Raw genomic sequence first — 72,089 nt, 5'->3', positions numbered from 1 at the left:
CGCTTACCAAAACGCATAACGCCCTTCCATGGGGACACTTTTAACGTGACCTTATCACCAACCTGGAAGACTATTGGCTTTCTCCGCTTATCTGCATAACTTTTTTGTCAATCCTGAGCAACCTTAATGTTATTCCTAATCGTCTGGGTTTTATTGGTAGTTTGTTGAACAAGTTCAGGTCCAATGAATTGTTTCTCCCCCACCTCATTCCAGCATAATGGGGTTCTACACTTCCTACCATATAGAGCCTCATATGGTGCGACTTTTATACTTGCATGATAGCTATTGTTGTAGGAAAACTCAATTAACAGCAAATGAGTTTCCCAAGACCCTCCAAAATCAATAACACAAGACCGTAACATATCTTCCAAGGTCTGTATTGTTCGTTCACTTTGCCCATCTGTTTGTGGATGGTATTTCGTGCTCAATCTTACTCGAGTACCCATTTCTCGTTGGAAACTACCCCAAAATGTCGACATAAAGCGTCTATCATGATCCGAAACAATAGACAATGGAACTCCATGCAGTTTCACTATCTTGTCAACATATAATTTAGCTAGCCTTTCCAACGGGTACGTCTCCTTAATTGGAAGGAAGTGCGCCGATTTGGTTAATCTATCCATAACTACCCAAATCGTGTCATAACCTTTTGGTGTCCTTGGTAACTTAGTCACAAAGTCCATTGTGATGTGATCCCATTTCCACACTGAAATCTCCATTGACTGTAACTGACCGTAAGGCCTTTGGTGTTCATCCTTCACCTTCAAGCACGTCAAACACCTTTCAACAAAATAGGTTATATCCTTTCTCATCCCTGGCCACCAGTAAGATCTTCGTAGGTCTTGATACATCTTGTTTGTTTCCGGATGGATTGAGTACTTCTACATGTACGCTTCCTTGAGTAGTAAGTTACGCACTTCAGCCACTCGTGGTACCCAAACCCTTCCTTGGAAACACTTCAAGCCACGACTATCCTTTTCTAATGATTGTATTACTCCCACCACTCCTTCACTTTTCCATTTCTCTTCCTTCGAGGCCTCCTCTTGACTTTTTCTCAGATCATCTAGTAAGCTGGTGGTTACGTTCATCTTCATCATTTGAATCTTCGGTGCTTCTCTTCTTTCCTTACGACTTAATGCATCAACTACCACATTTGCCTTCCCCGGATGACACAATATCTCACAGTCGTAATCTTTTAATAGTTCCATCCACCGTTGTTGTCTCATGTTCAAAACTTTATGATCAAACAAGTATTTAAGACTCTTGTGATCAGTGAAGATTTGACACCTTGTCCCATACAAATAATGTCTCCAAATCTTTAAAGCGAACACTACTATAGCCAACTCCATATCATGCGTTGGTTATTTACGCTCGTGAACCTTTATCTGTCGTGAGGCATAAGGAATCACCTTACCATTTTGCATCAAAACACGCCCCAAACCTAACTTGGATGCATAACTATAAACAACAAAGCTATCATTTCCTTCTGGTAATGATAATATTGGTGCACTGCTAAGCCGTTCCTTTAAGACGTTAATGTTGGATTAGTGTCTAAGTCCATAACTATTTTGGTATGTACTTGACCCGATGGTGCATGGTCCTTTTGGGTTGCCTTCACCAAAGCAACTTGATAGGATGAATTATGGAGAGATAGGATTAATTATGATTTATTAATATATTATGAGAATAATATATTAAAGGAGAAAATCATATTGTTTAATTAATATTAGTCAATAATTAATTAAGAATTAATTTTGTGGCTAAAAGAGATTAATTAAACTTGTGGGACTAGAACTATCAATTGTGTGATAGTTGAATATTGGGCTAATGGACTCTATATTAGAGGAGTGGATGAATTCTATAGGGGAAACCCATTAGAAATCGTCCAAGGCCTCTAAGGAGGGAGTCCATGGGCTGCTTAGGGCCTAAGCAGTCAAATTAGGGTTTCCTTGTCAGATAATCCTAATAGCCTCACTATTTAAGGACCCTTAGAGCACCAAAAATGTGGCTAACTGATTCCTTAGGGTTTCTAGACGGTTTTTGGGTGCCTCTCCTCCTCTTCTTCTTCATCCTCTTGCTCTTGGTGTTTGTGAGCCATTAGAGGAGTGACACTTGTGACTCTAAGCTTTCAGAAGCCAATTACAAAGAGGATTTGAGATTGTTATTGCTACATAAAAATCAAGGTAAGATCTAAACCCTGTTCTTATGTTAATATCGATTATCACATGCTAGATCTAGGGTTTAAAGTCTTGGATGAATGCATGTACAATAGAGAAACCTAGATCCAAGCATTAGGGTTTGCATGAGCACATAGGATGTTCTTATGGCTAAAACCCATCGGTGGTATCAGAGCCTTGATTGGTTTTTATTGTATTGATGTTTTGTGTTTCATTCATGCTTAGAAAATCGATTTTTTGCTCCTCTGACTAACAAACTCGTCGAGTCCCAAAGTGAACTCGTCGAGTAGGATGAACTCGGCGAGTCCCTATGGGAACTCGGCGAGTCATGCTGTCAGAAAGAGTGATTCTCGGGATTTCATGCCTATTTTGCTGTGGGATAATTGCCAAATCGTTTTTTATTGATAAATTACGAATTTTATTGATATTGGATGATTATCCTTACCAAAACAAAAGATAATTTCAAATTAATCAAATGTTCACTTCCTTATATGATAAATGTTAATTTTTTGGATTATTTGATCATCATCTTGCATGAAAATTGAATTAGGTCATAATTAGAAAATCACCAATTAATTGTTTAATTACCTTATTTCTATTTTGATCTAATAGTTTTGAAAGGTTTCAAAACTTGCCCTCAAGTTTTGGAATTTAAATTTTTGATTAAAAAGTTTAATTTTGAAATATTTAAATTCTAAACCCTAATGATTTGAAATGTTTCAATACTTGCCCTCAAGTTTTGGAATTTAAAATTGGTTGATTAAAGGTTTAATTTTTTGAAATTTTAAATTCTAAAACTCTATGTTTTGAAAAAGTTCAAGTTGCACCCTTATGGTTTTATTAAATTAATTAAGTATATAATTAAAAGATAGTTAATAAATCCATAGTGATATGGTTTACATTTAATTAAACTAAAACTGTAATTTAATAAAGTAGACCCCCTAGTATTTTAAAAGTGTAAAATACACCCTTATACTATATATAACATTAAAAATCTAATACTATATATGTATAACTTAAACTACTAGTCTTACCGTTAGTAGGCCTCATTCACGGAGTTGATCTATAAAGGGGGGGGGGGGGGTATAAGGCAATGGCCTATAAAATGGTCGTTTAATGGGTGTCCACTCTCACCCACTGCTTCCTTGATTGGTGGAGGGTCGTTAGCCGAACGGGTAGGATAGGGCAAACCCTTTCCATTAAAAGTATAATGAAGTTTAAAGTAACTAAATGTTTTTACAAAATTCTCAATCTTAGTTACTTTAGGAAAAAGTGAATTTGATGCAATTCCATGACATTGAAACATGTCATTGAAAAGTTCGGCTAACATGGTGGAAAATTAGTGAATCGTCATTCACTTAACTTCAAATGTTCTACAATTTGGGTTACAGCATCCCTCTCCCAAGTTGTAGAGTATTGTGTTGGGTCCTAGCCTTAATATCTCATTTGGGTGTTTTATTAAGGACTCAATCGATCAACTAACTTGAATTTTCTCCTGTTTTGTAGATGTTTGAATCTAACCATGGTCTTCCCAAATCCCATGGAAAAGGTTTTCCTACTCAAAGTGAAAGTCTTTTACACAATGAAGGTGAAAGATCGATCCCTGCATTGTGGACTAGCTTGATTTCACTTCCTCCACCTCCTCCTGTTGTTCTCCGAAACCCACAAGATCGAAGAATTGAAAAGTTCAAAATCACTCAAGCCCTATTGGCAATGAAACATGAAGATGGAAAATTCGTGTGTGCTCACGTCCTAGGGATGAAATCACACATCGATAGATTGACAATGTTGGGTGCATCTTTTCCAAAGAAGTTGGATGTAGACTGGGTTCTTCAGTTACTCCCTAAATCATATGATAAGTTCGTAAGAGAGTATTATATGATGGATCTTGACGCGACCCTCATTGACCTAACTTACATGCTTATTGATGTTGAGTCAGAAACGATTTAGCAAAGTAATGGATCATATTTGTCTGGTAATTCAACCAACCATGCTTCTATGGTCGCTCCAGGAGAAGCCACCTGTTTCTGCTGCCAAGAGATGGGGCATTGGATACGAAGCTGCCCAGAGGACCTGAGAGATCTAAGGGATGGGAGAGTCATGACGTTTAGCTCTACTTCAGGTAAAATCCACTATCTAACTCCATTAAGTTTCTATTCATTGATTCTTAATACATAATGTGATAATATTGCAGTTCAAAGTTTTGCAGGACCAGAGATAAGAGAGGAAGTTTGATGGAAGAGCAAGATGAGTCTGATCACGAAGAAATGGATCACGATCGCATGGATTCGAAGATCATATTTTGAGCTTAGAAATTTATGATAGAGTTGTTAGGAATATTTAATTACATAGTTTTTTAGTTGATTTTGCATTGTAGGGACATGTTTTCTGCTGCTTTTATGAATAAAATAATTTTTTTGATTTGTCTTATTTATATATATCCTTGTAATGAAATCGTTGTGAAAATTTGATGTTTGTCTATTTATATAAATGGATGTGATTCCTAGTTATGTTATTTATGGGAGTGTCTAAATTTTCTAAGTAAGGAAAGATTCCCATCACCTAAGTTTCAATTGGACAGAAACTTGGAATCATACAACTTGTATTGTGTGATGTATGGAAACCTTGATACTTAGGAAATTAAGACTAATTCCTTGATCACACAAGTATGTGAGTCAAGTGAAGGACTAAAGAACTAGAACACAATGTTGAGCACTAGTCAAGTCCACCACAAATAACAATACTAAAAGTCTAGTAAATGTGGTTATACTTACAAGATTAAGTTTAATTCTGAATCATTGAAAATAACTAAAAGCTGACAAATTATATCCTTTTCCATAAAAAACGCTTTAACAAATGAAAAGTACTAAAAGAGTAAGAAACAAAAAAAAAAACAATTAACATTTACTTTATTCAACCTAAAAGGATAAAACTCAACCTTCAATTATCCCCATTATATTCTTGTAGTAATTTGATATCTGAAAACAATATCTTACCTAATCAACGAACCCTAATAAGGAAGTAGACATGGAGGTGCCATGGAACGAGGGTTTGTCGAAGTGTATTGGAAAGTGATAATTAGGGGAGAAAATCATGGTTACATTAAACTTAATCGACTTGTCTTCCTCTTTTAACTTGCAGACCTTGATTTTGTTTTTGAGTACCTCCTACTATATAATGAAAAGAAGTTTTGATAATCACTACAAATTCCTTAAAGGATCAAAAGTTCTAAAACAATAGTTGTATGTTGAAATGGTAAAATCAAGATGTTTTCAGAGATGAGAAGTAGATGTAGGAAAAAATCAGAGGCATAAAGGAGAAATCGAAAATACCAGATGAATCACAGATGCGGGAAAATCATATGCCTTTTTGCTTGATTGAGAAGATGAAGTCGAGAGATGAATCAGAAATTGCATTCCCCCTTATTTGTTGAACGACTGGAGAAATAGGGCAGGGTATAAGCATGTTTTCCAACAATAGTCGATTTTGTGGCCCTATATAGAATTTTAGGCACGAGACTCCTTGATTTTTGCCGACTAGTATGTGAGAAAGGAGAAGCGCATCGTGGTTGGTCTTTTATAAATTTGACTGAGCGAATTAGAGTGGGGGCAGAGAATGGGTGGAGACATCCGTCGGAGATCAGAGATTTTGTGATGGTGTGATGTTGTTGTGGGAGAAAAGAGCAGTGACGGTGAGAGAAACATCGTGGCTCTCCGATGGAAGGTTTTTTTTGGTATTTGATTGTGAGAGTGAGAGAGAGAGAGAGAGAGAGAGAGAGAGAAGAATGATTGAAAGAAGGTAGAGGAGAACATGGCGGCTTTTCAAACTTTTGGAATTTCATTTCCCCCGCGAGCTTCGAAAATGCGTGTTTATCAATATATATATATATATATATATATATATATATATATATATATATATATATATATATATATATATATATATATATATAAGCGACGCGTGCACACGACACACATTTTATCATATGCGCCCTCCGTGTTTTTTTTACACTAATTTTAGGGCACACAAAAATGTGTGTCCTCTATACTTCAAATTTTATAAAAGATGACATTTTTTTAGGACACACACTTTTGTATATCGTCAATCACTACGTGTCAATGTTTGCGCGTCATTGAAGACTGTTTTTCTAGTAGTGATGATTATTTCTTCTCATATTTTAGAAGTAACACAAAATTCATAAAAAATTCACAACTTAATACAGCTTATTCACATCTTAATACAATCAATTAACATTTTAATACACAAAATTATATATTCATATCCATATTCTCAACTTAAAGCTTACATTTTTTTTGGAACCGACAAATATATTAAAAAGGGCCACCAAATACCAATTAGATAGAGGGCCAAAAGAGGAAAGTACAAAAACAGCTACATTTACAAGGAACTTACAAACATAAAAAGGAATCGATACACCATTGCACCCAATTCAAACTAGACTTGTCACTCCTATGTTTAATCCATGTAAAGATAATATATTTGATGTTATCAACGATCTTTGTTGGGGATATCCTGATTTGTTTGAAGACCCAATCACAACTAGTTTTCCATATCAACCACAATGTACCATAGCATATGCTTCTAAGATGCATCCTACGTTTCTGACAGTTCCCCCAATTTTCAACAAAGTTGATCAAATCACCCACTGTTTTGGCTTGTGGGCCTGGTATATCACAGCCATAGGTCCATACCATTTGAAGTTGAAGCCGTCAGGCCCAGGTGCTTTATCACATCCACACGTCCATATTGCATGTTTAATTTCATCCAACGGGATCGAGGTCTCCAATGATTCTCTTTGTACCTGATCTAGGGGCAGAACTTTTGGTTGAGTAATTTTGGGCGAGTGGGCCATTTCTCATGAAATTTATCCTTATAAAACCGAAATACCTCCTTTTTTATATCCTCCGAAATTGTGTTCCATTCCCCATTAATGACCAGGCCATGTATGCGGTTTTTGCATTGCTTGTTGTTAACATACCCGTGAAAGAAGCGTGTATTCTCATCTCCATCTACCGCCCATCTGATTCTTGATCGTTGTTTTAAATCCGTGACTGCCATTTTTTCTAACTCTATGATTCGATGGAAGGCTAGTCGACGTTCTTCTATCTCTACTACTGTAAGAGCTCGATGTCCCACCTTTGAGTCAAGCTCATGCATTCTGAGTTTGTTGTTGTTGAGTTCAGCTACCTCTTTTGGATAAAACTTACATTTATATGTTCATATCTGGAGGCATTTTTGTGTATTAAATTGTGAATTTATTATATTAAGTTGTGAATATTATTTACAGTTTAATACAATACATTTACAACTCATTTACAAGTATAATCTCATATTTCAATGTATTAAACAGTTCATTCAGAGTTTATTACATACATAAATTATCTCATATTTCAGAACCAAACATAAAAAAAAACATATACATGAATCATAAAAGATGATAACTTATCTGAAATTAGTGAAGACGATGGATGAGAAATAGAACATATCTTTAATTTACCATCACCATCAGCGTCAGCATCAACACCGCCAATTACCATGCGCTACCATCAACCATCGCCACCACCAACCATTAGTGCTAATACCGCCAACATCATTCCCTCAAAAATCAGATCTGGATAAAAAAAAATCAAAATTCACAGTTTAATTCAACATTTGAGACACTAATTCACAGCCAAAAACATACCTTCATTTTGTTAAGGCACTTCATCAAACACTTTCAATGCAACTTGTTTTCAGATTTGAGAGTATTCCATATCTTCATATTCATGACCACCGCCAACACAAACCATCGGTGCCACCACCGCCGATATCTTTCTCTTAAAAATCAAATATGGATACAAAAGAAAATAGAATTCACAATTTAATTAACATTTCAGACACTAATTTGCAGCTTAATACATCAACTCATAAACCATTCACTATTTAATACACCAATTTATAAACTATTTACAGTTTAATACAAAAACTTATATACCAATCACTCTAGCAAGCGTCAAAATCATATTTGGATATTTAATATAGGCATTTGTACATTAATTCTCAGTTCAATATATCAATATGTTTTTAATTTACGGTTTAATACATGCGTTCAAACATTCATTCACAGTTTAATTCATTAGTTCTGACATTTATTCACAGTTTAATATATCAGTTCAAATACTCACTCACAACATTTACAACTTAATGTTTTACATCTCATTAGGCATTTCAACAAACATATTTAATAAACTTTTCTACTTCAATAAATTCTCAATAATCATTCATAAATACTCCAAATTAAATTGACATAAATGACTGACTATTTTAGTGGCCAACTAATCAATCAAATTACTTCCAAATAAACTATTTGTAGAAAATATAAATTAATGAAATACTCTATTTTAAATAGGAAATAAAGTCATTTACTGGTTAAGTAAATTAGCACATGGAAGCACACATACAAAAATATTTTAATTGTATTTACTAGTGTTTCTGTAATTTCTGCCATCTTGATCCAAAAAGGAGAAAAAGAAGCTTAGCTTTTCGCCAAAGCCCAATCAGACCAAATCGAGTGTTGTATTGGCAAAAAAAAGAATGTACACGTATATGATTAGCTATTTATTTAACCAGATTGCAAAATAGATGACAAAACTAAAGGATATGATTAGCTATTTATTTAACCAGATTGCAGAATAGATGACAAAACTAAAGGATAATCGTAATATGACACCTCTTTGAACGAGATTAGAATCAAACAAAATTATGTTAAAAACTAGGCGAATGTCTGCGCGTTGCGCAGAAACACCCGTATAGTTGAAATTTTTATAAATATATGCTTTTTTTTAATATAATAATATGGTTATTGTTAAATTTGATATAATAATTCGTGTGTATATATATATATATATATAATATTGATTGTTTTAAATTATATGATAATATATACATCTATTATAACTACATAATCTTAATCGTTTGAATGACTTCTACCTGCGAGTTAGACATGAACAAAATTAAAAATTATATATGGTTTAATGTTATTTATAGTTGTTGTTATTTTTACTTAATTTTTTAAAATTTATTCGTTTAATCTTTTAATTTCTATCATTATAATTATTTAAAACATCAAACATTGTTTTTTGATTTTAAAGATAACAATACAATCATTTATATAGAGTTATTTTTAACTATTGTTAATGTAAGTTATTTTAAACTATTTATTTGAAAACTTTTAACGATTATAAAAATATATTTATAAAATATTTTAGTTAAATTGATATTACAATTTAGTTTTTGCATTTATCACTACAATTTATCACTTTTAACTATTTACAAAATATTCTTTAATTTTTAAGCGGAACTGAAATTTATATTTAAGTTGATATTGTAATGTTATATTTAAATTAACAATTTAGGTATTTTATCCGAACTGTTCAAAAGTTGTAGCTTTACATACAACAACATTTTAAATATAATAAATTAAGTATAATATGTTAAAAGTTAAAGACATAACTTTATATGTAGAAGTAAAAATATTATTTTAAAATTTAAATTTAGTTTATTTATGATTACATTTTAGGTTTGATAATTATTTAACCTTATTAACCAACTTATAATCATTATTAGAAAGACACTACAATTTATCACCTTTAACTACTTACAAAATATTTTTTGAGTTGTTTAATTTAAACTAAAATTTATATTTTAGTTGACATTGTAATGTTATATTTAAATTAATAATTTAGATATTTTATACAAATTGTTCCAAAATTGTATCTTTAAAATGATAATGGTTTACATCCAACAATATATTAAAACTAATAAATTTAGTATAATATGTTAAAAGTTAAAAAACATAACTTTATAAGTAGAAGTAAAGATATTATTTGAATATTGAAATTTAGTTTTATATGATTACACTTTAGATTTGATACTTATTTAACCTTATTAATCAACTTATAATTATTATTAGAAAGAAATTGAAAAGTCATGAGAGTTTTAAATGAATGTGGTGAATGAAAAAATGAATGAGAGTTACAAATTAATGTGGTGAAATGAAAAATGTTTCATTTATAAGTATACTAGGCGAATGCCCGCGTGTTGCGCAGAAACACCTATATAGTGGAAATCTTTACAAATATATGTTTTTTTAAATATAACAATAACATTTGTTGTTAAATTTGATATAATAATTCGTATACTAAATTGATATAATATGTTGATTATTTTGAATTATATAATAATATATACATCTATTATAACTGCATAATCTCAACCGCTTAAATGATTTCTACCCACGAGTTACTCATGAATAAAATTAAATATAATATATGGTTTATTGTTATTTATAGTTTTTGTTATTGTTAATTAATTTTTTAAAATTTATTTTCTTAACGTTTTAATTTCTATCATTATAATTATTTCAAACATCAGACATTGTTTTTTGATTTTAAAGGTAACAATACAATCATTTATATAGAGTTATTTTTAACTATTGTTATTATAAATTATTTTAAACTACTTATTTGAAAACTTTTAACGATTATACAAATATCTTTAGAAAATATTTTAGTTAAATTGATATTATAATATAGTTTTTGCATATAGTTTTAAATTGATAATGGCTTACATACAACAACATATTAAATCTAATAAATTAAGTATAATTTGTTAAAAGTTAAAGACATACTTTATAAGTAGAAGTAAAGATATTATTTTAATATTGAAATATAGTTTATTTATGATTACACTTTAGGTTTGATATTTATTTAACTTTATTAAATAAATTATAATCATTATTAGAAAGACACTACAATTTATCACTTTTAACTATTTACAAAATATTATTTGGGTTGTTTAAGTTAAATTAAAATTTATATTTAAGTTGCTCTCGTAATGTTATATTTAAGTTTATAATTTAAATATTTTATACAAATTGTTCAAAAGTTGTAGCTTTAAAATGATAATGGTTTACATCTAAAAATATAATAAAACTAATAAATTAAGTATAATATGTAAATAGTTAAAAAAAACATAACTTTATAAGTAGAAGTAAAAATATTCTTTTAATATTGAAATTTACTTTATATATGATTACACTTTAGGTTTGATATTTATTTAATTTTATTAACCGACTTATAATCAATATTATAAAGAAAATGAAAAGTCATGGGAGTTTCAAATGAATGTGGTGAAAGAAAAAATGTTTCCTTTATAATATAGCATGATAACCCTCCTCTCAGGGCCGGTCCTGAAAAATGAAATATTCTTAAAGGTCCGGGACGAATAAGAAAAAAAAGGCTCTTATCTTTATTATAATTTTGTATTTTTATCATGTGATATCTAGATCTGCCAATTGAAATTAGTTGCTTCATAAATGGAGAGGAGGCAGGGGGTCCAAAGTGGGTAGCTGTATAGGGCTCAATTTTTTTTATTATATATTTTTATAAAAATATATAATAAAAAAAATTGAGCCCTATACAGCTACCCACTTTGGACCCCTGCCTCCTCTCCATTTATGAAGCAACTAATTTCAATTGGCAGATCTAGATATCACATGATAAAATATGCATAAAGTACAACCCAAGGAAGATTAAGGAGATCCCTATTTTTTCAAATATTCTTTATAAATTAAGGAAATCTCTATATTAACTTCATTAAAACTAAAGCTAACCAAAACATATACCTCCAATTCCTACCAATAGAAGAAGAAGTATTTATAATCACAACTATGAAGATGCATAAAATCAAGAGCCATTAAACTAATAAAAAAATAGGTTGAAAATTAATAAAAAAAAAAAATTAAACGCAGCAACTTATGCTCATGATCTAGAAACATGTTTTTCTTATTTTATTCCTTGGACTATTGTGTCACTTAATACTTATGTGAAATTTGATCGGAATATTTTATTTTATAAACAATCGAAGTCTAAAATTTTTCAATTACATCACAGTTAAAGAGTTCAATCAAATACCTTACTTAATACTCACTCGTCGCTTATTCTCTTTCTAAGCCACAAAAAAGTATCAAAGTATCAAGTGGCAAAATCTAAGCGTTATTCCTGATAGCAAAGAAAATCCACTTTAGTCTTCAGTTTAGATATGAGATGTAAGAGGAGGGAGACAGCGGTGAAGAAGGGGAGCGGCGGCAGTTGAGGTTGCGACTGGCGGAGAAGGCCGGTGGTGATGGATTTTGGCCAGGCCTAAGGGGGTGTTTGGATAAATATATTTTTAGCTTATTAGTTTATTGCTTATTGTGGTGGGAATAAGCAGTTTTTTAAAAAGTGTTTAGATTACCTTATTGTGGTGGGAATAAGCAATAAGCAATAAACATTTTTAAGTGTTTGGCAAAAAAAAACAGCTTATATGAGTAAAATGACCAAAAATGGCTTCTTCTTATATGTTAACATATTTATCTTATTAAAACAATTTTTTTTATAATAATAATAATAATTTTCTTATTCATAAGAACTAAAAAAACAATTATCATGCTACTACATATTTTTCTTATTAAAACAAAACATTTTTTTAAATAATAATAATAATATATATTATACCACAAATTTCATTTCAAATCCATATTATCCAAAATATTACCCAAAATAGTTTCATGCTACTACATTAAACCATAAAATAAAAATACTACAGAGTTTCAAAACAAATCATACGCCATTACGTGCACGAGTGTTTCACCTTGAGAAAATATGTCTTGCAATCTTATCGCGCATTGCACTCATATACATATCCTCAGTTCTACGTTGTCTAATTAATACTTCGTTATGTGGCTCAATACCATTATTGGGTCCTTCATCATTACGCGAAATATAAGATTCTTCTTGCGCTATTTGAAATGTAGCATCACCACTACCGCTCATTCTAATGCAATTGTGAATCGCCATTGAAGCTAGCATAATTTTAACTTGGGTCTCGAAGTCGAAATTTACATGCATATCTCTAAGTAACACCCATCGAGCCTTCCAGACTCCAAAAGTTCGTTCAATTATATTGTGAAGTGACGAATGATAATAGTTAAATTTTTCTTTGAAGCCTTTTGGTTCCCGCGAGGCAGAAGTCTGTCCACGTCGAAAATCAGGAATATGATAACGGATGTTTGAACCTTTATAGGGAGCAAGATAACCTTTTGTATTAGGATATCCGGCGTCTACAAGGTAATACTTACCTATAGAGGTACAAATAAAGCATATGATTGTTATTCATTTATACAGTTTGAAAATATAAAACTTCTATTAATAAGCAATGATACTAACCATCGGCTGGAAGTGAAAACTTAACTTCACGTCTCCTTCGCGCTTCATTGAAAATTCTTGTATCATGTGCAGTCCCCTCCCATCCAGCCCACGCAAAGGTAAAGCACATGTTGAAATCACATGCTGCCATAATATTTTGAGTAACGCAATTCTTTCACCCAATGAATTTGATTTGGTCATGTTGCGGAACAGAGGCCTTCACGTGTGTTCCATCGATGGCACCAATACAATCCTAAAATTTCAAAACATATAATAAGTTACCAATTATTTTTACAATTACACAAATTCACCAAATAACATAACTTTGAAACTAAGTAACTACCTTAAAGTATTGATAATACCGAGGGTTATTTAAAATATGTTATGGTATAGTTTCGTTGTAGTTAGCATTTGGTTTGATGATGTCCTTACTTAGGTTAACCACAACATCCAAGACATTATGAAAATGCCTATGGATTGTTTCTCCAGAATGATTAAAGAACTCTTGAACTAACCGATTTCCACATCCATGCGCTAAGTACAACAAGAAAATACCAAGGGACTCTTCAATAGATACACGACGTGATTTCTTTAACTCATAATGTGCAATAAGATCCCTACATAACATGTTGAAAACTGGGACTTCTAATATGAAAAGTTCATAACATCGGCTCTCATGATCGTTAAGTATTTCATTGATAAGCATGCTTCCTGTGCGCGTAGATGAACGGCGATGTCTACGCACGTTTTTCGATTTCTGAGTCAACAGTAACCCTTTGACAGCAAGCCCATCTTCATTTTCTTCAATTTCATCATATAAGTCATCACTGTCATATGAGTTGTGTAACACCCATGAAATTCAAGACAATTTAAAACTTTTCAAAACATTTAAATCCATTAAGTTATTACAGTTTGTTTTCAAAATAGTTTGAACATCAGAGTATCCCCATAACCAAATCACAAAATCATGAAATATGAGGAGCTGTACGATCAGGCCTTTGCCTTCCCGTGATCACCAGAAGTACCTAAAACAGTAATCGATAAATGTAAGCTTGAAGGCTTAGTAAGTTACCCCCAAAATACTAACCTCATAGTACTATAACCATATCATATATCAAATACAGAACAACCATGCATATCGAGTCTACAGTATGACTGGACCGCCCTCACCAGGCCTTCAGTCTATTTGGCCTACTCTCCGTGCCTCGGCACATCTGGACCGCCCTCTCGGGCCTTCAGCCTATCCGGACCGCTCGATGGGCCTTCGGCCTAACTATGTGCCCTTCCGGGTCTGCAGTCTATTCGGTCTGCCCTGGGTATGTTGGCCTACAGCATGAAGCAGGGCCCGCCTCAACCCAACCCCCATACCAACAATCATGTGTGCATAAATAGATAATCACATAACGGTCCATATATAAACAAACCGATCTAGCAAATCATATATCATAACAACATCCTAACCAGGATACTAACCTAAACCAGGTCACTAAACATAGCATCATCTTATATACTAGGATACCAACCTAAACCAGGTCACTAAGCATAGTACCATCCTAACTACCAGGATGTCGATCTAACAGATCAATAAGCATATCAAGCCAATACCAGCATATAATGTGAGAAAGGGTTGGCCTTGGTGCCTTAGACCCTGTTGATATAGTGAGGATAACTCACCTTGCAATGTCGGACTGCACCACAAAATCACGCTCTTGGAACACTGCCCCAAACTCCAACACCTATAACCATCAATGACCCAATCCATAAACATCCGCGTACCAAATACACTCAAAAGTCAAAACGGTCAACCCTTGGTCAAAGTCAAAGTCAACTATCAAGGTCAACAACCCATGTTGACCTCAACTCGTCGAGTGCCCTTGGCAACTTGTCGAGTGCCTTATAATACTTGCCTGCTCGCCGAGTCACCAAAGTGACTCGTCGAGTTCCCACGGTTCGCGACTAAAACTCAATGGCCACTCGTCGAGTTTCTCACTTGCAACTCGACAAGTCTACGCGCAACTAGAGACAGGGAAAAACTCTAACGGACTCGCCGATCCATCCTGCTGACTCATCGAGTTTTAGGCAATCTTCATGGGACTCGCCGAGTTGTTCTTCCAACTCGTCGAGTTCATGCCTATCTTCATGTGACTCGTCGAGTCTATCGAGCGACTCGTCGAGTCCCTATAGTCCTTCATCCATACAAACACGTTTTGAACCATGCACAGGCTCTAAAATGTAGATCCAGCTTCCCAATACATGTTTATCACGTAAAGTTGCAAGCTTTACGTGCATGCAAGGCTCTAGAGGCTCTAAATGACAAATCCAAGCTTGTTATGGGGTTTAACTCCTTAAGAAGGGTTCATTCTATGCAAAGGCTCCGACTTTATGAACTTGTAACCCAAGAAGGGCCCAGATCTAAAGTTGCAACTTCAGATCTAGCTTATACACCAAGAAATAGCTCCATAATCAATGTAAAAACCCTAACTTCACCCAAGAGAGATCTATAAGGAAAATAGAGCTAGGATCACGAATTGAAACCTCAAAACGAAGCTAGAGGAGGCAAGTTTATAGATCCACACGAATTTTCTTGCTGCTAGCTTCTTGATCTTTGAGCCAACTTCACCTTCCAAAGCTCAAACACACTCAAATGAAGTTCTCACACGAAACTAGGGTTTTCTGGCTCTCAAGGAGCTGCAAGGGAGGTTAAGGGGTCTTATGATCCTTAAAATAGGATGCAAAACCCCGAAGATTAGGATTTCATCCTCCAGCTCCTACTCATCGAGTCCCCTCTTGGACTCGACAAGTAGGTCACTTAAACTCGTGGACCAACCCGCTGTTACTCCGCAAGTCAGGCAACCAACTCGTCGAGTAACCCTGAACTCATGGTAATTTATACCCATAAATTGATCCTCAGAAATTCGGGGCGTTACAATTCTCCCCCACTTGAACTAGACTTCATCCTCGAAGTCTGCTGCGGTGAACATCCTCGGATAGTGCTCTCGCGTCTCTGCCCTCGGCTCCTGCGTCCGCTCAGACCATCAATGGTGCTTCTACCGTACCTTTACTAAAGGTACCTCCTCGTCCCGCAGAACCTTTACCTCTTCCTCCCGGTATGTCCACATGCCTCTCAATAGATTCCAGGCGCTCACCGATCTGAACATCATCCAACGACACTATTGCCTCCTGTTCCATGATGCACTTTGGCAACTACAAAACGTGAAAGGTGATGTAAATCCTAATCGAACCTTTCCTCGAGATCTACCCCTCCTGCCACTTTACCATCTTGACAATGACCTGATGATCCATCATTCAAAAATCCGTCTTTTCCTCCTCCTGAGGTGAACCCCTTGCAGACAAGACACTGGTTCTACAATATCATAAAATCAATCTACTAGAACACAAATACTCATGCCTGGCCCATTCAGCCTCAGGCTGGAATACCAAACATGCCTATGACACATTTAAACATCCTTAGGATGGAATACCCTCGCATCCTTCACACCAATCCCAAACCATACCCGATTTTATCCCTTCATACTATAAAATGAATTTCCCAAACAAAGCCGAAATCCCTCTGGTCTCAACTTGCCTGTCCACCACCCGAAACGCCGCACGCCTCACTGATTACTAAATCCAAAGGCCCACACATCAAAAGAACCTGCGCTACATGCTGCTAACGTAATGAGTGCTACATGACCTAAGGTAGCCTTACTTCCTACCGCGCCCTTGAGCTTTTGTGCCTACGACTTACAGTCGGCCTGCATCGGGTATCTTGGCCTACTACATAGAGCAGGACCGCCTCAAGCTTACCCACATAAAATATGTTGCCATGAATAACCAGAAGAAGATCTAATCTAAACGCACTCCCTTAAAGTATATAACCAACAAAATCTCTATGCCCACAACCTATGACTGGAATGCTCCCGATAACCTGTCGACAAGGCTGTTGTCCCAATGCTCCATCCTGGATATCCTCACTTCTTCCATTTGCCCAAAGGGCCTAATCATATTCCTTCACAACACCAACCTGTGTCACAGCATTGAAACCTCATATGATCCACTTGTAGAACAAGTTGTTACCTCGTAACACCTATAAACCCAAAACCTGATTACCTAGCTATCAAACCCACACAATTCCTTTAACATATCTTACTAACATGTTCAATACTTGGGACCAGACCTACTGATTGCTATCGCATAGCAACATACTCAATACCCGAACATAGATCAATAGCACATACAGAGTCTTCAGCATGACTGGACCGCCTCACCAAGCCTTCAGTCCATCTGGACCACTCCCTGAACCTTCAACATGTTTGAACTGTTCTCTAAGCCTTCAGCCTGACTGGTATGCCCTACTGGCCTTCAGTTTATCCGGACCACCCAAATTTGTTGAGCATCACCCTGGATCCATCCCAGGGCTCTCTCCCATATACCCGGTTCTCACCCACTTGGGGTTTCGGACTCCCGATCCCTCCTGTAGACTATAACGTCGGTCTAAACCTAGGCCTCATTCCGATTGTTCACCCTCTCGAAAACCCGTGGTCTGATCCCTAACCCGTGTATCTACCATGTATGCTAAATTCTTGCATACGCATGCTGGGGTACTGTGTCACACCCCGAAACCGATGGCGGAAACGTTCCGGGGCGGAGGACGTCATGTAGTATTGCAACCAATGTACATAGTAAGCATAGTAAACATAACCATTACATTGCATAGAAATATTTACATTGTCTGAAAACAAAGTGTTACAGGTGTTATACATATATATCATATGAACAAAAGCTAAGACGGGTCTTCTATATGCTCCGTCTTTTCCAAAAGATCGCAGGGTACCTGTCTAATGCGAACCTGAGAATACAAGCAGTTTGAAAATCAGCATAAAGCTGGTGAGTTCATAAGCAGTTTATTTTCGTAAAAGAACAAGTTTCCTTTGGTTTCCTGAAAAATTCGTTATCCAATAAAATCCCATATTTTCTTATAAGGAAAGTTTAGTTATCCGTTTGTTACACAGTTTGGTTAAGAGTAGTTATGTTATCCCAGGAAAAACCCTTATTTTCCTAAAAGTCGTGGTTAGTTCTTGGTTCGAAATGCAATGTACTAGTATCTACCATACTTGTAGTATTAGATAAGTATTCTGAAAGCCTGGTTATCCTATAAATCAAATATCTACTATACTTATCTGAAATTTCGAATCTTTGGAGACACTCAGAGACGTACACTAGCTATATATTCGAAGTTCTGGTGACATCCAAAGGCGTGTTTTAGACGTATTTCTGAAGCTTTGTCGATATCCAAAGGCGTATATTAGACGTATTTTCGAAACTCTATCGATATCCAAAGGTGTACTTTCGAATTATTTCCGAAACTTTGGTGACACTCAAAGACGTACACTAGCTATATTTTCGAAGTTTTGGTGCCATCCAAAGGCGTGCACTGGCTGTATTTTTGATGTTCTGGTACTATCCAAAGGCGTATTTTATTAGTAATAATCTTAATTTATGAGTAGCATGAATCCTTCGTAATTTATAAAATATAACATAGATTATAACATTTTATAAAGAGATCTACAATTAATCTGAAAGCTAACTCCGCAAGTTAAACGGTTGGTCAATACGGTTTCGGTATTAAAAGCATATGGTATATGAAACATTTCAAAAGAAATAATAAGTTTAAGTACAAGATTTCCTTGTACTTTTCTTTGTATTCCCCCCCTGAAAACATTGAAAAACATGGAAAAAGGTGTAGGGGTATGAACTCACCGGTCGAGAAATGTGTCGGCTAGGATGCTAAGTGTCAGTTCGGGGCTTAATTACACGCGACGTTCCTATGTAATATGAAGAGATACATAATTGTATCTAATTAGACTTTGAACTACTATTTAGAATAGAATATACACTCCAAGGCACGAAAACACTTCATTTCAAGTGTTAGGAGTGATCCGGGTAGCATCTAAGGGGGTGTATGGCCTAAATAAGGAGTTTACTCTTCAAGAGTAAGCCCTTAGGGGAGTTTACGGTCCAATGACCATATCCTCATGAGTTTACGATCGTAAACTCATGGGTAGTGTGTTCTTGGATGCTAAATGGTCCCACAATGCACAAGAGGAGGTTCTAGGGTTGATCCAAAGGACTAGGAAGTGATCGGGACTTGAATTGACCTTGGAAAGGAGTTTACAGTTTATGAAGATGTTCTTGGTGAGTTTAATACCTTAAACACATGAGTTTACAGCAGTAAACTCATGTTTGTCCATGAATCATGTGTTTTGGTGGTTGTAGGTTAAGCATACAAAGTTCTAGGTCCAATTCTAAGCCATACAAGGTGTTAAGGGCACTTTAACACCCTTTGGAGGTGTTTATGGTCTAAGAAGGGGTGTTTACGGTTTTGGGAGACCTTACCAAACCGTAATCTCAAGTGTGACTCATTTGTGTATGTTTTGGTGCATCTCATGAAGGAATATAAGTTTATATGCACTCATGGAAGCTTATGGAAGATTTTGGAGGTGTTTAAGGGGCAATCTAACACCTTAAAAGGTGTTTATGGTCTATGAATGAGGGTTTACGGTCCAAGCATGTTCTTGGGCCGTAAACTGATGTTTACTCCTCAAATGGTAAGATTTTGGTGTTCAAATCTCGTACATGCAAGTCCTTAAGCCTTATCTAAGCACTAGAAGTGATTTGGAAGGGTTTTGGGGCTCCAAAACCCCATTTATAGGTGTTCACAGTTTGGGGAGGTTCTTGGACCATAAACACAAGTCTTTGGTCCTTTTGGATGATTTAAACACGAATTTGAAAGCTAAACATGCTAAACTATAAGCTAGGATAAATCACTTACCAAATTGGAGCTTGAAAAGGGTGGTTTTGGATCAAAGTCGAGTTTTAGAGAGACAGAGTAGAGAGAGAAAGTTATGAGGTGGTGGTAAAAAGCTAAATTGAAGTTCACTCATCCTTTATATAAGGCTTGAGTTTGTGGCCCGGTGGAAATCTACCCGATACTGACGTTAAACGAGGCTTATGGTCGTACCCGATTAGTTGTCGTAACCCGAGGTAGTTATAATTAAAAAAATTTCCAAATAAATAACAAGGGTATTTTCAAACGTTTCTAATGGGTTTGGACACTCATGAGGTCAAAATAAAAGTCTTAAATTAAATGACTTAATCCAAAATGTTAACGGAAAAATTGCAAGACAAACGGTTTTACTGACGGGAACGGAATACCGTGACGGAAATTTTTTTGGATTGTCACAGACTACCTGACCGTGGCAGTTAATCGAATCCCTCGATGATTGATGCTCCATCTGAGAATTTCCAATTCTCCCCCACTTCGGACTTTAACCGTCGCCTACTGGCGGTGAAGCCCATTATAACTCAATCGATCTTCACAAGAACCCGAATCCTAGTTGAACACCTTTGCATCTCCGATTCACAACTACTAGCCTTGGAACTGTAAGTCCCTAAAATTCATGTGTATTAATCAGATTCATTTGATGGTGCGGAATCCCAATCAAACGGATGATGTCAGATCAAATAGAAGAGAAGAAAAAGAAGAAGAATATGATGAATCTATGTATGAATTGATTAGAATGAAGATCGGGATACAAAAGATTCACACACACAACTTCTCTCTAGTTTCTTTCTTGGCTGTACACTCCTTGCGTTTCATCAATCCTATTCCTCACACCCTAACACCTATATTTATACAAGGGGAACATGGGCCGGAGAATATGGGCCGTAAATGGGTTTACGGTCGTAAGCCTGTTTACGACCGTAAACATAGCCGTAAACACGTATACGGCCGTAAACACCTAGCTGTTTACGGTCCAAGACACAAAAATACATTTTCCTAGAAAAGTAAAGTATAAACCATATTTTTGAACCAACAATCTCCCCCTTGGTTTATAACTTTCTTTTCTAAATGACCCAACAAGCCCCCCCTAAAAAGTTGCTGGCTTTTCTTATTAATCTTCAATGGGAGATTGGCTTCATCATTTATCTTCAAATTCTTCACAACTTCAAGATGCACTTGATGAATCTTCAATGAATGACTTCATCTTGAGCACTTGAGCTTTTCTTCAAAATTTGACTCTGAACGCACATTGGGTGAGGAGGCTTCTTGTACCGATTCTTGAAAGATGGCGCTTTCAGCTTGAGAATCTTCAGAGAGAACATCAGAGAGAACAAATCTTCTGGAGAGAACATCAGAGAGAACAAATCTTCTGGATCACTTTAGCAGGTACAACGATAGCAGCAGACTGATTGAGGAGGCTTCAATGCAATCCATCACATAATCTTCAATTTCGGCTTAACCTTGCTTTTGGGGTTGACAAATTGAATGTTGAAAGAATAATCTTCATTTCTTGCTCCTTCAAATGAGAATTCTTCGATGATCACGGATGAAGCATTGACTTAGAAATCTTCGACACAATCTCCATGAGTCTTATCTACACCTGAAATCACTTTTCAAGACAAAACAAAACTAAAAGAAAACTTAGCACACAAATTAAAACAAAAACAAAAATATTTTTTGGATTTTTCATATTTTCTGAAGAAAAAAATAGAAATAACACTATTTTGATTTTGAATTTTCTGATTTTTTTTTTGTTTATTTTATTTTATTTTTAATTCTCCCCCTTTTTGATTTTCTAATGTTTTTGGATTTTTTTTTTAAATTTTAAAATTTTTGTTTTGTTTTTATTTCTCCCCCTAAATTTGTGCATATAAGAGAAACGAAAGTAAATGTGCAAATTTAAACTATCCTAAAACAAAAATTAGTCTTTAAAGCGAATCAAATTAAGAAAAACTCAGGAGTATAGAGAAGAAAATTCAAACCGTAAGTCACCGATTGAATTTGCATCCAGAAGGTTTGCTAACAGCACGCGTAATCTCATAACAGATCTAAAAATTCTTCACATCGTTAAGCACTAACCCCATGAGTGATCCCTTCCTTTTTTCCCTTCCCGCAAAGGACACATACTCTCAAATAATGTTTTCAGTGTTGTACAGTTAAGAGATGTCCCCTATCAAGTGCCTGGAACAACCACTACCAACAAACCAAAGTCTGATGATATGCCTCCATAGATACTCCGACACAGAGCGGGATTAGTTAGTCTTTGGAACCCAGTCCATTTTGAAACTGGGTTGACCATTTTCATCCTCGCACGGTACTCTCTCCCATGACATATCCTGTTTATCACAAACAGAAGATGAAGAAATATTAGAATCGTTAGAAGATTTGGGAGAGTGAGCCTTTGGAACCCATTTGTAGTTGGGTTTGACCCATTTCTTTTTCGATCTGATGGGTGGCTCAGTACTTGCTTTTGATATTGATGTCGGCCGTTGAGATGACTTTGACCTAACCGGTCTTTGTTTCACTGTAGCATCTCTTGAACTAGACTTCAGGGCCAACATTCCCTTCTTGTTCTTGGGAGTTGGATGCTTGGCATTGGGAGTTAGATGCTTGGCCTTGGGATTTGAATTCTTGGCCTTCATGGCATTCTAGTCGGCATTGTCTGACGTGACCTTGAGGGGTTTCTTTTGAAAAATCTCCCTCATGGCGCGTTCTGCCAGCCTTGTGCATAGTAGGGAACATATGCGCGATTAGGACAATTTCTGGCAATGTGTCCAGGTGTTCCACAGTGAAAACATGTCTTTTTCTTCACTGTGAAGTTGTTTCTTCCTGCCCCTGGTGGCGTATCCTTTCCTTGTCTCTTATTGATCCCACAAGCACAATTGCAACAAGCACTTTGTTTCACTAGAATTGGTGGCATGTATTTCTCAACGGCAGGTTGATAAGAAGTAGTTGAGTTCGAAGCAACAGATTCAAAGCTCAAGGAGATGTTTGTTTGTTCAATGGTTTTCTCCTTGTTGTCATCTTCTGCTAATTTAGCTGCACATGAAGTAGACACATTAGTATTTTCAACATTAATAACTCCTTCTGACACAAATCCAGCTCGTTTGCCATATTGAAGATGTGCCTCCTTGTCAATTTCTTCCTGTGTCATAGGGATGGATGTGTAGTTATGATTGAAAGGTGGAGGAACACTATCATACCCTAGACCCTTGTTTTGATTATCCTTGAATTTTAATTGGGTTTCAAATAGGGACTCGACTGTCTGACTTGACGCAATATAATTTTTGAAACTGACATCTGTTTTTCCACACTTAATTTTCAATGTGTCAAGTTCTTCAGTTACAGTAGCAAGTTGTCTCTTAATATAGTCATAATTTTCACACTTGTTGCTATACTCTTCCTGAAGTTTCCTAAAGTCCTTGGTTTTTGCTTCTAATTCAGCATTCAGGGGTTTCTGTCCTTTCCTGAGTTGATATCCTTCATATCTCAGGTCCTCAACTTCTCTTTTTAATAAATCAATTTGTTCTCGAAGAAATTTAATCGTAGTTTCACAAGCTGGAGTACATGTAACTTCAGTGACCGGAATGTTTTCAGAACTCATTGTTTTTCTACACTTCAAAGCATCAAGTTCTTCAATTACATCAGCAAGACTAAGATGATTGAGATCTTTTCTCTTCTTGATGATAGCCATGTTCATATCCCACGATTTTGGAAGTGAATTTAGTAGCTTTTTGTTTATCTCAAACTTAGACAAGAAGATCCCAGCTATATTCATCTCAGTAGTGAGTGTGGTAGATCGCTGCAACTGAGCTTCCAGGGTTTCTCAAGGGATATAATCGAAAATGTTGAAATTTTGTCTTAACATATCCTGACGACTCTCTTTCATGTTTTCAACTCACTCGTAGACCTTAAAAGTCATTAAAAGCACAACTCAAAGCTAAAACCTAAAAGTCAAACTAAAATTTAAAAATGTCCTTTGACTAAAAACCTCAAAAATCAACCTTAAAAGTCAAGTTTAAAAAGTTAAACTCAAAAGTCAAACTTGAAAAGTTAAACTTAAAAGTCAAACCGAAAAGCTAAATTTTAAAATTTAAAAGTTAAACGAAAAAGTCAAAGTTTAAAGTCAAAGGTCAAACTTGAAAGTCAAAGTCAAAATTTAAGGTCAAAAGTTATAACATAAAAATCAAAAATTAAAATATAATTTTATTTATTAATTTTAATTTAATTTATTTATTTATTTATTTATTATTATTATTTTTATTTTATTTTATTTTTTATTTTGGATGAAAAATGAATTTAAAATTAAAAGGAATTGAATTTTTGGGGTTAAAAGTGTCAAAAATGCAAAACTTGAAGCGAAAAAGACGGGTTATGTTTTAAAATTCGGAGGAATGACACAAGGAGTGTGTTAGCCGAATTGGATAAGGCGCAGACTTGTTGAGCTGGAGGTCGCGGGTTCGAATCCCCGGCACCCTCAAAATCGCGTCCTATTTTTTAAATGTGAAGCGATGCTACTGCTTGCGAGGACTCCTTCTAGCCACGAACTACGGACACGCTGCTGACCGCAAACTCGGACCGGTCGTAAACTCCGAGGCCGCAAGCTCGGACCGTGAACTTCGGGCAGCAAACTCCGGACCGTGAACCTCGGGCAGCAAACTCCGGACCGTGAACTCCGAAACTCTAGCCGCCCTCAAAATCGCATCCTATTTTTTAAATGCGAAGCGATGCTGCTGTTTGCGAGGACTCCTTCTGGCCGTGAACTTTGGACACGCTGTTGACCGCAAACTCGGATCGGCCGTAAACTCCAAGGCCGCAAGCTCGGACCATGAACTTCGGGCAGTAAACTCCAGACCGTGAACCTCGGGCAGCAAACTCCGGACCGTGAACCTCGGGCCGTGAACTCCGAAACCCTAGTCGCCGACCGCAAACTCCGCCACACCCTCGCAGGTTTCGACCAAAAACACTGATTTTTCGATTTTGAAGCTCCAAAACTCGATCAAAAATCTTTTTTTATGAAAAACACGAAGAACAAACCCCCCTTATTTTTCAGAGATCTATCTAGAAACGCAAAAATATTTCGAAAATAATATCAAATAATGCTCCAAATCTGTCAAAATTAGCTGATACAACCAAGCTCTGATACCAATTGTAAGTCCCTAAAATGCATATGTATCAATCAGATCCGTTTGATGGTGCGGAATCTCAATCAAACGGATGATGTCATATCAAATATAAGAGAAGAAGAAGAAGAATATGATGAATCTATGTATGAATTGATTAGAATGAAGATCCGGATACAAAAGATTCACACACACAACTTCTCTCTAGTTTCTCTCTTGGCCGTACACGCCTTGTGTTTCATCAATCCTATTCCTCACACCCTAACACCTATATTTATACAAGGGGAACATGGGTCAGAGAATATGGGCCGTAAATGGGTTTACGGCCGTAAACACAGCCGTAAACACGTATACGGCCGTAAACACCTAGCTGTTTACGGTCCAAGACACAAAAATACATTTTCCTAGAAAAGTAAAGTATAAACCATATTTTTGACCCAACAGGAACAGAGTTCCTAACTTCCGATCACCAACACCCTCGGGTACTAACTGCCTATAACCCCTCGATACTAATTTCCTCAACTCTCCTATGTTGCTATGACATATGCATAAAAAGGATGGAAGGGAATTCACAATATCATCATAATCGATAAGATAAAAGATAGAAACATACCAGCAGCCGCATCTGGTGCTGTCCTGGTCTCGACTGCTGTAAGCTGGAAGGCACATCCCTGAGCCCTTGGAGGCTCTGCTCCACCCTGACCCCCACCAGTAATCCTGAATGTAGCCGGCGCTGGAGCCTGCACCGGTCTTCCAACCAGCTATGGACAGTTGGTCCTCACGTGACCAACCTGATGGCAATGATAACAAATCCTCATGTCCTGCATCAGGGTCAATTGGCGACAATCCCTCACATAGTGCCCCTCCATCCCGCACTTGCGGCAAGCACCGCCGGACTTACAAACTCCGGTATGACCCTTCCCACACCTCTCACAAGTGTGGCCGCTCTGCCCTCCAACCCTAGAATCCACGGTCTTGGACTGCTTTGGCGCTGTCTACGACTGCACCGGTGCCTACCTCTACTCTCGCAACTGCAACTCAATCTCAAGCTCACGCCGCCTAGCGGCCTCCTGCAACTCCAGGAAGGTATCACATCTCTATATGGACACGAGCTGCCTGATATTTGTCTTGAGCATAGCCTGCTCTGAAGCAAACTCGGGGCAAAACATTGCCCTTTCAGTAAACATGTGAGTGATCTCGGTGACCGACTCTGAATCCTGGCGCAGATCCAAGAACTCCTGCGCTAGCCTCTCCCGCTCAACTCATGGGACGTAACGGGTACAGAACATATCCCAAAAACGAACCCAAGTAACTGCAGCACGTTGCTCATCCGAATATGATCCAGTAATCAACCTCCACCAATCCTTTGCTCCGGACCTCAGCAGGTTCAGAGCACATCTGACCTTCTGGTCAGCAGGACAAGAACATGTGAAGAAACATCCCTCCATGTCAGATAGCCACCTCATGGCCATGATCGGTTCCTGGGTACCATCAAATGTCGGGAGCTTCGTATTATCGAAGTCCCAATACTGAAAAGCTCGGCCAGCTCCCACCCCTGCCGCTGATACAACTGTTGTGGCTGTCGCGGTAGCCGCCTCAGTAAGGGTTGCATAATGATCATCAAAATACTCCACCATAGCGGTCTTGATAGACCCAAACATCTCTGGCAACTAAGCATGGAACATAGCTGCAACCTCATCATGTAGGATCTCCCCGGATCCTGTCATCCATCTCATCTGGCCTCATCTGGCCGATAGTCTCGGGCGCTATCGGTGCCTCCTTTCCACCCTCTCCTGATCCTGACCCAGATCCAGTCACGAATCGTCGTGTAACCACCATGCTGAAAACAAACCGAAAACATCAGATACTCCTCATAACAATCTGTAACGCCCGCGTTTCCAGGCTAGGCATTATCATTGATGTAATAGTCTAGGTTAACCTTTGTAACCCGTTTTGAAATAATAGAAGTGTAATATTTGAGTATTATGTGAATTATGTGAATTATGTGTTTATTTTCTTAATTATTATAATTTAATGAATTAAGAATAAGATAAGCGTCAAATTTGAACTATGGGATAATCCCAATATCTTTGCATAAAGATGTAGTGGTCGAAACAAGGATTCCGAAGATATAAAGAATGCCGAAATCCGAGTTATAACGAAGAAGTTATGACCTGTCGAAGTTTCACGACAGAACCGACAACGCTGAATGACGTAAAAAGTGAAATTTACGTTAGAGAAATATTTAGCCTTAGTGATCTAAACGAAAGTCGTAGAGTTCGTTAAACCGAGAGTGTGCATAAAAATAACGCCCAAATCTGACTTCGTATGAGGAAGTTATGATTTTTCGAAGTTTCGACTTAGCAGTATGCAACCCGAATACTCGATTTGAGATCGAGTGGTTTTTAGCCGAAACAATCTAAATGAGAATCGAAGGTCTCGTTAATAGGAGTAAAACGATAAAAAGATAGGCGAAAACGGACGTCGGATGAAGAAGTTATGAATTTATAACGGAATTTTCCTGTCCCGGCCTACTAAAAATAAATAATAAAAATAAAGTCAAAATTAGCCGACAGAGTCCAAATGAAAGTTGTAGATCGTAGTCTCACCTACGCGTGGATATAAAGAACTTCGAAAACGGAGTTCGTAAGAGAAAGATATGAATTTTTGAAGTTTATTAAATATTTTCGATATTTTATTTATATATATATTCCGATATTATCCGAAGGGGGGGAGTCAGCGATCTTATCGTCATTACGCCCAGCGTAATCTCAAGTTACGCCCAGCGTAATTCGACCTTCCAGCCCCTATAAAAGGAGGTCGAGGGCAACTGAGTTCATTGCTCATTTCTTCCCTTTTCTCGCGTTCTTGCATCGTTTTTCGTGCAAGAATTATCTTGAAGCCCCGGTATCATTCCTGAGCCCCGAAGCAAGTCCCAGGGTCCCGAAGATCCCGAGAAGTAAGATTCCCGAGCCGAAGCTCTGCCCACGAGGAGTCCGGTTTTTGTGAAGATCTTCCAGATCTGCCGAAGTGTAACAGCCCGGAATTCAGGTATAACCCTTTAGCCCTTCATCTCTTCATAAATGTCATGTTGGCCCTTTTGTGTTGGGGCGACTACGCTGGGCGTACAAAGAGTACGTTGCGCGTACTCGCGCGCTCAAATTGAACGCGTTGCCACCCAGGTACGCTGGGCGTAACCGGTCCAAACCCAAAACCCTAATTTGAGTTGTTGGCTATAAAAGGAATGAGATGGCTTGGTTCCTTAGCCACCATCCTTCAGAAAGAAACCCTAAGAGAGTGTCCCTTCGTTCCTAGCCCTTTTTGTGAGTGTTCTAAGCTTGGTGGTGTCATTTCAATGCAGCAAAGGAGAAGAAGAGTCCATTGTGAAGGCTAGAAGCTGGTGTTCAAGTGTAGATCCGGGCTTAGCAAAGGTTGGAGCTTCCTTCTAAGGTAAAAAGTTCGGATCTTGACTTGTAGATCTTGTGGTATGCTTTATGGACCATTTTCTAGGGTTTTGGTCCCAAAGGTGGAGACTTTATGAGCAAGTGGTCTCCATTAGCTTAGATCCATCATATTTTTGGTCCATTTGAGATGTAGATCCATAAAAATGTAATCTTGGATGTGAATGATTAGCCATCTATGAGATCTAGATCCTTGAGTTGAAATGGAAAAGTGTTAAGAAGTATAAGAGCCTTTACAGCCATGCCAAGGCTTAAAGGTTCCGACTTTATGAGTAAGGATGCTTAAATAAGGCCAGATCTAGAAGTTGAAGTAGTGGCCTAACCGATTAAGACCAGAAATGAAGAGTGTCTAGATCTGACTATTACGCTGGGCGTAACTCCCAGTACGCGCAGCGTACTGGGTGGAGACCCCGATTATTGAGTTGGTGATGTACGCCCCGGTACATCAGTCTATACGCCCCACGTACTGAAGATGTTGATTTTTGCTGACTTTTAGGGTTTTGGTCAGCATGTGGACTTTGAGTCAAGGGAGGGTAAAATGGTCTTTTACCCCTCTGAGGAATGTTAATAAGGGGTAAAGTCTAGTGGTGGAAGTCTACATTAATTAAAATGATATTCATTATGATTAGGCGAGGTTGAGTCTTCGTTTGGGATTCGGAGATAGCGAGCACGTGAGATTCTAGACTTTCCACGAGGTGAGTTTTCTCACTATACTGTACCCGGAAGGGTTTTATTGTGTGACCGGAAGGTCGGGTATGTTATGAGTTGTATGCATTGTATGTGATTAATTTAGTCGTTTATATGTTCTATGTATGCTATGTGGGCCGGAAGGCATTATATTATGGGCCGGACGGCAATTATGTTATGGGCCGGAAGACATTGTGGTGTGGACCGGAAGGTCGACGCGGGTAAGACCGAAAGGTTTACCAGGTTGGGACGGAAGTCCCCTGAGACACATGGACCGTAAGGTCATGGCCTGGAAAGGCGTATGTGCGTAAGAAGTATTTTGGGGAACTCACTAAGCATTTATACTTACAGTTGTTGTGTTATGTGTTTCAGGTACTAGCGAGGACCGTGGGAAGGCGCCAGCATGATCTGTATACACTGATGGGGGATTTATGATCTTGGGATTTATATGATTTGTATTATGATATGATACATTGGATCTTTATGACTTGTTTTGGATGAAAACATGTTCTTAAGAAATGAAAATCTTGCTTTGAAAATTTACGTTGTTACAAGTTGGTATCAGAGCCTTGGTTTGAGGGATTCGGATGCACCTTCGGGCGTAACTGAACTCAAACCGAGGATTTGAGGAATTTTTCAATTAATAAAGGCATAAAAATTTTATAAGAGATTTTGTAATAACCAAAGGAGAAGCAGTGTGTATGGTCAGCCAGCGCCCGAACGGTAAAATCCCCAAAATACCCTTACAAAATGTGTTATAAGATGTGTTGCGATATGATATGCATGCTAGAGTAGACTAGGTATTCATATTAGGACTAGAGTGGCCTGATTTTTGATGCCTTAGTCTAGGTGGAAACCTGCTGCTATGAGATGCTTTGAGAGCGAGTAGGTAATCAGTGCATAGCAAGAATAGAGTACTCGTGATCCGAGGTCCAAGGAGGAGGACTTGGGGTGAACGCTGATGCGGTGTAGTCAGTAGTATAGGGCCCGTACTACTGAAGACACCGGATCAGTGGGCAGTCCAAGTAAGAATCCTTTGGGTATCGGAGGTCGAGTAGGGTTGCGTTATCGAGTGCAAGTATGCTCGATTGGGTCTTTGATATTCTTATGTTGTATTTCAGAGGCATCATGGTTAGGACACGCCACAGACCTGAGACGAGCGGCGTGAGTGACGAGGAGATTCGTCAGATGATCCACAATGAGGTGGCTGCGGCAATCCGGGCCGAGATTTCGGAGATGTTTTGGGTCTATCAAGACCACGCTGTTGGAGACTTTTGATGAGCGGTACGCCGTGGTGACTGAGGCCGCAGCTGCTGCAGCTACGGCAGCCGTGGTTGCAGCCAGGCCTCAGGGAGGTGACTCGTTGTTGTTCCGAGAGTTCAGCAACACGAAGCCACCCGAGTTTGATGGGATGCAGGATCCGATCGCTGCGATGAGATGGATTGCTGACATTGAGGGATGCTTCTATACTTGTTCATGTCCGGAGCATCTGAGGGTACGGTTCGCTTTGAACCAGCTCCGCTTGGGAGCGAAGGATTGGTGGAAGTTCGTGACGGCGAACTTCACTCTTGCAGATATTTCAGTGGTGACCTAGGAGAGGTTCACCACCATGTTCAGAGACGAGTATGTTCCCCCGGTGGAGAGGGAACGGTTGGTTCAGGAGTTCTTGACCCTCAAGCAGGGTAATGATTCGGTTACTGTGGTCACCCGGAAGTTTCATGAGAGGGAGATGTTCTGCCCTCAGCAGGTGGCTACTGAGCAGGATCCGATGAGCCGCGGTATCTGGGTATTCTGAGGAGGGACATCCGGGAGTTCGTGTCGAACTCGACGTACCAGACATTTGCTGAGCTCCAGGAAAATGCCAGGAAGAGGGAGATTGAGTTGGAGACTCAGGCCAGGGAGGAGGCCGAGTCTCAGAGGATGGATCGGCGGCCGGCTCAGTCTCAGCCGGCAGCCAAGCGGACCTAGTCCGCTGATTCGAGGACTGGAGGCCAGAAGGGCCGCACTTGCGGGAAATGCGGCAAGGGTCATGAGGGGACCTGTCGATCGGGTGCTTGCTACAAATGTGGCAAGGAGGGGCATATCGCCAGGGATTGCCCCAAGGGATTTATGGTTTGCTTCCATTGCAACCAGACTGGCCATCGGAAGGCCGAGTGCCCTCAGCTACACCAGGGATCAGCGCAGGGATCCGCGTCGGCTGCTAGGATTACCGAGGCTCGACCGGCGAAGGCCGAGGCTCCGAAGGCTCGTGGGAGAGCTTTTCAGTTGACTGCGGAGGAGGTCCGTGCGGCGCCCGATGTCGTGGCTGGTATGTATTCTTTCGTGTATTTATTTTTATGCTGAGATGTTGTGCTTATTTTATGATATGTGTAGGTACTTTTCTTGTGAATTCTGTACCTGCCTTGGTATTGTTTGACTTGGGTGCGAGTCGGTCTTTTGTATCTCTGGCTTTTAGTCAGCACCTTGGTATTGAGCGAGAGGTGATGAGTCGACCTCTGAGGGTTTCCATATCTGATGAGAAAGCGGTATATGCCACCGACGTGATTCGAGGATGTGTGCTCGAGATTTTTGGTGTCGATTTTCCTAATGACCTAGTTCCTATCGCTATGGGAGATGTCTGCGTCATCGTGGGCATGGACTGGTTGAGTAAGTTCGGAGCGGTCATTGACTGCGAGAGACAGCTGGTGACTATGCGAGACCCTAGTGGATGTTTTTCTTGAGGAGTTGACGGGTGTGCCTCCCGAGAGGCAGGTGGAGTTTCGTATCGATTTGATTCCCGGGGATGCGCGTTCTTCTTAGCATCTGTTATTTTGGCACAAATATTTTTGGTTCTTAAAAAGAAACAGTTCGAGAAGGTTCACTTGTCCGAAATGAATTTCTAGACTCGCGGATTTATCGACCTCAAGTTTGTAAAAAGAACCAAATTTTTTTAGTAATTATGATTATCTATGATAAAAAATAAAATTCTAAAAAGCCTTTTGTTTGTTTATACTCTTTTTCTACGAGATGCCGGGAATTCCTTGTACCACATTCCTAGCCACAGTATGTAGATTGTGAAGAAGACTATTTGACTTGACCCCTTCTTTCTTTGTTTTTGTTTTTTTATAAAAATTTGGGGTGATGTTATTATGTTGCTATTGGCAGATTAAAATGTCATAAAATGCATTTGAGTCTAATACAATGGACTTCGGCTAGATCCTATACAAAAGTAAACGCAAAATAGAACAGATAATTGAAGGGAACAAATATTTCTGGGAGGGGTTATTCGTCTTCCTAGTCTTCGACACAAGAAAGGGGTGTGAAAAATCCTTTTCTTGTGTCGAAATAATAATGATTCTTGATACTGTTCGTCAAACATTCCTAGTGTTAGTTTCTATTTTTTACAGACGTATCAGAACGTTTTTTTATAGTTGACATGCCGCAAATCCTCTTGAAAGAGAGGGGTGCCTTCGGGAACGCGGACACAGGTGGTGCATGGCTGTCGTCAGCTCGTGCCGTAAGGTGTTGGGTTAAGTCCCGCAACGAGCGCAACCCTCGTGTTTAGTTGCCATCATTGAGTTTGGAACCCTGACCGCCAGAGATGCAGGAGTTATCCTCACAGCTACAAGAGCTGTTGGGGAAAGGGTTCATCCGTCCCAGTAGCTCTCCCTGGGGAGCGCCGATCCTTTTTGTCAAGAAAAAGGATGGTTCACACCGGATGTTCATTGATTACCGGGAGTTGAACAAGTTGACGGTCAAGAACCGTTATCCGTTACCAAGCATCGATGATCTATTCGATCAGTTACAGGGGGTGTCTTGGTTCTCCAAGATAGACTTGAGGTCGAGATATCACCAGATGAGGGTTCGGGATGAGGATATCCAGAAGACGGCGTTTAGGACTCGTTACGAGCATTACGAGTTCGTGGTGATGCCATTCGGGCTCACCAATGCACCAGCGGCGTTCACGGATTCTCATGAACAGGGTGTGTAGGCCGATGTTGGATCGGTCGGTGATCATATTCATAGATGATATTTTGGTATATTCGAGGTCTAGAGATCAGCATGAGGAGCATTTGAGGGAGATCCTTGGAGTTCTGAGATCGGAGAGGCTGTATGCCAAATTCTCCAAGTGTGAGTTCTGGTTACGAGAGGTCCAGTTCCTAGGACACCTTGTTAACCAGGAAGGGATATTGGTCGATCCGGCCAAGATTGAGGCAGTGATGAGATGGGAGGTGCCGAGATCACCCACTGAGATCAGGAGCTTTCTGGGATTGGCCGGCTATTATCGGAGGTTTATTAGGGATTTCTCCAAGATCGTCGTGCCACTTACCAAGATGACCCGGAAGGGTGTTGCATTTTCTTGGCTCATTTGAGACCCTACGTCAGAAGTTGTGCGAGGCCCCGGTGCTCGCACTCCCGGAAGGGATGGAGGATTTTGTGGTATATTGTGATGCATCTATATCTGGGTTAGGGGCAGTGCTTATGCAGAGGGGGCACGTTATAGCGTATGCATCGAGGCAGCTGAAGCCTCATGAGTCGAGATATCCCACCCACCATCTGGAGTTGGGGGCTGTGGTGTTTGCCCTCAAGATCTGGCGGCACTATCTATATGGGGTTCGGTGTACCATATACATGGACCACAAGAGTATGAAGTACTTGATGGATCAGCCAAACCTGAATATGTGGTGAAGGATTATGATTATGAGATCCTGTACCACCCTGGCAAGGCTAATGTCGTAGCCAATGCTTTGAGCCATAGGTCGGAGAGCGCCCCGATCCGAGACATTTGTATGAGGTTGGCGGTGATGACTCCGGTATTGGACACCATCCGATGGGCCCAGGTTGAGGCTGCGAGACCAGAGAACCGAAAGCAGGAGCGGGTTGTTGGGCAGGTGTCGGAGTTCGTTACCGATAGTCGGGGACTTATGACATTTCAGGGCCGGATTTGGGTACCATTTGTGGGCGGGACGCGTACCATTTTGACGGAGGAGGCACATCGATCGAAGTTCTCGATCCATCCCGGAGCTACTAAGATGTATTTGGACCTAAAGAAGGAGTATTGGTGGCCCTGTATGAAGAGGGATGTTGCATGGTTCGTCGAGAGGTGCCTAACTTGTCGCCAAGTTAAGGCCGAGAACCAGCGTCCGCATGGTAAGCTGCAACCGCTGGAGATTCCCGAGTGGAAGTGGGAACATATTACCATGGATTTTATCACCAATTTGCCAAGGACTGCGAGAGGAGTCGATGCAATTTGGGTGATTGTGGACAGGTTGACGAAGAGCACTCATTTTCTTGCTATCAGTGAGAGATCTTCTGCTGAGAGGTTGGCGGAGTTGTATGTGAGAGAGGTGGTATCGCGACATGGGGTTCCGATGTCGATTGTTTCAGATCAAGACGTGCGATTTACTTCCAGATTTTCGAAGAAGTTTCACGAGGAGTTGGGTACGAGACTGCATTTCAGTACCTCATACCACCCACAGACAGACGGGCAGAGTGAGCGGACAATTCAGACGCTCGAGGATATGCTCCGAGGGTGTGTTTTGGATTTTGGAGGGAGTTGGAACACCTATTTACCCTTGGCAGAGTTTTCGTACAACAACAACCATCATTCGAGCATTGGTATGCCACCCTTTGAGCTGTTGTATGGGAGGAGGTGTCAGACCCCCATCTGCTGAGGAGAGGTGGGGCATCGGGTAATGGGTAGTACGGAGATTGTGATTCCGACGACAGAACAGATACAGCAGGTCACGCAGAGATTGTTGACCGCTCAGAGTCGCCAGAAGAGTTATGCGGACAGGCGTCGGTCCGAGCTCGAGTTTCAGGTTGGTGACCTTGTACTCTTAAAGGTCTCTCCTTGGAAAGGAGTGATCCGATTCAGGAAGAGGGGCAAATTGGGGCCTCGATATATTGGACCTTTCAGGGTAATCGCGAGGATAGGCATGGTAGCCTACCGTTTAGATCTACCTGCGGAGCTGGGACAGATTCACGACACCTTCCATGTTTCGCAGTTGAGGAAATGTAATGTCGACGAGTCGGCAGTGGTACCATTAGAGGATATTCAAGTGGATGCGGGCCTGAACTATATTGAGAGACCGGTGGCAATTAGGGATTGAAAGGTTAAGGTTTTGAGGAACAAGGAAGTGCCCTTGGTGCAAGTGCAGTGGCAGCATCGGAAGGGGTCCGAGCTGACATGGGAGCCCGAGTCGGAGATGCGGGAGCAGTATCCGGGGCTGTTTTCGGTATAAGACTTCGGGGACGAAGTCTGGTTCTAGTGGGGGAGAATTGTAACAGCCCGGAATTTAGGTATAACCCTTTAGCCCTTCATCTCTTCATAAATGTCATGTTGGCCCTTTTGTGTTGGGGCGAGTACGCTGGGCGTACAAAGAGTATGTTGCGCGTACTCGCACGCTTAAATTGAACGCGTTGCCACCCGGGTACGCAGGGAGTACCTAAGGCTACGCTGGGCATAACCGGTCTAGATCCAAAACCCTAATTTGAGTTGTTGGCTATAAAAGGAATGATATGGCTTGGTTCCTCAGCCATCATCCTTCAGAAAGAAACCCTAAGAGAGTGTCCCTTCGTTCCTAGCCCTTTTTGTGAGTGTTCTAAGCGTGGTGGTGTCATTTCAAGGTAGCAAAGGAGAAGAAGAGTCCATTGTGAAGGCTAGAAGCTGGTGTTCAAGTGTAGATCCGAGCTTAGCAAAGGTTGGAGCTTCCTTCTAAGGTAAAAAGTTCGGATCTTGACTTGTAGATCTTGTGTTATGCTTTATGGACCATTTTCTAGGGTTTTGGTCCCAAAGGTGGAGACTTTATGAGCAAGTGGTCTCCATTAGCTTAGATCCATCATATTTCTGGTCCATTTGAGTTGTATATCCATAAAAATGTAATCTTGGACGTGAATGATTAGCCATGCATGAGATCTAGATCCTTGAGTTGAAATGGAAAAGTGTTAAGAAGTATAAGAGCCTTTACATCCATGCCAAGGCTTAAAGGTTCCGACTTTATGAGTAAGGATGCTTAAATAAGGCCAGATCTAGAATTTGAAGTAGTGGCTTAACCGATTAAGACCGGAAATGAAGAGTGTCTAGATCTGGGTATATTATGAGTTGTATGCATTGTATGTGAATAATTTATCCGTTTATATCTGCTATGTATGCTATGTGGGCCGGAAGGCATTATGTTATGGGCCGAAAGGCAATTATGTTATTGGCTGGAAGGCATTATGTTATGGGCCGGAAGGCAATTATGTTATGGGCCAGAAGGCATTGTGGTGTGGACCGGAAGGTCGACGCGGGTAAGACCGGAAGGTTTACCGGGTTGGGACGGAAGTCCCCTGAGACACATGGACCGGAAGGTCATGGCCTGGAAAGGCGTATGTGCATAAGAAGTATTTTGGGGAACTCACTAAGCATTTATGCTTACAGTTGTGTTATGTGTTTCAGGTACTAGCGAGGACCGTGGGAAGGCGCCAGCATGATCTGTACACACTGATGGGGGATTTATGATCTTGGGATTTATATGATTTGTATTATGATATGATACATTGGATCTTTATGACTTGTTTTGGATGAAAACATGTTTTTAAGAAATGAAAAATTTGCTTTGAAAATTTACGTTGTTACAATAAACGATCACATTACAAGTCATTCAACAAATATATACATATACAGACTTGTAAACAAAACAATTTGATGATTCATCCATCTTATGCCCTTGCGCCACTTCCTGTAATACAAATAAAACTGAGTGGGCCAGGCTTGGGAGCCTGGTGAGCATATAGGGTTTTCAACCCACAATAAATAATTATATTTAATTTCACCAACCAACAATAACCCGATTACCTATTCCCGTTATCCTCACTTTACGTCCCTAAAACAACATCTATCTCAGGGTACCTAATCTAGGATTTTCATCGGGACGGACATTACTGCTAAGGGGTTTCTCAACAATAGATGTCCTAAAGGCAACCATGAGGGGGATAGAGTACACCGGTGAACACGTCATTCACAACACCTACAGGTTATCAACCTACTAGCGTTCAACCAGACTGTCTAGAAAGAGTCGGTGGTCGTTATCCATACTCCGATGAATAACTAGATCAACAACAACAACATCGAGGCCTCTCATCTGTTTATTACACACCAACTATCTACCCATGTTCTACCCAACATATTAGTAGATAAAAATATATATTTTTATACATAGTTTAAAACTTATATAGCATTTTCATTCAATACCTATTCCACATAACAGATGAGGCACACCCACATAACACGTATTTCATAGAAAATAAATCAGCTCTATGAGATAGAAGATAATGAATATACATTCACGAACATAACAACAATATTATACACATAACACGTATTTCGTATAAAATACTTCATAATTATGCGCTAGAAGAAAGTAACTACACACTCACTTGATCAGAAGATGATCGGACAGCACTATGGCTTGTAGAAGTAGTATTCTTCGTGTAACAACGTAAATATTCAAAGCAAAATTTTCATTTCTTAAAAACATGTTTTCATCCAAAACAAGTCATAAAGATCCAATGTATCATATCATATAAACCCCAAGATCATAAATCCCCCATCAGTGTGTACAGATCATGTTGGCGCCTTCACACGGTCCTCGCTAGTACCTGAAACACATAACACAACAACTGTAAGCATAAATGCTTAGTGAGTTCCCCAAAATACTTCTTACGCACATACGCCTTTCCAGGCCATGACCTTCCGGTCCATGTGTCTCAGGGGACTTTTGTCCCAACCCGGTAAACCTTCCGGTCTTACCCACGTCGACCTTCCGGTCCACACCACAATGCCTTCCAGCCCATAACATAATTGCCTTTCGGCCCATAACATAATGCCTTCCGGCCCACATAGCATACATAGCACATATAAACGGATAAATTATTCACATACAATGCATACAACTCATAACATACCCGACCTTCCGGTCACACAATAAAACCCTTCCGGGTACAGTATAGTGAGAAAACTCACCTCGTGGAATGTCTAGAATCTCACGTGCTCGCTATCTCTGAATCCCAAACGAAGACTCAACCTCGCCTAATCATAACGAATATCATTTTAATTAATATAGACTTCCACAACTAGACTTTACCCCTTATTAACATTCCTCAGAGGGGTAAAAGACCATTTTACCCTCCCTTGACTCAAAGTCCACAGGTTGACCAAAACCCTAAAAGTCAGCAAAAGTCAACATCTTCAGTACGCGGGGCGTACAGATTGATGTACGCGGGGCGTACATCGCCAACTCAATAATCGGGGTCTCCACCCAATACGTTGTGCGTAGTGGGAGTTACGCCCAGCGTAATAGTCAGATCTAGACACTCTTCATTTCTCGTCTTAATCGGTTAAGCCACTACTTCAACTTCTAGATCTGGCCTTATTTAAGCATCCTTACTCATAAAGTCGGAACCTTTAAGCCTTGGCATGGCTGTAAAGGCTCTTATACTTCTTAACACTTTTCCATTTCATCTCAAGGATCTAGATCTCATGCATGGCTAATCATTCACGTCCAAGATTACATTTTTATGGATCTACAACTCAAATGGACCAGAAATATGATGGATCTAAGCTAATGGAGACCACTTGCTCATAAAGTCTCCACCTTTGGGACCAAAACCCTAGAAAATGGTCCATAAAGCATACCACAAGATCCGAACTTTTTACCTTAGAAGGAAGCTCCAACCTTTGCTAAGCCCGGATCTACACTTGAACACCAACAAGACATGGTTATGACTTCTAGAATAATTGCTTTAGCCTTGGAACACTTTAAACATAAATTTAGGGGGATTTTTATGAGTTTACGGCCAAGGCATGTGCTTGGGCCGTAATCACCTCAACCTTGGGTGTAAACTCATTTTAAGGTGTTAGAAAGACACTTTAACACCCCTAAAGCCTTAGAATAATTTTTAGAAGTGTTTGAAAACAAGTTTTTGGCCTTAAAACATAATTAATCCCTCTCTAGGAGAGTTTACGGCCATGAGGGGGGTCTCATAGGCCGTAAACTCCAAAAACACCTCAAATGTCCCATAGAAATTCATGTAAGGCCTTGAAATAATTTTTAGCAATCACATGTGATTTGTTTGGAGTCATTTACACAATTTTTCATGGGTTTATAGGAGTTTACGGCCGTGAGTCCTATGCTAGGCCGTAAACTCCCTTAAATATGTCCATTTGGTGTTTAACAATTATTCCAAGCCCTTAAACCAAACCTAGAAATGATTCAATAAGTGTTTGAAGCCAAATTGCACCATAAACTACCCCACCATGAGTTTACGGCCGTAAAATCATGGGGAGGGGGTCATTAGGGCTGTAAACTCCCTAAGGAGTTTACTCTTGAGGTCCCAAGTCATTATCCTAGCTAAATGTGTCCCCAAATGCCACCCGGGTCCCTCCAAACATTAGTATCGGGGTGTTTTCACGATTAGAAGTAATTGTCCCTAACAAATAATCAATCTAAGTCCTAATTAGATACAAATGTGTATCTTTACATTATACTTAGGAACCTCGTGCGTTTGCAAGCCCCATACCAACGTTTAACATCCGAAATCATCACGTTTCTCGTTCGGTGAGTTCATACCCCTACGCTTTTTACATGTTTTTCAATGTTTTCAGGGGGGGAATACAAGCAAACTATAACTGTTTTCAAATCATAACATTGATATGTTTTTAAATAATATCTGGCAAACTTATAAACTCTTTTACTCCTTATGTATTATGCTGAGCATAAGAGGTGATTTATCAATTACAACTAAATGGATTTTAGTTAAGAAAATAACCAAACTAATCAAATTATTATGGGAATAATTTGGGGTCTTTAGCGTTCATTTTATCATGTACTGATATGTGTGTAAAGTTATTAGATAAACTATGTCTGATTCAGTTTATCTCCGTATCTTTTGATTGTATTGCCAGATAGTTTCTTTGTATGTATCTATATTCAATGTATCATGTTTCATAATCTTTTGTATGTTTGATATTGTATGAGAACCCTGTGAATAGTTTAGTACTAGCTTGTGAGTTTGTCACTACCCTTTATGGATGATCAGTAAATCCTCCCCGGAAGTGTAACCAGAGTCTCCTGGAGGGAGAGCGAGGAATTTGTGAATAAATCTATTCGGGACTGACAATCCCACACCTTAACTGCTAGCTACAGTTAGGCGGGCACGCCTGGGGTGACAAATTTTGGATATCGTCCGACGTCAGACAAACGTCAAGGAGGTCTCGTTGTCGTATCAACATGGTTACCCGACTCACAATATGTATTAATATAAGTTTATTCACAGCTTTGGTTTTAGAGTTTATATCTAGTCCGGGATGGTAGTCCTATGGTTTTCAGTCTATCGAACTTATATCTAGTGCGGGATGTTATTCCCATGGTTTTCAGTATGTATATATCTTATATCCAGTACGGGATGATAGTCCCATGATTTCAATCTATATCTTGTACGGGATGGTAATCCCATGGTTTTGAAACTATATCTAGTACGGGATGGTAATCCCATGACTTTATCCAATTATCGTATATCTAGTTCGGGATAGTGATCCCATGGTTTTATCAAACAATCTTATATCTAGTTCGGGATAGTAGTCCCATGGCTTTTAATCTAAAACTTCAAGTATATCAAACTATCTTGTAACTAATTCGGGATGATAGTCCCAAGGTTTTCAAACTACTTTCTATCTACAATTCGTGTTTATTATAGCATTTCATATCTAATTCGGGATAGAAATCCCATGATTCTCAATATATAGTTTTGTGTATTAAACTATACTCTGTGTTATTAAATCAATCTTGCATTTAGGAAAATATGGGATTTTCCTGGGGTTAACATATATCGCGTAAATGAATTGTAACGAAAGATAACCAAACTAACTTTACATAAGAAAATATGGGATTTTCTTGGATAACAAACCTTTTCGGAAAACTAAAGGAAACCGATACATTTTCATAAAACAAAACCGCTTATGAACTCACCAACTTTATGCTGATTTTCAAACTGCTTGTATTCTCAGGTCCACATTAGTCAGGTACCCGGTGATATCTTTTGGAGAAGACGGAGTGCTCGGAAGACTCGTCTCAACTTTTGTTCATATGATATATGTATAACACTTGTATAATTCACTTTTGAAACAAATGTAAACTTTCAAATATATGTAATGTAATGGTTGTTTACTGTGATTACTATGTACATTGGATTTGATACTCAACGTGGATTCAACCCCGGAAATATTTCCGCCTATGGTTTTCGGGGTGTGACAATTGTGAAGGCTAGAAGCTGGTGTTCAAGTGTAGATCCGGGCTTAGCAAAGGTTGGAGCTTCCTTTTAAGGTAAAAAGTTCGGATCTTGACTTGTAGATCTTGTGGTATGCTTTATAGACCATTTTCTAGGGTTTTGGTCCCAAAGGTGGAGACTTTATGAGCAAGTGGTCTCCATTAGCTTAGATCCATCATATTTCTGGTCCATCTGAGTTGTAGATCCATAAAAATGTAATCTTGGACGTGAATGATTAGCCATGCATGAGATCTAGATCCTTGAATTGAAATGGAAAAGTGTTAAGAAGTATAAGAGCCTTTACAGCCATGCTAAGGCTTAAAGGTTCTGACTTTATGAGTAAGGATGCTTAAATAAGGCCAGATCTAGAAGTTGAAGTAGTGGCTTAACCGATTAAGACAAGAAATGAAGAGTGTCTAGATCTAACTATTACGCTGGGCGTAACTCCCACTATGCGCAGCGTATTGGGTGTAGACCCCGATTATTGAGTTGGCGATGTACGCCCCGCGTACATCAATCTGTACGCCCCGCGTACTGAAGATGTTGACTTTTGCTGACTTTAGGGTTTTGGTCAACATGTGGACTTTGAGTCAAGGGAGGGTAAAATAGTCTTTTACCCCTCTGAGGAATGTTAATAAGGGGTAAAGTCTAGTTGTGGAAGTCTATATTAATTAAAATGATATTCGTTATGATTAGGCGAGGTTGAGTCTTCATTTGGGATTCGGAGATAGCGAGCACGTGAGATTCTAGACTTTCCACGAGGTGAGTTTTCTCACTATATTGTACCCAGAAGGGTTTTATTGTGTGACCGGAAGGTCGGGTATGTTATGAGTTGTATGCATTGTATGTGATTAATTTATCCGTTTATATGTGCTATGTATGCTATGTGGGCCGGAAGGCATTATGTTATGGGCCGGAAGGCAATTATGTTATGGGCCGGAAGGCATTATGTTATGGCCGAAAGGCAATTATGTTATGGGCCGGAAGGCATTGTGGTATGGACCGGAAGGTCGATGCGGGTAAGACCGGAAGGTTTACCGGGTTTGGACGGAAGTCCCCTGAGACACATGGACCGGAAGGTCATGGCCTGGAAAGGCGTATGTGCGTAAGAAGTATTTTGGGGAACTCACTAAGCATTTATGCTTACAGTTGTTGTGTTATGTGTTTCAGGTACTAGCGAGGACCGTGGGAAGGCGCCAGCATGATCTGTACACACTGATGGGGGATTTATGATCTTGGGGTTTATATGATTTGTATTATGATATGATACATTGGATCTTTATGACTTGTTTTGGATGAAAACATGTTTTTAAGAAATGAAAATTTTGCTTTGAAAATTTACGTTGTTACACGAAGAATACTACTTCTACAAGCCGTAGTGTTGTCCGATCATATTCTGATCAAGTGAGTGTGTAGTTACTTTCTTCTAACGCATAATTATGAAGTATTTTATACGAAATACGTGTTATGTGTATAATATTGTTGTTATGTTCGTGAATGTATATTCATTCTCTTCTATCTCATAGATCTGATTTATTTTCTATGAAATACATGTTATGTGGGTGTGCCTCATCTGTTATGTGGAATAGGTATTGAACGAAAATGCTATACAGGTTTTAAACTATGTATAAAAATATATATTTTTATCTACTAATATGTTGGGTAGAACATGGGTAGATAGTTGGTGCGTAATAAACAGATGAGAGGCCTCGATGTTGTTGTTGTTGATCTAGTTATTCATCGGAGTATGGATAACGACCACAGACTCTTTCTAGACAGTCTGGTTGAATGCTAGTAGGTTGATAACATGTAGGTGTTGTGAATGACGTGTTCACCGGTGTACTCTATCCCCCTCATGGTTGCCTTTAGGACATCTATTGTTGAGAAAACCCTTAGCAGTAATGTCCGTCCCGATGAAAATCCTAGATTAGGAACCCTGAGATAGATGTTGTTTTAGGGACGTAAAGTGAGGATAACGGGAATGGGTAATCGGGTAATTGTTGGTTGGGGAAATTAAATATAATTATTTATTTTGGGTTGAAAACCCTATATGCTCACCAGGCTCCCAAGCCTGACCCACTCAGTTTTATTTGTATTACAGGAAGTGGCGCAAGGGCATAAGATGGATGAATCATCAAGTTGTTTTGTTTACAAGTATGTATATGTATATATTTGTTGAATGACTTGTAATGTTATCGTTTATTGTAACAACGTAAATTTTCAAAGAAAAAATTTCATTTCTTAAAAACATGTTTTCATCCAAAACAAGTCATAAAGATCCAATGTATCATATCATAATACAAATCATATAAATCCCAAGATCATAAATCCCCCATCAGTGTGTACAGATCATGCTGGCGCCTTCCCACGGTCCTCGCTAGTACCTGAAACACATAACACAACAATTGTAAGCATAAATGCTTGTGAGTTCCCCAAAATACTTCTTACGCACATACGCCTTTCCAGGCCATGACCTTCTGGTCCATGTGTCTCAGGGGACTTCCGTCCCAACCCGGTAAACCTTCCGGTCTTACCCGCATCGACCTTCCGGTCCACACCACAATGCCTTCCGGCCCATAACATAATTGCCTTCCGGCCCGTAACATATATGCCTTTCGGCCCACAACATAATGCCTTCCGGCCCATAACATAATTGCCTTCCGGCCCATAACATAATGCCTTCCGGCCCACATAGCATACATAGCACATATAAACTGCTAAATTAATCACATACAATGCATACAACTCATAACATGCCCGACCTTCCGGTCACACAATAAAACCCTTCCGGGTACAGTATAGTGAGAAAACTCACCTCGTGGAAAGTCTAGAATCTCACGTGCTCGCTATCTCCGAATCCCAAACGAAGACTCAACCTCGCCTAATCATAACGAATATCATTTTAATTAATATGGACTTTCACCACTAGACTTTACCCCTTATTAACATTCCTCAGAGGGGTAAAAGACCATTTTACCCTCCCTTGACTCAAAGTCCACATGCTGACCAAAACCCTAAAAGTCAGCAAAAATCAACATCTTCAGTACACGGGGGCGTATAGACTGATGTACCGGGGCGTACATCACCAACTCAATAATCGGGGTCTCCACCCAGTACGCTGCGCGTATTGGGAGTTACGCCCAGCGTAATAGTCAGATCTAGGCACTCTTTATTTCTGGTCTTAATCGGTTAAGCCACTACATCAAATTCTAGATCTGGCCTTATTTAAGCATCCTTACTCATAAAGTCGGAACCTTTAAGCCTTGGCATGGCTGTAAAGGCTCTTATACTTCTTAACACTTTTCCATTTCAACTCAAGGATCTAGATCTCATGCATGGCTAATCATTCACGTCCAAGATTACATTTTTATGGATCTACAACTCAAATGGACCAGAAATATGATGGATCTAAGCTAATGGAGACCACTTGCTCATAAAGTCTCCACCTTTGGGACCAAAACCCTAGAAAATGGTCCATAAAGCATACCACAAGATCTACAAGTCAATATCCGAACTTTTTACCTTAGAAGGAAGCTCCAACCTTTGCTAAGCCCGGATCTACACTTGAACACCAGCTTCTAGCCTTCACAATGGACTCTTCTTCTCCTTTGCTACCTTGAAATGACATCACCACGCTTAGAACACTCATAAAAAGGGCTAGGAACGAAGGGACACTCTCTTAGGGTTTCTTTCTGAAGGATGGTGGCTGAGGAACCAAGCCATCTCATTCCTTTTATAGCCAACAACTCAAATTAGGGTTTTGGGTCTAGACTGGTTATGCCCAGCGTAGCCTTAGGTACGCCCAGCGTACCCGGGTGGCAACACGTTCAATTTAAGCGTGCGAGTACACACAGCATACTCTTTGTACGCCCAACGTACTCGCCCCAACACAAAAGGGCCAATATGACATTTATGAAGAGATGAAGGGCTAAAGGGTTATACCTGAATTCCGGGTTGTTACAATTCTCCCCCACTAGAACCAGACTTCGTCCCCGAAGTCTTATACCGAAAACAGGCCCGGATACTGCTCCCGCATCTCCGACTCGGGTTCCCATGTTAGCTCGGACCCCTTCCGATGTTGCCATTGCACTTGCACCAAGGGCACTTCCTTGTTCCTCAAAACCTTAACCTTTCGATCCCTAATTGCCACCGGTCTCTCAATATAGTTTAGGCCTGCATCCACTTGAATATCCTCTAATGGTACCACTGCCGACTCGTCGGCATTACATTTCCTCAACTGTGACACATGGAAGGTGTCGTGAATCTGTCCCAGCTCCGCAGGTAGATCTAAACGGTAGGCTACCCTGCCTATCCTCGCGATTACCCTGAAAGGTCCAATATATCGAGGCCCCAATTTGCCCTTCTTCCTGAATCGGATCACTCCTTTCCAAGGAGAGACCTTTAAGAGTACAAGGTCACCAACCTGAAACTCGAGCTCGGACCGACGCCTGTCCGCATAACTCTTCTGGCGACTCTGAGCGGTCAACAATCTCTGCCTGACCTATTGTATCTGTTTTGTCGTATGAAGCACAATCTCCGTACTACCCATTACCCGATGCCCCACCTCTCCCCAGCAGATGGGGGTCCGACACCTCCTCCCATACAACAGCTCAAAGGGTAGCATACCAATGCTCGAATGATGGCTGTTGTTGTACGAAAACTCTGCCAAGGGTAAATAGGTGTCCCAACTCCCTCCAAAATCCAAAACACACCCTCGGAGCATATCCTTGAGCGTCTGAATCGTCCGCTCACTCTGCCCGTCTGTCTGTGGGTGGTATGAGGTACTGAAATGCAGTCTCGTACCCAACTCCTCGTGAAACTTCTTCCAAAATCTGGAAGTAAATCACATGTCTCGATCTGAAACAATCGACATTGGAACCCCATGCCGCGATACCACCTCTCTCACATACAACTCCGCCAACCTCTCAGTAGAAGAGCTCTCACTGATAGCAAGAAAATGAGTGCTCTTCGTCAACCTGTCCACAATCACCCAAATTGCATCGACTCCTCTCGCAGTCCTAGGCAACTTGGTGATAAAATCCATGGTAATCTGTTCCCACTTCCACTAGGGAATCTCCAGCGGTTGCAGCTTACCATGCGGACACTAGTTCTCGGCCTTAACTTGGCGACAAGTTAGGCACCTCTCGACGAACCATGCAACATCCCTCTTCATACAGGGCCACCAATACTCCTTCTTTAGGTCCAAATACATCTTAGTAGCTCCGGGATGGATTGAGAACTTCGATCGATGTGCCTCCTCCATCAAAATGGTATGCGTCCCGCCCACAAATGGTACCCAAATCCGGCCCTGAAATGTCATAAGTCCCCGACTATCGGTAACGAACTCCGAAACCTGCCCAACAACCCGCTCCCGCTTTCGGTTCTCTGGTCTCGCAGCCTCAACCTGGGCCCCTCGGATGGTGTCCAATACCGGAGTCATCACCGTCAACCTCATACAAATGTCTCGGATCGGGGCGCTCTCCGGCCTACGGCTCAAAGCATCGGCTACGACATTAGCCTTGCCAGGGTGGTACATGATCTCATAATCATAATCCTTCACCTCATATTCAGGTTTGGCTGATCCATCAAGTACTTCATACTCTTGTGGTCCGTGTATATGGTACACCGAACCCCATATAGATAGTGCCGCCAGATCTTGAGGGCAAACACCACAACCCCCAACTCCAGATCGTGGGTGGGATATCTCGACTCATGAGGCTTCAGCTGCCTCGATGCATACGCTATAACGTGCCCCCTCTGCATAAGCACTGCCCCTAACCCAGATATAGATGCATCATAATATACCACAAAATCCTCCATCCCTTCCGGGAGTGCAAGCACGGGGGCCTCGCACAACTTCTGACGTAGGGTCTCAAATGAGGACTGCTGCTCCGGACCCTAAGAAAATGCAACACCCTTCCGGGTCATCTTGGTAAGTGGCACGGCGATCTTGGAGAAATCCCTAATAAACCTCCGATAATAGCTGGCCAATCCCAGAAAACTCCTGATCTCAGTGGGTGATCTCGGTACCTCCCATCTCATCACTGCCTCAATCTTGGACGGATTGACCAATATCCCATCCTGGTTAACAAGGTGTCCTAGGAACTGGACCTCTCGTAACTAGAAATCACACTTGGAGAATTTGGCATACAGCCTCTCCGATCTCAGAACTCCAAGGATCTCCCTGAAATGCTCCTCATGCTGCTCTCTAGACCTCGAATATACCAAAATATCATCAATGAATACGATCACCGACCGATCCAACATCCGGGAACTCACGCACTACCGGAACCTCGTCAACTGAACTTGGCCTCCCAGCGGCCACTCGTGCGTCCATCACATAAGCTATGAATCCACTGCAGCCCTGCTGCAAACTCTGCCTCGCCATGGCAGCCCCACAGAACGCTGACCCACACCGGGTCCCCTCGCCATACACAGTAAGCACTCCCCCACTAGGGTGCCGCATAGTCACCAGCTGTCTCTCGCAGTCAATGACCGCTCCGAACTTACTCAACCAGCCAATGCCCACGATGACGCAGACATCTCCCATAGCGATAGGAACTAGGTCTATAGGAAAATTGTCACCAAAAATCTCGAGCACACATCCTCGAATCACGTCGGTGGCATATACCGCTTTCTCATCAGCTATGGAAACCCTCAGAGGTCGACTCATCACCTCTCGCTCAATACCAAGGTGCTGACTAAAAGCCAGAGATACAAAAGACCGACTCGCACCCAAGTCAAACAATACCAATGCAGGTACAGAATTCACAAGAAAAGTACCCACGCATATCATAAAATAAGCACAACATCTCAGCATAAAAATAAATACACGAAAGAATACATACCATCCACGACATCGGGCGTCGCACGGACCTCCTCTACAATCAACTGAAAAGCTCTCCCACGAGCCTTCGGAGCCTCGGCCTTCGCCGGTCGAGCCTCGGTAATCCTTGCAGCCGGCACGGATCCCTGCGCTGATCCCTGGTGTAGCTGAGGGCACTCGGCCTTCCGAGGGCCAGTCTGGTTGCAATGGAAGCAAACCATAAATCCCTTGGGGCAATCCCTGGCGATATGCCCCTCCTTGCCATATTTGTAGCAAGCACCCGATCGACAGGTCCCCTCATGACCCTTGCCGCACTTCCCGCAAGTGCGGCCCTTCTGGCCTCCAGTCCTCGAATCAGCGGACTAGGTCCGCTTGGCTGCCGGCTGAGACTGAGCCGGCCGCCGATCCATCCTCTGAGACTCGGCCTCCTCCCTGGCTTGAGTCTCCAACTCAATCTCCCTCTTCCTGGCATTTTCCTGGAGCTCAGCAAATGTCTGGTACGTCGAGTTCGACACGAACTCCCGGATGTCCCTCCTCAGAATACCCAGATACCGGCTCATCCGAGCCTGCTCAGTAGCCACCTGCTCAGGGCAGAACAACGCCCTCTCATGAAACTTCCGGGTGACCACAGTAACCGAATCATTACCCTGCTTGAGGGTCAAGAACTCCTGAACCAACCGTTCCCTCTCCACAGGGGGAACATACTCGTCTCTGAACATGGTGGTGAACCTCTCCCAGGTCACCGCTGAAATCTCTGCAAGAGTGAAGTTCGCCGTCACAAACTTCCACCAATCCTTCGCTCCCAAGCGGAGCTGGTTCAAAGAGAACCGTACCCTCAGATGCTCCGGACATGAACAAGTATAGAAGCATCCTCAATGTCAGCAATCCATCTCATCGCAACGATCGGATCCAGCGTCCCATCAAACTCGGGTGGCTTCGTGTTGCTGAACTCTCAGAACATCAACGAGTCACCTCCCTGAGGCCTGGCAGCAGCCACGGCTGCCGTAGCTGCAGCGGCTGAGGCCTCAGTCACCGCGGCATACCGCTCATCAAAAGTCTCCAATAGTGTGGTCTTGATAGACCCAAACATCTCCGGAATCTCGGCCCGGATTGCCGCAGCCACCTCATCGTGGATCATCTGACGAATCTCCTCGTCACTCACGCCGCTCGTCTCAGGTCTGTGGCATGTCCCAACCATGATGCCTCTGAAATACAACATAAGAATATCAAAGACCCAATCGAGCATACTTGCACTCGATAACGCAACCCTACTCGACCTCCGATACCCAAAGGATTCTTACTTGGACTGCCCACTGATCCGGTGTCTTCAGTAGTACGGGCCCTATACTACTGACTACACCGCATCAGCGTTCACCCCAAGTCCTCCTCCTTGGACCCCGGATCACGAGTACTCTATTCTTGCTATGCACTGATTACCTACTCGCTCTCAAAGCATCTAATAGCAGCAGGTTTCCCCCTAGACTAAGGCATCACAAATCAGGCCACTCTAGTCCTAATATGAATACCTAGTCTACTCTAGCATGCATATCATATCGCAACACATCTTATAACACATTTTGTAAGGGTATTTTGGGGATTTTACCATTCGGGCGCTGGCTGACCGTACACACTGCTTCTCCTTTGGTTATTACAAAATCTCTTATAAAATTTTTATGCCTTTATTAATTGAAAAATTCCTCAAATCCTCGGTTTGAGTACAGTTACGCCCGAAGGTGCATCCGAATCCCTCAAACCAAGGCTCTGATACCAACTTGTAACAACGTAAATTTTCAAAGCAAATTTTTCATTTCTTAAAAACATGTTTTCATCCAAAACAAGTCATAAAGATCCAATGTATCATATCATAATACAAATCATATAAATCCCAAGATCATAAATCCCCCATCAGTGTGTACAGATCATGTTGGCGCCTTCCCACGGTCCTCGCTAGTACATGAAACACATAACACAACAACTGTAAGCATAAATGCTTAGTGAGTTCCCCAAAATACTTCTTACGCACATACTCCTTTCCAGGCCATGACCTTCCGGTCCATGTGTCTCAGGGGACTTCCGTCCCAACCCGGTAAACCTTCCGGTCTTACCCGCGTCGACCTTCCGGTCCACACCACAATGCCTTCCGGCCCATAACATAATTGCCTACTGGCCCATAACATAATGCCCTCAGGCCCATAACATAATGTCTTCCGGTCCATAACATAATGCCTTCTAGACCATAACATAATGCCTTCCGGCCCACATAGCATACATAGCACATATAAACGGCTACCTTAAACACATACAATGCATACAACTCATAACATACCCGACTTTCCGGTCACACAATAAAACCCTTCCGAGTACAGTATAGTGAGAAAACTCACCTCGTGGAAAGTCTAGAATCTCAGGTGCTCGCTATCTCCGAATCCCAAACGAAGACTCAACCTCGCCTAATCATAACAAATATCATTTTAATTAATATAGACTTCCACCACTAGACTTTACCCCTTATTAACATTCCTCGGAGGGGTAAAAGACCATTTTACCCTCCCTTGACTCAAAGTCCACATGTTGACCAAAAACCTAAAAGTCAGCAAAAGTCAACATCTTCAGTACGCGGGGCGTACAGACTGATATACGCAGGGCGTACATCGCCAACTCAATAATCGGGGTCTCCACCCAGTACGTTGCGCGTATTGGGAGTTACGCCCAGCGTAATAGTCAGATCTAGACACTCTTCATTTCTGGTCTTAATCGGTTAAGCCACTACTTCAACTTCTAGATCTGGCCTTATTTAAGCATCCTTACTCATAAAGTCGGAACCTTTAAGCCTTGGCATGGTTGTAAAGGCTCTTATACTTCTTAACACTTTTCCATTTCAACTCAAGGATCTAGATCTCATGCATGGCTAATCATTCACGTCCAAGATTACATTTTTATGGATCTACATCTCAAATGGACCAGAAATATGATGGATCTAAGCTAATGGAGACCACTTGCTCATAAAGTCTCCACCTTTGGGACCAAAACCCTAGAAAATGGTCCATAAAGCATACCACAAGATCTACAAGTCAAGATCCAAACTTTTTACCTTAGAAGGAAGCTCCAACCTTTGCTAAGCTCGGATCTACACTTGAACACCAGCTTCTAGCCTTCAAAATGGACTCTTCTTCTCCCTTTGCTACCTTGAAATGACACCACCAAGCTTAGAACACTCACAAAAAGGGCTAGGAACGAAGGGACACTCTCTTAGGGTTTCTTTCTGAAGGATGGTGGCTGAGGAACCAAGCCATCTCATTCCTTTTATAGCCAACAACTCAAATTAGGGTTTTGGGTCTGGACCGGTTACGCCCAGCATAGCCTTAGGTACGCCCAGCATACCCGGGTGGCAACACGTTCAATTTAAGCGCGTGAGTATGCGCAACGTACTCTTTGTACGCCCAGCGTACTTGCCCCAACACAAAAGGGCCAACATGACATTTATGAAGAGATGAAGGGCTAAAGGGTTATACCTGAATTCCGGGTTGTTACATTTATGCTTTATGGTCTGTATCGGAACATGACATCCCGAGTTTTGATTATATAATGAAAATGCATCTCTTGATGAAATGCTTTGATAAATATTATTTTATCATATTTTGTTTTGGGAACAAATTCCACAACTCTTTTAAATCAAAAGGATTTACTCTGAAATTATTTTAAAAAGCATAAATGAAATCGGTCTTTTCTGGCCGTGATTTTGGGGATGTCACAGTTGGTATCAGAGCATTAGTTTAAGCGAACTAGGAATTTGTAGGATTTCTAGACTTAAACTTAGAATGCTAAGTGGAAATTTGAGTTAAGTGTCTGTTGGATTTTAGACACGAGCACTAGTTCATTTTAGGAAAGTTGCCTAAAATGCTTTTATGTGCTAAATGTTATATGTTGCCATATATGATATTAATTGTTCGGATCTACGGTCTGTTGCCGACCGGATCTGGAAACCTTATGTGTGTAGGATTCTAAGCATATACCTACGTTATTAGAACTAGCATGTAAACGTTTCGGAGTAATAAGGATGATTTGAATATCTATCGTGAATAAGGATCTAATTTCACCTTATTCGGTGTGTAGATCAAAAATGGTGAGAACAAGGAGTGGCATTGGAAACGCGGATGAAAACAGGAATCAACCGCTAGTGATTGAGCAAGCACCTATTGTAGCAGCGACACCAGAACCAATAACGATGGCTGGGGTGCAAGCCATGATTCGGACTATGTTAGCCGAACAAAGGGATGAGATGCGACAGATGTTGCATGATAATAGGGACGAACCTATCATACCTATTGAGGAACCTGAATTGATTCCCGAGCAATCGGAGGAAGGGAACAATAGTCGCATTATGAGTCAAGTTGGGACTCAAGGAGAACGAAGGAACGATCCGGAAAGGAGAAACAACAAGGATGGGCGAATGTACAAGAACTTCTTGGGCGCCAAGCCGCCAAGTCTTTCTGGGAGCCCAAAGCCTGTTGAGATAATGGATTGGATCTCCGAAATGGAGATGGTATTTGAAATTTGCGACTGTAGCAACAAACAGAAGACTGTCTTTACAGTCAGACAACTGAAGATTGGAGTCTTGAGTTGGTGGAAGTTGTTGGAAGATACTATGCCATGAGGAGAAGCCCTGAAAATGTCATGGGAGGAGTTCTTGGAACAACTAAGGGTGCAGTATTGTTCAGAGATAGATCTGATTGATCTGAACAATGAGTTCCAAAACTTGAAGAAGGGGAGGATGAGCATAGATGACTATGCTACTGCATTCACTGAGAAAATGAAGTTATTTCCGTACCTAGTGCTAACGGAACTCTCCAAGATTGAGAGGTATGCTAATGGACTGCCTGCCGACTTTGGTCCGACAGTCAAGATGGCAACTACTCTGAAAATGGCTGCTCGTGCAGCTAAGAATATGGAGGCCCAGCAGAAGGAAAAGGGTCTGGAAAGGATAGAAGTTGGTGAAAAGAGGAGGTTCGATGGAACTTCAGGGTCCAATAAGAAAAACAAGTTCTCGAAGTCTGGTCCGAGGGGAAATGGAGGCGAAGCGAAATGGTGCGACAAATGTAAGAAGAAGCATCATGGAAAATGTGAGGTAGCGGCCACATGCTACAAATATGGAAAGCCAGGGCACTATGCAAACGAATGCACCCTCTCTAAGAAGGTTTGCTATGGTTGTAGTGAGGAGGGACACATGTCGAGGGACTGCCCGAAGAAGAAGGAGGCAGCTAGACCCAACATTCCGCCAAATCTGTGACATCCCCAAAATCACGGCCACAAAATACCGGTTTGTTTATGCTTTGTTTAAAAATCAGAGTTACATTTTAAATGAAAGTGTTGCGGAATTTGTCCCAAAACAAAAATATGATAAAGATTTATCAAAAGCATTTCCATAGAAATGTATTTCATTAAAAGACTTGGGATGTCATGTTCGTACAGATCAAAAGCATAAACAGTACAATATAAGCCTTACTACATTATTTCATATCTACAGGCCTATATCCGTAATCCCTCGTCCAAAACATCACACCTATGCTCATGCGCCACTACCTGTAATACATAAAACTGAGTGGGTCAGGCTTGGGAGCCTGGTGAGCACATAGGGTTTTCAACCCACAATAAATAAGTTTATTAATTCAATCAACAATAACCCGATTACCCGTTCCCGTTATCCTCACTTTACGTCCCTAAACACCTATCATAAGGGACCTAGCCTAAGGATCATCATCGGGACGGACACTACTGCTAAGGGGATTCCTCAGCAATAAATGTCCTAAAGGCAACCATGTGGGGGATGGAGTACACCGGTGAACATATCGTTCACAAACACCTACAGGTTGCGAGCCTGCTAGTGTTCCACTGGACTGTCTAGAAGAGTCCGTGGTCGTCATCCATACTCCGCTAAATGACAGAAACAACAACATCAACATCGAGGCCTCTCATCATTTTATCACACATTAGCTATTACATCTACCCATGTTTTACCCCAACATTTTCGTAGATATAAAATACATATACAGTTTAAATCATTGAAAACATGTATAACAATGTTCATCTAGCATAGATAGCAAGTATTCAGATAATATGCACATATAGCACGTAATTTATATAAAATACTTCATATCTATGTGTAAGCTGAAAGTAACTATGCACTCACTTGTTAAGGTGATGATTCCAAAATCGGGCAGCGCTTGCTTCTAACGATTCTATTTTCCTTCGACGAAACCTAACATTATTATCGCTAAATTTTAGTCTAATATTTACCGTGACCAACTATTAGTCTTAGTATTATTATTATTATATAAGTGTTAAACAATATTTTCCAACCACTATGTACAGACAGGGGCCAGACATAAAACACCGGAGGGCAGGACCATTTTGGCATATAGCACTTCTGAAATCCAACAACCCTATGCGGCCCTTTAAACCAGATTCCCCGTACCGCGAGTAGTTAAAAAAAAATATTATAACGACACTTATATAAGTTATAATAATAGCTCAAATATTTATTATAAGTTCATAATAACAATACTAATTTTAAATATAAGCTATATTAAAATAAGGTAAGCATAACTTACTTACAAGGGGGTTTTAGCTAGGAGTCGGGCTCTGCAGGGGCAGAACTTCGTCGCTGAATCTTTCTAAGAAAGATTCGTGCAGCGCTTCAGCGCTCACCTTACTATACTAAGCTACAGAAAGAGAAGTCGAATCACGAGGGACCGAAATGCTCGGGGGATAAGGAGAGAAAGACTCTTGAATCAAGAGAATGGAGCAAGAAATATGAGAGCCCAAGGCTCTTATTTATACTAATTGAATTTTCAAAAACTACCCTCCATAATTACTTAATGACCTTTTAGTTATATAAACAACTAAACACCCCTCTATAATACTATTATAAATGGATTTAATGATATTTGTACTAAGCTAATGTCGAAAGAACTCAACATTAGTCTTATAATGACCGCATCGTCGATACCTTTCTAATGATATATACATATGTATATATATGTGTACGTATACATGATTTATACTTTATTTTAATACGTAAATATGCTATTATAATTTGTAACTCGTTCATACGAACTCCGTTTTTGACGTTCTTTATATCCACGCGTAGGTGAAGACGTACTCTACAACTTTCGTTTAGACTCCGTCGGCTAATTTTGACTTTATTTTTAAAGTTATATTTTTAACAAGCCGGGACAGGATTGGTCTGTTTAAAATCTCATAACTTCTTCATACGAAGTCAGATTTGGGCGTTCTTTTTATCGATGTTCTTAGTTTAACATATTCTACGACTTTTGTTTAGATCACTAAGGCTAAATCTCGCTCTATCGTAAATTCACTATTCACGCTTCCCGGTATCGTGCCGGTTCTGTCGTGAAACTTCGACGGGTCATAACTTCTTCGTTATAACTCGGATTTCGGCGTTCCTTATATGAACGGAAACCTTGAGACATATTCTACAACTTTATGTAGAGATATCGGGATTATCTCACACTTTAATTTTGACGCTCATTTTTATTCTTTATTAATTATACATTTATAATTAAATAATAAATACATATAATTCACATAATACTCAAATATTTCATCTTTATTATTTCAAAAAGAGTTACAAGAGTTGACCTAGACTATTACATTGACAAAAATGCTTAGCCCTGAAACCCGGGCGTTACAAAATCCAAAGGCGAGAGCATTCCAGATGACACTGGAAGCTGCTAAAGATGAAGCTGATGTCGCTTCAGGTACCTTTCTCGTAAACACATTGCATGTCCAAATTTTATTTGATTCTGGAGCTAACTACTCCTTTATATCGCATGAATTTGGTAGAAAACTAGCTTTGCTAGTTGTTAGACTAAATAATGCCTTATTAGTCGAAGTTGCTAGTGGCAAGTTTGTACCTGTTAGCCATCGTATGAAAAACATCTTAAATGATCTGAATGGGAATAAGTTCCACGAGGAATTATTGCCTATCGAACTTAATGGTTTCGACATTGTGCTTGGAATGGATTGGCTTGGCGCCAATGATGCCGAAATTTTATGCAAGAAGAAGATAGTGAAAGTGAACCCGCTTGGGAAGGAATCGTTTATGGTGTATGGAGATAAACGCAGAGTAAATTCTGGAATCATTTCTCTAATGAAAGCCAGAAAATGTTTGACCAAGGGGTGTACATCATACATAGCATTCGTGATCGATGCTAAGAAGGAAAAGAAGGTGATGCAAAATATTCCTGTTGTGTGTGATTATCCGGAAGTATTTCCCGAAGATCTTCCCGGATTACCACCTGATAGACAAGTGGAGTTCGGAATAGACTTGTTACCAGGAACGACGCCAATAGCAAAAGCACCTTACCGATTAGCACCGACGAAGATGAAGGAGATAATGATGCAACTTCAAGAGTTATTGGACAAGGGTTTCATTAGACCTAGTTCATCACCCTGGGGAGCTCCGGTGTTATTTGTGAAGAAGAAAGATGGAAGTATGAGAATATGCATTGATTACCGAGAGCTGAATAAGGCAACAATAAAGAATAAATATCCGTTGCCGAGGATTGATGACATGTGACAACCTGAAATTTCCATTTGTACGAACAATATCTATTCAATAGAAGTCAGTCCCATTTCAGTGATTTTCAGACTTTTCCGAACAAGTTAGTGTACCTTAGGGTTTACACTTTAGGAAATATCAGGAGAGTGGGTGCTCCTGAGTTTGTGAAATTTGGACATTTCAAGTTTCATAATGTTACAGTCTAAGTTCAAGAATAAAAATATTTTCTGTCAAAATATTTCAGGACTATAAATAGTTTTCTGAATTTATTTAATTCATTATTCACAATTCCAACTAGAGAAAAGCCATTTTCTCTCTGACAGATCTTCGGGTTTTTATCCCAAATTGTGAGTAACTCTTTCTAGTAGTGTTAGATTACATATTTGATGCTTATAACATGATTTAGCGGGCTAAATCGTGAGATCTAGGAGTTTACTCCCCAAGGTGTTCTTGGGCGATAAACTCCCGAAACAAGGCCAAAACCGACATTGATGCTAGAATAAGGCCTTAGGACATTAGGTAAACACATGAGGGACATGAAATCACACACAAAACCACCCAAGATTGGGAGTTTACGGCCCATAACTCTCTTAGGCCGTAAACTCCATTTCAAAGGGCTAAATGGTGGTTTTTGGACTAAAGGACTTTAAGGCTTGCATCTAGATTAATTCCCCAAGTAGCTTGAGGTCTTAAACACTTCAAATGACACAAAAGAAAGTGAGTTTACGGCCCAGAACTCTCCTAGGCCGTAAACTCCATGAAAATGGTCCCAAAGGGGGTTTTCATGACACCTAATGCCCTAGCCCTTTACAAGAAATTGTACCCACTAAATGGAAGGACCAAACCACTTCAAAATCACAAGTTTATAGGAGTTTACGGCCAAGAACCTCTCTTGGGCCGTAAACCCCTTTTCTAAGGGTAAAATGCACAACAATCACACCATAGGCCTTAAGACAATTTGCCTTGAACACATGGGACTTGAATGGAGAACAAAAGTCATCATAATCACTCCTTAAAAGGAGTTTATGGCCAAGGAACATATCTTGGGCCGTAAACTCCAAGTAATGTCACAAATGTGTGCATCTTGTCCCTATTAGCCTTAGATAAAAGTTTGGAAGCTATCCTACACATGCAAGGGCTTCAAAACAATTAAAAGCCATCACCCATAGGAGTTTACGGCCGTAAACTCTAGGGTAAATGGACTTTAGGCCGTAAACTCCCCTATGGAGTACTTCTAGGCCTTAAACCCTTCCAAGAACATAGCCACTAGGTTAGAATAATTCTAGAAAGCATATTGGACTTCAAAACACACCAAACACACATGTTTGGGAGTTTACGGCCATAAACTCAAGAGTTTACAACCGTAAACTCCATGTGTGATGGTATATGGAGAGTAAACTCTCATATGGGGTCCTTTGGAAACCATAAACTCAAGTACCCTGTCCCACAATAGCTTAGATGAAGTCCTTACGGCTTAAAACACTTACATAAAGTGTTATCTATATCTAAGATGTCTTAAACATTATCAATTAGTCTTTGGTGTCTAATTGAGTGCATATATGTGTGATTATATGTTCATTAGGATCGTAGCGTGTGCACAAGTCCTCGCTTGACACCTAGCCATCCGATACCGTTCAGTTCATTCCAATCACCAACTACAGGTGAGTTCATACCCCGAAATCAATGTTTTAAAGGATTTTAAATGCTTTAATGGGGGGGGGGGGGAATACAAGTAGAAACGAACATGTTATTAAATCAGTTTCATGTATTTTATAACTATGTTTTCACTCAGTAGATTTCACATATTTCAAAGGAAGTCACGTGAAATGGTTTTCTATCTTAAAATACTTAGACAACAGAAGTATTAGTTTTGAATTGTATAATGACTTCAAGTCACTTTATATTATTGTTCAAAGCTCCTAGATACCTTGCATAAACCTACTTGAACAACAACATACTTTCCAGTTAGCTATCATAGGGATAGTCAGAAGATATCAAACATGAGTCAGTTCATTCATGAGTCTATACTAGCACATTACCTGATACATGAGTACCTTTACATATACTTGCTTGATACATGAACACGATTACGTAAACGCATTACATGAGTACTTTTCTATAGATACATTTATCTGTATACTTTGATAGGATTACTTGTATCTCGCATTACTGGGATGATTTATCAGTACCTTCTGAGTAAATCTTCCTACATATTCCACTGTACCTCGGAATGTTTAAGAAAGGACCCTATCCCACAGTACCTCGGGATACCTAGATGGGCCTATATCCCACAGTACCTCGGGATATACGTACGGGACTAACCATTCCGGAACCCATCTGTTAGCAACAGTGGGTAATGAACATCTACGGATGCCTACGGTTAATACTTATACTAGGAATACCTTTACAGGGACTAACCATTCCTTCCACCTGCTGCTGCTACAGAGGAAGAATTGGACTATCTTCGGATGTCCATTAGGTTATATGTAATGTGTTAGCCCAGTACCTCCGGTCAACATTTACATTCATTTTGTTAGCACCAGTACCTCAGGCTAACACCTATCTGATTATATTTTTCCTGTTTACTTTATTTTGTGATATCTTTCACATAAACGATGAGTTAGACTAAGCACTTTTAGTACTAGTCTACGCAAAGGAAAAATACTTCATACATACAAAACATTCGGGTCTTGGTAGAAGACTGCACTTCATACATACAAAACATTCGAGTCTTGGTAGAAGACTACACTTCATTTATACAAAACATTCGGGTCTTGGTAGAAGACTACATTTCATACATACAAAACATTGGGTCTTAGTAGAAGACTACACTTCATACTTATAGAAGCTAAGGGTTTTTCTAGGGATTTCATACTTACCTCAACATTTTCACTTAAAGGTTTTCATGGCATTCATAGCAGGGATTCACAAACAAAGCAATGACACCTATATACTTATGAACTCACCAGCTTTAAAGCTGATACTCTCTTTCAAAATAACTTGTATTCTCAGGTCGCCGGTAGACAGGTACGGAGGACAGGTTTTGAGAAGACGCTGCAGACAAGCCTCGTCTTTTATTTTGATTGTATATTTTTGGTGTCTATAACTGTAAAGAACACACATGTATAAAACCTTACTTATAATGCAATGGATGATGTTGTTGCTTGTTTATTATATTACACTGTTGTGATACTGTACATGACGTCCTACACCCCTGAACGTTTCCGCCGTTCGTGGTTTTGGGGTGTGACAGATTGGTATCAGAGCATTGTTTATAGTGAATATAGTATATCAACCCATAAAAGATATACTAACTATAGATACATGGGATTAAAACACGCTGTCTAAGAGTTATACTTTTAAATAATAAAATATTTAACAAAGTATACGTGTCTGCATTCATACTAAAATCAGTGTCACAACGACAAGAACAGAAGTATTACGATTGTTGGATATCACAAGTAAGCCTGGGGATATATAGTCAGTCTTGGGAATGGCATAGCCTGATCAACTATGCTGGTCCAAAGAGTGATTAGCATATGCCCAAGAACGGTTGTGATGTGGCAACAAGTCTAAAAACTTACCAACACAACCACATAGAAATACCATATGGGTATTTGATCTTACTGTAATTTTCTTAGTTAGTTCGTCTATTTTAGCTATCTCTTATATCCCTTTTCTCGCGTAGATTAAGATGGCTGGATTTCCCCACGGCGATCCGTACTTTCCGAACCAAGGCAATGCTGGTTGGCTAGAAGCAGAGCCAGAAGATGATCACCCGATCCCTTTGGATGATCACCATGCTGAGGGCTTTTCCGATAGTTCCGACTTGGAGCCAGAAGTCAATAACCTACCCCCAGCTGCTCAAAACCCAAACCTGAACCCTCGCCCTGTGTTTCAAGGACCCACACCCCTGTGGGCCACTAACTTGATAACATGGAGTCATGAACAGGGTCAGCCCATTCCCTACAACGGAGACCGAAGTTTCTACAACCTCACAGAAGGGGGTTCTGCCGATAGAGTCCTACCAATCATGGTGCGTAGGATGTCTAGGAACTCGATAATAGCCCAGGCGGCTGTCAATCAAGTCTTGGAAGTTGACGCCAACTCAGGTGTTAACATTGTCCACATTCTCCAACTAGAGTCTGCTCATGAAAGGACTCTGGTCCGTAATGCAAATCTGCAAAGGGAACTTGCTGAAACCCGAGCCGAAGTTAGAGAACTCTGAGCTCAACAAGCAAGGTCGGACAGGCGTATAAGGGACATCGAACGTCTACTGTCGGAATCGAGGACTCATGCTAGTAGTTCTCGTCGCCGATAGGATATCGTTATCACATCTTTTGGATATAACCTAGTTTCTGTAAAACTATGGTCTAATTTCCTGTCTATATAAATCTTAGACCTGTTAGGTCTTTGTCTAATCTTAAGTCTGTCAAAATTTTCCATCTTGGTTGATGTAAGGCCTACTTCTAGGCCATTTTTCCCGAACTTGTTACATCTGTAATTCCAGTTTTATTGACAGATATCTAATCTTATGGAAATTATTATCCAACTGTTCTCTTCTTCATCTAGTCATGCTATTCTTTCTGTTGTTGGACTATGGCGATTTAGTCCATGAGACACATTCATTTATCATTTATTCTTATCCATGTGGTCATCTTTTAAACGTATAGTTAAAGATGCCGCCACGCAGGAATCCTAGGAGGAATCCAAACAACGAAGCACCTATACCACCACCTCCACCACCACCTGTACCTCTTCAAACTCCAAATCCTTTTGATGCCACTATGTTCCAGGCAGCTTTCACAGCAGCAGTTGCAGCTGCTGTGTCAGCAATCAACGCTCCTGCCCCTAGTGGATCAGGAACAGGTGCACCACCCTCAAACCACGGCGAAAGCCATGGACACCCTCGGGAATGCACCTACAAGGATTTTACTAACGCCAAACCCCGCAGCTTCAACGGAACCGGGGGTGTTATGGTGTTGAGACAATGGATCGAGAAGATGGAATCTGTCTTCGAGATCTGCTCATGCCAAGAAGGCAGCAAGGTCAAGTTCGCAGCTTGTACCTTCTTTGACCGAGCACTAACATGGTGGAATAGCCATGTTAACTATCTAACTCTGACGGTGGCGTATTCCATTGGCTGGGAAAAGTTGAAAGAAATGCTGATGAAGGAATATTGTCCTCGAGGTGAAATACAAAAGCTCGAGCAAGAATTCTGGGGTCTACAAATGGTTGGATCCGACATCACTACCTACACGAATAGGTTTTGTGATTTGGCAAACTTGTGCCCCGACATGGTTGCTCTCCAGAGAAAAAAGATCGAGAGGTATATCTGGGGACTGTCGCCCCAGATCCAGTCAAGTGTGATCGCTTCCAGGCCTATTACCTTCGATAGTGCCAAGGAACTAGCATAATCCCTCATCGATCACAGGAAACCCCAGATCACGTCAAACCCTACACCTGTACCACAGAAGACCAACCCCGACTACGTTAAGAAGGGGTGGAACAAAAGGAAAAGAGGAGCTCCGCAAGGATCCTCCAATAAACAACAGCATGGGGCGATCAATGCTGCCACAGTGACTCCTGTAGTCCCTGCGAACCCTTTTCCAGCAAAAACTTATGCTGGAACTCTTCCGAAGTGCACCAAGTGCAACTTCCATCACAACGGGCCTTGCAGGGAGATGCATTGCTCTAACTGCAACAAGAAGGGACACACCGTCCGTTTCTGCAAAACTCCAACAGCTCAAGCTGCTCAAGTTCGTAACGCCGGTATGGGCCAAGCTTGCTACGGATGTGGCGAAGTGGGCCATTACAAGAGGAACTGCCCTAAAGCAGGGATGGCTGGAGGAGTGGGAAGAGTTATGGCTCTAGGCCACGAGGAGGCAGTAGCTGATCCAACGATAGTTACTGGTACGTTCCTCCTTGATAACTCTTATGCTTGCATACTTTTCGATAGTGGAGCCGAGAAAAGTTTTGTGAGTCACAAATTTGCACACCTGCTTAAACAAAAACCATGTGCATTAGATAGTTCATTCACGGTAGAAATGGCTAACGGGAAAACAGAGAGTACAAACTGCATATACATAGGTTGTACTTTAACTTTAGATAGCCATACTTTCAAGATAGATCTTATGCCAGTTACCATTAAATGTTTCGACGTTATCATCGGTATGGATTGGTTGAGTCTTCTGCGTGCCGACATTATGTGCTTCGAAAAAGCAGTCCGTCTTAACCTTCCTGACAACGAAACCTTAACTATCTACGGCGACAAACCTAGTACTAGCCTTCGCATCATTTCATGCATTCAAGCACAAAAGTGTTTGCGGAAGGAGTACCATGCATTCCTCGCACACGTCGTCGATACCAGCCAAGAACAGAAAGACATCCAGAAAATCCCAGAAGTACGCGACTTTCCCGACATATTCCCAGAAGAACTTCCTGGTTTACCACCACAACGCCAAGTCGAGTTCAAAATCGACTTAGTGCCAGGGACTACCCCCGTAGCCAAATCTCCTTACCGTCTTGCACCGGCTGAAATGCAGGAACTTTCCAGTCAACTTAACGAACTTCTCAAGAAGGGATTCATTCAACCAAGCTTCTCACCATGGGGAGCACCGGTCTTGTTCGTCAAGAAGAAAGATGGATCGTTTCGCATGTGCATAGACTATAGAGAACTCAACAAACTTACCATTAAAAATCGTTATCCCTTGCCCCGTATTGACGATTTATTTGATCAACTTCAAGGAGCCAATTACTTCTCAAAGATAGATCTGCGATCCGGATACCACCAACTACGAGTGTTAGAGGAAGATGTTCCCAAGACAGCCTTCCGAACTCGTTACGGGCACTACGAGTTTGTAGTGATGCCATTCGGATTAACTAACGCGCCCGCAGTATTCATGGATCTGATGAATAGGGTGTGTCGTCCTTACTTGGATTAGTTCGTCATCGTCTTCATTGATGACATACTCATCTACTCTCGAAGTAAGGAGGAGCATGGTCAACATCTCCGTAAGATCTTAGAAACATTGCGTGCGGAGAAGCTCTACGCAAAGTTCTCGAAGTGCGAATTTTGGATTCGGCGAGTCGAATTTTTGGGCCATGTGGTTAGCGAAGAAGGTATACACGTGGACCCTTCCAAAATTAAGGCCATCGAGAACTGGTCAGCACCAAAGACACCTACTGAAATTCATCAATTTCTAGGTCTAGCTCGCAGGTTTATTCAGAATTTCTCCAGCATAGCGAAACCTCTTACAACCCTGACCCAGAAAGGCGTGGCCTTCGACTGGGAGGAGAAACAGGAAAGAGCGTTCCAAACGCTCAAACGAGCCTTGTGCACCGCCCCGATACTATCCCTTCCCGAAGGAATAGAAGACTTCATTGTCTATTGCGATGCATCCAATCAAGGACTCGGATGCGTTCTGATGCAGGGAGGTAAAGTCATCGCCTATGCCTCGAGACAGCTGAAGACACATGAGGTTAACTACACAACCCACGATCTCGAGCTAGGAGCAGTTGTGTTTGCTCTGAAGATCTGGCGACATTACCTATACGGTACCAAAAGCACGATCTTTACAGACCATAAGAGCCTACAACACATCTTCGACCAGAAAGAGCTCAACATGAGACAACGACGGTGGGTCGAGCTACTTAGTGATTACGAATGCGAAATTCGTTATCATCCGGGTAAAGCCAATGTAGTAGCCGACGCCCTAAGTCGGAAAGAATACACTGGTCGTAGAGTCAAATCTTTGACTCTAACCATCCATTCGCACTTGTCCACACAAATAAAGGAGGCTCAGCTCGACGCTTTGAAACCTGAAAATGTGGCGGGTCAATCCCTCAGAGGGATGGATAAGAACTTGGAAGTCAAGGGTGGCGGTGCCTTATACCTCATGGATCGGATCTGGACACCGAAACACGGTGGCTTCAGAGACTTGGTCATGACGGAAGCTCACAACACTCGTTATTCCGTCCACCCGGGTTCAGATAAGATGTATCTGGATCTTAAAAAGCTATACTGGTGGCCTAACATGAAAGCAGATATTGCTACCTTCGTGAGTAAATGCCTTACTTGCGCAAAGGTCAAGGTCGAATACCAGAAACCCTCCGGTCTTCTACAACAACCGGAAATACCAGAATGGAAGTGGGAGCGGATCACTATGGACTTCATAACCAAGTTGCCCAAGACGACGGGTGGACTTGATTCCATATGGGTCATCGTCGATAGACTGACCAAGTCTGCACACTTCCTACCGATCAAGGAAACAGACAAGATGGAGAAACTTACCAGAACTTACATTAGGGAGATTGTAAGACTGCACGGTGTTCCTTTATCTATCATCTCAGACCGAGATAGTAGATTCACTTCGAGGTTCTGGCAGTCATTACAAAATTCCCTAGGAACTAGGCTGGACATGAGTACAGCCTACCATCCACAGACCGACGGGCAAAGTGAGAGAACTATCCAAACCTTAGAAGATATGTTGCGCGCCTGTGTGATAGACTTTGGAAAAGCTTGGGATACTCATTTACCCCTTGTTGAATTTTCCTACAACAATAGCTATCACACGAGCATCAAGGCAGCTCCATTCGAGGCCCTCTATGGCCGAAAGTGCAGATCCCCTCTGTGCTGGGCTGAAGTGGGTGATACCCAGTTAGCTAAGGGACGCGTTCCCGAAGCACTCTCACGGGTCCGGAAATCATTCGGGAAACGACAGAGAAGATCGTTCAAATTCGTGAACGACTAAAAGCCTCTAGAGACCGACAGAAAAGCTACGCCGACAAGCGTAGGAAACCATTGGAGTTCCAGGTGGGCGACCGAGTCCTACTGAAAGTCTCACCCTGGAAGGGCTTAATACGCTTTGGAAAGTGTGGGAAGCTCAATCCAAGATACATAGGGCCTTTCGAGATTCTCGCAAGAATCGGCCCTGTGGCTTACAAGCTCAATCTACCGAAAGAACTCTATAACGTACATCCTACCTTCCACGTGTCAAACTTGAAAAAGTGTCTATCTGACGAGACTCTTGTCATTCCACTCGACGAGATCGAGATCAACGAGAGCCTCAACTTCGTGGAGGAACCAGTAGAAATCATGGACCGAGAGGTCAAGCGAACAAAGCAGAGCCGTATCCCGAGAGTGAAGGTGCGCTGGAATGCAAAGCGTGGACCGGAATTCACTTGGGAACGTGAGGATCAGATGAAACTGAATTACCCTCACCTTTTTGCTTAGTTATTTGTAATTTCTTATTTTGCTTACATTCTAATTTCGGGACGAAATTCCTTCTAACGGGGGGATGATGTGACAACCCGAAATTTCCATTTGTACGAACAATATCTATTCAATAGAAGTCAGTCCCATTTCAGTGATTTTCAGACTTTTCCGAACAAGTTAGTGTACCTTAGGGTTTACACTTTAGGAAATATCAGGAGAGTGGGTGCTCCTGAGTTTGTGAAATTTGGACATTTCAAGTTTCATAATGTTACAGTCTAAGTTCAAGAATAAAAATATTTTCTGTCAAAATATTTCAGGACTATAAATAGTTTTCTGAAATTATTTAATTCATTATTCACAATTCCAACTAGAGAAAAGCCATTTTCTCTCTGACAGATCTTCGGGTTTTTATCCCAGATTGTGAGTAACTCTTTCTAGTAGTGTTAGATTACATATTTGATGCTTATAACATGATTTAGTGGGCTAAATCATGAGATCTAGGAGTTTACTCCCCAAGGTGTTCTTGGGCGGTAAACTCCCGAAACAAGGCCAAAACCGACATTGATGCTAGAATAAGGCCTTAGGACATTAGGTAAACACATGAGGGACATGAAATCACACACAAAACCACCCAAGATTGGGAGTTTACGGCCCATAACTCTCTTAGGCCGTAAACTCCATTTCAAAGGGCTAAATGGTGGTTTTTGGACTAAAGGACTTTAAGGCTTGCATCTAGATTAATTCCCCAAGTAGCTTGAGGTCTTAAACACTTCAAATGACACAAAAGAAAGTGAGTTTACAGCCCAGAACTCTCCTAGGCCGTAAACTCCATGAAAATGGTCCCAAAGGGGGTTTTCATGACACCTAATGCCCTAGCCCTTTACAAGAAATTGTACCCACTAAATGGAAGGACCAAACCACTTCAAAATCACAAGTTTATAGGAGTTTACGGCCAAGAACCTCTCTTGGGCCGTAAACCCCTTTTCTAAGGGTAAAATGCACAACAATCACACCATAGGCCTTAAGACAATTTGCCTTGAACACATGGGACTTGAATGGAGAACAAAAGTCATCATAATCACTCCTTAAAAGGAGTTTATGGCCAAGGAACATATCTTGGGCCGTAAACTCCAAGTAATGTCACAAATGTGTGCATCTTGTCCCTATTAGCCTTAGATAAAAGTTTGGAAGCTATCCTACACATGCAAGGGCTTCAAAACAATTAAAAGCCATCACCCATAGGAGTTTACGGCCGTAAACTCTAGGGTAAATGGACTTTAGGCCGTAAACTCCCCTATGGAGTACTTCTAGGCCTTAAACCCTTCCAAGAACATAGCCACTAGGTTAGAATAATTCTAGAAAGCATATTGGACTTCAAAACACACCAAACACACATGTTTGGGAGTTTACGGCCATAAACTCAAGAGTTTACAACCGTAAACTCCATGTGTGATGGTATATGGAGAGTAAACTCTCATATGGGGTCCTTTGGAAACCATAAACTCAAGTACCCTGTCCCACAATAGCTTAGATGAAGTCCTTACGGCTTAAAACACTTACATAAAGTGTTATCTATATCTAAGATGTCTTAAACATTATCAATTAGTCTTTGGTGTCTAATTGAGTGCATATATGTGTGATTATATGTTCATTAGGATCGTAGCGTGTGCACAAGTCCTCGCTTGACACCTAGCCATCCGATACCGTTCAGTTCATTCCAATCACCAACTACAGGTGAGTTCATACCCCGAAATCAATGTTTTAAAGGATTTTAAATGCTTTAATGGGGGGGGGGAATACAAGTAGAAACGAACATGTTATTAAATCAGTTTCATGTATTTTATAACTATGTTTTCACTCAGTAGATTTCACATATTTCAAAGGAAGTCACGTGAAATGGTTTTCTATCTTAAAATACTTAGACAACAGAAGTATTAGTTTTGAATTGTATAATGACTTCAAGTCACTTTATATTATTGTTCAAAGCTCCTAGATACCTTGCATAAACCTACTTGAACAACAACATACTTTCCAGTTAGCTATCATAGGGATAGTCAGAAGATATCAAACATGAGTCAGTTCATTCATGAGTCTATACTAGCACATTACCTGATACATGAGTACCTTTACATATACTTGCTTGATACATGAACACGATTACGTAAACGCATTACATGAGTACTTTTCTATAGATACATTTATCTGTATACTTTGATAGGATTACTTGTATCTCGCATTACTGGGATGATTTATCAGTACCTTCTGAGTAAATCTTCCTACATATTCCACTGTACCTCGGAATGTTTAAGAAAGGACCCTATCCCACAGTACCTCGGGATACCTAGATGGGCCTATATCCCACAGTACCTCGGGATATACGTACGGGACTAACCATTCCGGAACCCATCTGTTAGCAACAGTGGGTAATGAACATCTACGGATGCCTACGGTTAATACTTATACTAGGAATACCTTTACAGGGACTAACCATTCCTTCCACCTGCTGCTGCTACAGAGGAAGAATTGGACTATCTTCGGATGTCCATTAGGTTATATGTAATGTGTTAGCCCAGTACCTCCGGTCAACATTTACATTCATTTTGTTAGCACCAGTACCTCAGGCTAACACCTATCTGATTATATTTTTCCTGTTTACTTTATTTTGTGATATCTTTCACATAAACGATGAGTTAGACTAAGCACTTTTAGTACTAGTCTACGCAAAGGAAAAATACTTCATACATACAAAACATTCGGGTCTTGGTAGAAGACTGCACTTCATACATACAAAACATTCGAGTCTTGGTAGAAGACTACACTTCATTTATACAAAACATTCGGGTCTTGGTAGAAGACTACATTTCATACATACAAAACATTGGGTCTTAGTAGAAGACTACACTTCATACTTATAGAAGCTAAGGGTTTTTCTAGGGATTTCATACTTACCTCAACATTTTCACTTAAAGGTTTTCATGGCATTCATAGCAGGGATTCACAAACAAAGCAATGACACCTATATACTTATGAACTCACCAGCTTTAAAGCTGATACTCTCTTTCAAAATAACTTGTATTCTCAGGTCGCCGGTAGACAGGTACGGAGGACAGGTTTTGAGAAGACGCTGCAGACAAGCCTCGTCTTTTATTTTGATTGTATATTTTTGGTGTCTATAACTGTAAAGAACACACATGTATAAAACCTTACTTATAATGCAATGGATGATGTTGTTGCTTGTTTATTATATTACACTGTTGTGATACTGTACATGACGTCCTACACCCCTGAACGTTTCCGCCGTTCGTGGTTTTGGGGTGTGACATGACATGTTCGATCAACTACAAGGTTCAAGTTATTTTTCAAAGATCGACCTAAGGTCAGGATATCATCAGCTGAAAGTAAGAGAGCAGGATATAGAGAAGACTGCATTCGGAACCCGATATGGACACTACGAGTTTTTGGTTATTTCGTTTGGACTAACCAATTACTCCAACAGCATTCATGGATTTAATGAACAGAGTTTGTAATCCGTTCCTAGATAAATCTGTGATAGTGTTCATAGATGACATTCTGATTTATTCGAAAAGCCAAGAAGATCATGGCAGACACTTGCGAGAAGTGTTAGAAATCTTGAAGAAGGAGAAGTTGTATGCTAAGTTCTCCAAATGTGATTTTTGGAATCGTGAAGTCCAATTATTGGGTCATGTGGTCAACCAAGAAGGGATAATGGTTGATCCAGCGAAGATCGAAGCTGTGATGAAATGGGAACAGCCAAAAAGTCCCACGGAGATCCGAAGCTTTTTGGGATTAGCCGGATATTACCGAAGGTTTATCCAAGGCTTTACTTCGATCGCTACTCCATTGACAGCTTGGACCCACAAAGGAGCTACTTATGCTTGGAATGATAAGCATAAAGAAGCATTCGAGCAGCTAAAGAAGAAACTATGTGAGGCACCGATACTTTTTCTACCCGATGGAGTTGAAGACTTCACTGTTTATAGCGATGCGTCTGGGGTTGCATTGGGTTGTGTTTTGACCCAAAGAGAAAAGGTGATAGCATATGCGTCTCGATAGCTGAAAGAGCATGAAAAGAACTACCCGACTCATGATTTGGAGTTGGCAACGGTGGTTTTCGCTCTGAAAATATGGAGGCATTACCTCTATGGCACGAAGTGCAAACTTTTCACTGATCATAAGAGTCTCCAATATCTCTTTAATCAGAAGGAATTGAATATGAGGCAACGACGCTGGCTAGAATTACTTAAAGACTACGACTGTGAGATACTTTACCACCCCGGTAAGGCTAATGTTGTTGCTGATGCTCTCGGTCGGAAAGTCAATCTTGAAAGGAAAAGGCCAAGAGCGTTGAGAATTGAAGTTGTCTCGACTATTTTGGAAAGTATAAAGAAATCTCAAAGCGAAGCTTCTGAGAAGAATGACCGAAAGGAGGAACGTTTGGGCAAAACGTTGGTGTTCGGTGTAAACAGTCATGGACCGAAGGTGTTCCAAGATCGGATTTGGATACCTAAGACAGGAGGAGTCAGAGATCTTCTGATGGAAGAAGCTCACAAAACCATGTACTCGATTCATCCCGGTAGCACTAAAATGTATAGGGACCTGAAACCCTACTACTGGTGGCCGACGATAAAGCTTGATGTTGCAAAGTATGTGGCTGAGTGTGTGACTTGTGCGAGAGTAAAGACATAACATCAGAAACCGTACAGGAGTTTAGAACCATTGTCTGTGCCTATGGGTAAGTGGGAAGACATTGCTATGGATTTTGTCACTAAACTGCCCAGAACAAAGAATGGTCACGACATGATTTGGGTGGTCGTTGATCGATTCACTAAGAGTGTGCATTTCATAGCAACCAAGGAGAAATGGTCTATGGAGAAGCTTGCGAATTCTTACATGAAGGAAATTGTGAGGCTTCACGGTGTTCCGTTAACGATTGTGTCGGATCGTGATAGCTGTTTCACCTCGAGGTTTTGGAAAAGTCTACAAGAGGAAATGGGTACCAAGTTGTGTTTAAGTACAGCTTACCATCCGCAGACTGATGGTCAGAGCGAACGAACGATACAAACGCTTGAAGATATGCTGAGAGCATGTACTCTGGAATTCCTAGGTAACTAGGTGAACATTTACCTTTGGTAGAATTTTCCTACAATAATAGTTTCCACTCGAGCATTAAGATGGCACCTTACCAAGCTTTGTATGGACAGAAGTGTCGTACGCCGTCTTGTTGGCTTGAGGCTGGGGAAAAGCAGTTTATGGGACCGGAGATGGTTCATCAAACTGCTGAAAAGTTGAAAATAATTAGGGAAAGAATGTTAGCAGCTCAGGATCATCAAAAGAGCTATGCTGACAAAAAGCAAAGACCGATGAATTTTGAAGTTAGGGATTCGGTTTTGCTTAAATTATCTCCGTGGAAGGGACTTATAAGATTTGGTAAAAGGGGAAAATTAAGTCCAAGGTTTATTGGACCGTTTAAAGTTCTTCAGAGGATTGGGAACCAAGCTTACAAGCTCGAACTACCAGAAGAACTGAATGGAATTCACAACACTTTTCATGTGTGTTATTTGAGGAAGTTCACGGGGGAAGTTCTCGACATGATTCCACTTTTGGAGTTGAGAATTGAT

General features: G+C 40.6%; 1 long non-coding RNA gene and 1 pseudogene across 2 annotated transcripts; both read right to left on the bottom strand.

Moving 5' to 3' along the window:
* Positions 1-12,865: 12,865 nt before the first annotated feature.
* Positions 12,866-17,069, bottom strand: LOC145096039 (uncharacterized; annotated as a pseudogene).
* A 37,032-nt stretch (positions 17,070-54,101) lies between these two features.
* LOC145094799 (uncharacterized) lies at positions 54,102-55,439 on the bottom strand. 2 transcript variants are annotated; one of them, XR_013703569.1, is made up of 3 exons: positions 55,261-55,439; positions 54,840-54,908; positions 54,102-54,232 (listed from the first exon to the last, which is right to left on the bottom strand). It is a non-coding gene; the product is annotated as an uncharacterized LOC145094799 (long non-coding RNA). The 2 variants fall into 2 exon arrangements; XR_013703570.1 differs by having other exon boundaries at positions 55,265-55,439.
* Between the last annotated feature and the right edge of the window lie 16,650 nt (positions 55,440-72,089).

Source organism: Lactuca serriola, chromosome 3 (genome assembly GCF_051521515.1).
Source record: "Lactuca serriola cultivar US96UC23 chromosome 3, Lser_US96UC23_V15, whole genome shotgun sequence".
Classification (NCBI taxonomy): domain Eukaryota; kingdom Viridiplantae; phylum Streptophyta; class Magnoliopsida; order Asterales; family Asteraceae; genus Lactuca; species Lactuca serriola.
The sequence above is the reverse complement of the archived record's forward strand: the minus strand, read 5'-3'. Positions and strand labels throughout refer to the sequence as shown.